The 68,777-nt window shown below is 42.1% G+C and overlaps 1 protein-coding gene across 1 annotated transcript; it reads right to left on the bottom strand.

The window, feature by feature from the left end:
• Positions 1–22,821: 22,821 nt before the first annotated feature.
• Positions 22,822–40,806, bottom strand: LOC120864028 (zinc finger protein 709-like). Its single transcript, XM_040240797.1, has 4 exons — positions 40,649–40,806; positions 26,213–26,339; positions 25,950–26,010; positions 22,822–25,576 (listed from the first exon to the last, which is right to left on the bottom strand). The coding sequence occupies exons 1-4, from the start codon at positions 40,649–40,651 to the stop codon at positions 24,166–24,168; spliced, it is 1,602 nt and encodes a 533-aa protein (XP_040096731.1). The 5' UTR covers positions 40,652–40,806; the 3' UTR covers positions 22,822–24,165.
• Positions 40,807–68,777: the final 27,971 nt, after the last annotated feature.

The raw sequence follows: 68,777 nt of genomic DNA, 5'->3' as shown, positions 1-68,777 counted from the left end.
TTGGAGATTCTGCTTCAGCATCAGTCCTTCTGAAGGACACTCAGGACTGATCTCCTTTAGGATGGACTGGTTGGATCTCCTTGCAGTCCAAGGGACTCTCAAGAGTCTTCTCCAACACCACAGTTCAAAAGCATCAATTCTTCAGTGCTCAGCTTTTTTTATGGTCCAACTCACATCCATCCATGACTGCTGGAAAAACTATAGCTTTGACTATATAGACCTTTGTCGGTAAAGTAATGTCTCTGCTTTTGAATATGCTGTCTATGTTGGTCATAGCTTTTCTTCCAAGAAACAAGTGTCTTTTAATTTCATGGCTGCAGTCACCATCTGCAGTGATTTTGGAGCCCCTCCCCACCCCCAATAAAGTCTGTCACTGTTTCCATTGTGTCCCCATCTATTTGCCATGAAGTGCTGGGACTGAATGCATGATCTCAGTTTTTTGAATGTTGAGTTTTAAGCCAATTTTTTCACCCTCTTCTTTCACTTTCATCAAGAGGCTCTTTAGTTCCTCTTCACTTTCTGCCATAAGGGTGGTGTTATCTGCATATCTGAGGTTATTGATATTTCTCCTGGCAATCTTGATTCCAGCTTGTGCTTCATCCAGTCCAGTATTTCACATGATGTACTCTGTAAATAAGTTGAATACAGTCTTGACATACTCCTTTCCCAATTTGGAACCAGTCCATTTTTCCATGTCTGGTTCTAACTGTCGTTTTTTGATCTGCATACAGGTTTCTCAGGAGGCACGTCAAGTGGTCTGGTATTCCCATCTCTCTCAGAATTTTCCACAGTTTATTGTGATCCACACAGTCAAAGCTTTTGGCATAGTCAAGAAAGCAGAAATAGATGTTTTTCTGGAACTCTCTTGCTTTTTTGATGATCCAGCGGATGTTGGCAATTTGATCTCTGGTTCCTCTGCCTTTTCTAAAACCAGCTTGAACATCTGGAATTTCACAGTTCACATATTGCTGAAGCCTGGCTTGGAGAATTTTGAGCATTACTTTACTAGTGTGTGAGATGAGTGCAATTGTGCGGTGATTTGAGCATTCTTTGGCATTACTTTTCTTTGGGATTGGAATGAAAATTGACATTTTCCAGTCCTGTGGCCACTGCTGAGTTTTCCAAATTTGCTGGCATATTGAGTGCAGCACTTTCACAGCTGCAGCGAACATCAAGAAAAGACATAGGCTTCCCTCATAGCTCAGTCGGTAAAGAATCTGCCTGCAATTCAGAAGACCCTGGTTCAATTCCTGGGTCGGGAAGATCTGTTGGAGAAGGAAATGGCAACCCACTCCAATATTCTTGCCTGGAGAATCTCATGGACAGAGGAGCCTGGCAGGGTACAGTCCATGAGGTCGCAAGAAAAGACATAATATATGCAACATGGAAATCCCATAAGGAGAAGAGAGGGAGAATAGTAGAAAGCTTATTTAAAGAAATAACTATTGGGACTTCCCTGGTGGTCCAGTGGTTAAGAACTCTGAGCTCCCCACGCAAAGGCCCTGGTTCAATTGCTGGTCAGGGAACTAGATCCTGCATGCCGAAGCTAAAGAGCCTACATGCTAACTAAAGATCCCACAAACCGCAGCTAGGACCTAGCACAGCCAAAAGAAAAAGTATTACAAATTTTTTTAAAAAGATGAAAAAAATTATATAATCACCTCAATAGATGCAGAAATAGAATTTGACAAAATTTAACATCCTTTCATGATAAAAACTCAACACATTAGGTACAGAACAAATACACTTCAACATGATAAAAGTCACACATGACAAGCCTACAAGTAACATTGAACTGAATGGTGAAAAGTGACCTCTTCCAAAACTATGGTACCTAGAAAGAGAATGGAGGAGGGGAGGAAGCCTTTTCCTACAGGAAGGCTGAGCCAGAGGCTCAGGTTTGGCTTCATTGTATTTCAAGAGGGTCTTATTATCAGGGGCTTCCCTGGAGGCTTAGTGGTGAAGAATCTGCCTGCCAATGCAGGGGACACGGGTTTGATCCCTGGTCCTAGAAGATCCCATGTGCCACGGAACAGCTAAGCCCATGCTCCTCAATACTGAGCCTGCGCTCTAGAAACTATGCTCTGCAACAATAGAAGCCACCACAATGAGAAGCCCATGCACCAAAAGAGAGAGTAGCCCCTGCTCGCCGCAACTAGAGAAAAGCCTGCCCAGCAACAAAGACCCAGTATAGCCCAAAATAAACTCCATTAAAAAAAAATATATATATGTTGCGTTCCAAACATCAAAACAACCTAGGAGTTGCTGTGGGTGCAGAGAGGGACAATTGTTATTTTTTTCATAGTGTCAGGGAGGAAGGAGTCCCTTGTTTATTTACCACATAATTTTCAGGAATTTAACCAAGGGGTCAGGGCCTTACTTACGGATGGGCTAATGACCCATGCACTTTTCATGAGCAGCTTTTTTCGGTATCTGCAATGTCCTGAATGTCAAATGAACTTCCTCAGAGGAGAATGTCATCAATGTCATGTCCTACCTGTGCTCTTGGAGCCAAGGGGATGCAGCTCACATCCTGACTGTAGAGACGGTGTGCAGGGGCAGCGGTGCTGAGGTTCCCGAAGCTAACCAGGTCAAGGTGGATCACGTCCCTTCAGAGGGGAGGGCCGAGTGCAGCCAAGAAGCTGTTGCAATAGGCATCAGACACAACAAATTTATCCGAATCTGTGAGAGCAGGGTATCTGCCAGCTGTTGACGGGACGCGGTCGGTAATTTCCACAATGTTGGGGACTGAGTACAGAGGTTCATCTGGTGTGACCACAACCTCAAGGGTTCGGTAACCCACTGTGAGGTGTCATTCAGTCTTTTTAGATTTAAGAACAGGCCAAATTCAGCTGTGAAAAGGAGAAGCACAGGGAGTAATCATCTCTTTGCTAAATAATTTTTGTGGGGACTTCCTGGGTGGCCCAGTGGTTAAGAATCTGCGTTTCCACTTCAAGGGGCACAGGTTCAATCCCTGGGTGAGCAGCTAACATCCTGTGTGCTATATGGTGTGGCCAAAAAAAATTTTTTTTTGGTAATGGTCTTCAATCCTTCAAGGCCCTGTTTAATTTTCATTGGCCCATATTATGTAATTTAGGCTTCCTCGATGGCTCAGTGGGGAAAGAATCTCCCTGCAATGGAGGAGATAAAGGAGACTCAGGTTTGATCCCTGGGTTGGGAAGATCCCCTGCAAAAAGAAATGGCAACGCACTCTAGTATTCTTGCCTGAAAAATCTCGTGGACAGAGGAGGCTGGCAGGCTACAGTCCATGGGGTCACAAAGAGTTGGATACAACTGAGCATGAGCACAATAATGCAATTTACCTAGGGGGGTAGACTGTGGGGTCCTATTTTGTCAAGCCAATTTGGAATTAGCAAAAAGTATTTAACTTTGTGAATCATTGGTCCAGAGCTTTCCTGTTCACTATAGAATACTTTAGGAAAATCGATCCTATGACCATGGGAGAATTTAGGCAAGAAAAGAGTTGGCTGACAATCATTAAAGAAAGATATGCCTATTCAGTAATTCCTCTAAGATTATGGGCAGTTCCTTGCTTAAGTTTGTTGGTGGTGTTTAGTTGCTCAGTTGTGTCTGACTCTTTTTAGACCCCATGGCTGTAGCCTGCCTGCTCCTCTGTCCATGGAATTTCCCAGGCAAGAATACTAGAGTGGCTTGCCATTTCCCTCTCCAGGGGATCTTCCCAGAAGGAATCGAACCCACAATCTCCTGCACTGGCAGGCGGATTCTTTACCACTGAGCCACCAAGGAAAGCCCTGCTTTAAGTTTACTGGGATTCTAATATAATTGGAAACCCAGCACTGATCATTTGCGTGAAGGTTTGTGGCTCAATGCAACACAGGAGATGACCAAATTAACTCAGAAGCTCTGCTGTAGGGGCCCAGAAACCAAAAAGTCCCCCTTTATCATTTGGGTTGTTTAAAGTCTTCCAGTTGGGTCCAATTGTGGACCCTTGTTTCTGTATTTTTCCTTTGTTTCCTCTCTCCTGTCCATCCCTGTGTTATTTTTTCAGTCACTGAACTTATTCCAGGGGAGACAGTGACCTCTCCACTGTGGTATTTATAAGATTTTCCCTCCTGAGGGCCTCACGTATGTGCCAGCAGGAATAGGGGGCTCGTTCATGACAACTGTTGCTGTGTTGTTTAAAGTAAGTTTAAACTATCCTGAGGTTTAAAGTCAGTCTGAACTAACCCCTTGGCTGTGCTACAGCATGTTGCCCCTGTAACTCTGAGGGTCAGGAACTTTGCTGCAGTAGAGGCAGGGGCAGAGAAACTTAAAAGGAACTTAAGTGTGCTAGTGAGCCCTCTGTGTTAGGGGAGTACAGTTTTAGCCTGCCAACTACTGTCTTCTGTCTTTCCCCCCCTTTTCTCTCTCTCTCTCAAATTTTTGGCCACATTGGTACTAGTGGTAAAGACCCCCCCCCCGCCAATGCAGGAGATGCAAGAGACGGGGTTCAATCCGTGGGTTGGGAAGATCCCCTGGAGGAGGGCATGGCAACCCACTCCAGTATTCTTGCCTGGAGAATCCCATGGATGGGGAGCCTGGTGGGCTACAATCCACAGTGTCCCAAAGAGTCGGACATGACTGAAGCAACTTAGCATGGTACAGCATGTGAAGTCTTAGTTCCCCAACCAGGGATTGATCCTGCACCAGCTGCAGTGGAAGCTGGGAGTCTTAACCACTGGACCACTTGGGAGGTCCCTCTCTCTTTTCAGATGACGGTTCTTTCAGGAGCAACACGCCTTGAAACCACCTCCTGCACAGCACAAAGTCCCTCTCTCCTACCCCTCACTGGGGTATATCAGGGCCAGCCAACCCTGCCTCTGTCACAGCTTCACTCTAACACACAGAGAGATCCCGGCAAATATATTGACCCAGGACTAATTCGTTAAGAGCCCAATTCCATACTTTGTTGTTTGGTCGCTAAGTCGTGTCCAACTCTTTTGCAACCGCCATTTCCATGGGATTTCCCAGGCAAGGATACTGAACTTGGTTGCCATTTCCTTCTTCAGGAGAGATTCCCAACCCAGGATCAAACCCAAGTCTCCTGCATTGGCAGGTGGGTTCTGGAAGCCACCAGAGAAGCCCAATGCCATACTACTCCTCCCCAAAGCCAAGGAATTGAAACTGCCACTCTCATCTGCTGAACCTAAAACTGAGGCCTGGTGGGGTTAACAACGGAACACAGGGCAGCACAGCCACCAGCACGAGTTCACCAGTGCTGAGCAGCCCACAGCACCAGCTGCCAACAAAACGCAGAGCAGGTGAGCAAGGCAGGACAAGAGAAGACAGACTCCCAGGGGTGCATCATGCCTGGCCAGGCTCCTTATGGTGCCAACTGGCATCGTCACCTACAGTGGTCTGGTTCCCACGTTGAGACTGATGCTGGTGTGTCATGCAAATACACACACTCAAGGTAGGAAAAAGTCTATGACTGGGACTTCCCTGGTGGTCCAGTGGTTAAGACTCTGTGGCCCCAGTACAGGGGCACAGGTTTGATCCATGGTCAGGGAACTAAGATCCCACATGCCACATGGTGAGGCCAAAAAAACAAAACAAAAAAACCCCACATATAAAGAAAGCTGGATTTTCCTGATGGTCCAGTGGTTAAGAATCCTCCTGCCAATGCAGGGGACATGGGTTCCATCCCTGATTTGGGAAGATTCCATATACCACAGGACCACAGCTACTGAGCCCATGACCCCTAGAGCCTGTGCTCTTCGACAAGAGAAGCCACTGCAATGAGAAGCCTGTGCACAGCAACTAGAGAGTAGCCCCCACTTGCTACAACTAGAGAAAGCCTCCATGCAGCAATGAAGACCCAGTGTAGCTGAAAGCAAATAAATATTTAAAAAGCCTATAACCCACATAATTGAGGTCTTAGGGGGTAGGTATGGCTGGCCTTTCAAGTAGCGCTGAAATGGCTTCAGCAAGCAAGGGAAGAGGGCCTGGCCTGGGTTTTGATCATGGCTAGCAGGTGTTAGAGAAAAAAACTATTCAATGACAGAAACAAGATAAAGCGGATTTCATCCAGAACCGTTGGGACAGGTATGGAGACTGCTGGGCTGAGATTTCACAGTAGGTGAGAAATGAGACTGCGCTCAGCTCTGAACACAGCATGTCAAAGTGGGAAATCATGGCCAGGGAGCAAGGTTCGGGGTCAGTGGATAGAAACTTACTTGAAAAAAAAAACAGGGATAAGTGGGTCTGGATACACTGACCTCACAGGATTTTTACTGAAGTCAGGTCATGGTGAGCACACATCACCTGAGGGGCAGTGGTGGGGCATAGGAACCCAATTGGACACAGAAAATGATCAGATATGAGGAACTGGGGAGCTCTGGGTTAACTGACTTATTAGTGGGCTTTCTGGACTTGCTAAGAAACTACTTATTAGCTAAAACTGGATTTCACAACGAACTACACAGATAGGCCCAGGGTAAGGTTCAGGGTCAGAATAGTCTTTGGTCAAGCAAAGAATCTTGGGGTGGGGTCAGGACAAAGGTTCTGCACACAGACAGGGGCTTGTATGGCTAGAGCATGAAGCTAACGCCAGGAGACTACAGACTTTGTCATCAGCTTGTTCAGGGGTGGACACAGCAGGAAGAGAGGGGGTAAGGCGTAAGCTGTCAGCAAACCTCAAAGAAATGTGGAGTCTGCAGAGACACAGAGAACAGACCTGTGTTTGCCAAGAGGGCGGGGCTGTGGGGGAAAAAAGGATTGTGAGTCTGGGATTAGCAGATGCAAACTATTATACAGAGCAGTGGTCCCCAACCTTTCTGGCACCAGAGACTGATTTTGTGGGAGACAATTTTTCCATGCACTGGGGTGGTGGTGAGGGGATGGTTTGGGGATAACTCAGCCCATTACATTTATTGTACACTTTTCTATTATTACTAAATCAGCTTCACCTCAGATCATCAGGCCTGGAGGTTGGGGACCCCTGATATATAGAATGGCTAAACAATAAAGTTCTACTATATTAACACAGGGAAATATATTCAGTATCCTGGGATAAACCATAGTGAAAAAGAATATATATGTATATAACTGAGTCACTTTGCTGTACAGCAGAAATTAACATTGTAAATCAACTATATTTCAAAAAAATTTTAAAAATATGGAGTCTGACCACTCATTACAAGGACAAACATGGGTATGAAAACTATGCATTCACAATGGCTTGTTTTTATGTAAAGAAACACTAACAGGAAGGTGAAGAAATGATCAGAACTGTGTATCTGCAGTGGCTGGAGTAACAGAGCTGGAGGGGGCCAGGACAGGTGGGTAGTTACTTTGCTTAAGTTAGGCTTTGTATCTTGCAGTTTTATTGAAAATAAGCAGAGAAAAATATATACACCATGTTTTACTATTTCATAACCTGTCTTTAATTTTAACTTTTGTATCAAACCAGTCAATCCTAAAGGAAATCAACCCTGAATATTCATTGGAAGGAGTGTTGCTGAAGCTGAACTTCCAATACTTTGGCCACCTGATGCAAAGAGCTGACTCACTGGAAAAGATCCGGGTGCTGGGAAAGACTGAGGGCAAAAGGAGAAGAGGGCAGCAGAGGATGAGATGGTGAGATAGCCTCACCAACAGGAAGCTCAAGAAATGATCAGAACTGTGTATCTGCATGAGCAAACTCTGGGAGATGGTGAAGGACAGGGAAGCCTGGTGTGCTACAGTACATGGGGTCAAAAAAAGTCAGACATAACTTAGGGACTGCTGCTGCTAAGTCGCTTCAGTCGTGTCCGACTCTGTGTGACCCCATAGACGGCAGCCCACCAGGCTCCCCCATCCCTGGGATTCTCCAGGCAAGAACACTGGAGTGGGTTGCCATTTCCTTCTCCAATGCATGAATGTGAAAAGTGAAAGTGAAGTCGCTCAGTCATATTCGACTTAGTGACCCCATGGACTGCAGCCTACCAGGCTCCTTCGTCCATAGGATTTTCCAGGCAAGAGTACTGGAGTGGGGTGCTATTGCCTTCTCCCCTTTAAACACTAATGGCTACAAAAGTATAAACCATACAGAATGAAAATTTCCACATCTTTGCTAACTAAAAGGTTAAGGTGCATCCCAGTTTGCACTTTCTCTGTATCTCACATCAAGGAGGGGGGTGAAGTATTTTCAGGAATAAATACAACATTATAATGCAACAAGGGTTTGGGTTTAGTTCTTTAAACACAGTAGAATTTTCAAAGACTGATGTAAGCTTTTGTTTAAAATTTATTTTTAAGTGAAAGATAATTGCTTTACTATATTGTATTGGTTTCTGCCATACAGCAACATGAATCAATCCTAGGTATATAAATATCCTCTCCTTCTTTAGCCTCTCTCCCTGATGTAAGCTTTGATTAGCTGTCCTCACATCAGTGAAGACAGAAATTCCATTGGTTTAGCTTTTTTTTTTTTTCCTTTGGCTACACCGCATGGCTTGTAGGATCTTATTCTCTGAGCAGGGACTGAACTCCCGCCTGAGCAGTGAAAGCTCCTAACCACTGGAGCACCAGGGAATCCCCTGCTATAGCCTTTTAAATTTTAATATACTCTAAGTATTAGTCACTCAGTTGAGTCTAACTCTTTGTAGCCCGCCAGGCTCCTCTGTCCATGGAGTTCTCCAGCCAAGAATACTGGAGTGGTTTGCCATTTCCTTCTCTAGGGGATCTTCCCAACCCAGGGATTGAACCCAGGTCTCCTGCATTGCAGGCAGACTCTTTATTGACTGAGCCATCAGGAAATCCTGCAATATACTCTAAATATGTGCACAAACACTGACGTAAAAGAAAACGCATACCTGAAAATGTAAGCACATTCATCTCACATCTTGAGCTTCTCTTCCCTAAAAGGAACAAAGATTCTATTTAGTTCCACAATTGTCTTGCCTTACTGACATTATCTCTCTCCATCAACTCTGATTTTTTAAAGCCCCAGAAACTAAAAATGTTATTTCCCACACAGGGAATTAATTACAAAGTGTTAAAGGAAGTTAGAGCCAAAGGACTGCACTGTTTAATGGATAGAAGAATCCAAAGGAAAAAACCCACAAACATTGGCATCAGCACAGATAAGCAGCCTGAGTTCTATGGGACTGATGGAGCCATAATTAGAAAATTTAATATATGCCAGGCTCTCCTGGCGGAGAAGGCAACGGCACCCCACTCCAGTACTCTTGCCTGGAAAATCCCATGGACGGAGGAGCCTGGTAGGCTGCAGTCCATGGGGTCGCTGAGTCGGACACGACTGAAGCACCTTAGCAGCAGCAGCAGCAGGCTCTCCTGGGGGGCTTCCCAGGTGGCACTGGTGGTAAAGAACCTGCCTGCCAATGCAGGCGACATTAGAGACTCAGGTTCAATCCCAGGGTCTGGAAGATCCCCTGAAGGAGGGCATGGCAATCCACTCCAGTATTCTTGCCTAGAGCATGGACAGAGGAGTGTGGCGGGCTACAGTCCACAGAGTTGCAAAGAGTCAGACACAATTGAAACGACTGAGCAAGCATGCACGCAGGTTCTCCTGATTAAGACAACTGCTCGACCAGGTCAGTCCCTGGTGAAGGAGGGTGGGGGCACTGGAGCAGCCACAGGAATGAACCCTGGGTGCGCCACATGCCCTACTCTCCTTAGGGAATAAAGGGACCACTCCCTTTCTCAGGCATCTGTTCCCCCAGTGAGAAAACTCAGCAGAATTCAATTTAAGGTTCTGACTCAAGTGAACTCCAATTTGTGACCCCTAACCCAGGACATGGGGCTTCCCAGGTGGCTCAGTAGTAAAGAATCTGCCTGCTAATACAGGAGTAGGAGACTCAAGTTCGGTCCCTGAGTTGGGAAGATCGCATGGAGGACAAAATGGCAACCCACTCCAGTATTCTTGCCAGGAGAATCCCATGGACAGAGGAGCCTGGTGGGCTACAGTCCATGGGGTTGCAGAGAGTCAGACATGACTGAGTTATTGAGCACGCATGCAGGAACCCAACCCAGGACTCAGAACTCCTGACTGTCACAAACTTTCTCAATGTAGACAAATTACATTCTGAGCACAGCTACACTGTGAATGCAAAACTCCAACCCATGACTTGAAACAGCTCTGGGGGGACCATGTTAACAACTTCAAAAGGAGTCTGAAGGAGTCACCACATCTCTCCCCACAAACCCCTTGCACCATGTGCACTTGTATCCCAAGCTTTCCAGGGCTCTGTTCTTTCTCTCAGCTTAAGGGCTCCTTCCATTGTGGGTGTGAGCTGTGATTCCAGCAAAATCACACAAACCTGGTGTTTATGTAGAAAGGAGGGAAGAAAATTATATTCTTCTAGGTCAACAAGAAACCCATAAGTATCTACTACTTTCGGAAAATGTGAATTATTATTTCCATGGCAAGAAATTGTTTTATAAACACATAATTGGGGAAAGGATAAATTAGGAGTTTGGGATTAAAATATACATACTTCTATATATAAAACAGATAATCAACAAGGGCCTACTGTAGAACATAGGGAACTATACTCAATTTTGATAACCCATAATGGAAAAAGATCTAAAAAAGAATATATATACATACATATATGTATATATATACTGCATATATGCATATACCGTATATATATGCATGTATATATATGACTGAATCACTTTGCTGTATACCTGAAACACATTGTAAATCAACTATATTTCAATAATCTTATTCTCTAGAATATTTTACCTTATTTTTATTAATTTTTATTGGAGTATAATTGCTTTCCAATATTGGGTTAGTTTCAACTGTACAGCAAGGTGAGTCAGTTATACAAATACACATATCCTCTCTTTTTTAGATTTCCTTCCCATTCGGGGTACCACAGAGTACTGAGGAGAGTTCCCTATGCCATACAGTAGACTCTCATCAGTTATTTTATACATAGTAGTGTAAAGATGTCAACCCCAATCTCCCAGTTCATCCCTCAACTCATTTCAGTTGTACTTGAACACCTCAAGCCTAAGCCCAAGCCTTGGAATTGCATTTGAACCCCCTCAAAAAAACTCCAAAACTGATACAAAAAAACCGCAAAACAAAAACAGACTTCAGAAAATTACTACACCTGTTCGGGGGAGGAAGAAAAAGAGAAACAAGAATTTTTAATACAACCAATGTAGCAGAAAACCATTTTGTTTTTTCTGAAGTTCACCTATTCCTTGCCTCTCTGGAAATATTTTATACTTTCAATCTCCACTGGTTACATAAATTTTAATTTTTTGAATAACTGAGGCTCACATAAGTGAATAAATCTTTCCAGGGTGACAGACCAGGGGAGGGGTAGGGTGACAGGCAAGAATACCCAGGAACATTTCCAAAGAGGAAAATCCACTGAAAAGACTTCCCATAGGACGTTTGCACCCAGGAGAGATCCTGGGAGAAGCAGCACAAGGATTTCATACAACGTGGTTCCAGGTGGTTATCCTCAGCTTTCCTCTCATGGAAAATATACACAGCAAATATAAACGTTTAAAAGAGAGCCACCCGCAACTCTGCAGAGAAAGAATAGACAATTCAAATATGATGTCTGTTTGAAATACACCACGAAGGACAAATAGTTGATAAAGATGCTGTGAACTGAAGACAGAGAGTTGGCTTTAGGAATGTGAGAGGGATCTTGGAAATTTAGAGATTTACTGCCAGTCGTAGGAAGAGTTAATCTGGGGAGACAGAGTTCAGGATTTGAAACCCTGCTCTCCAAACTTGGAAAACTCAGGTGAAAACGGGTCCCCCTTGGGTAGAAAGGAACTGGAGAATCCCATAGGCCAAAACTCCTCCCACGCACAAGCCACGGAGAACAAATCACGATGGTCCCCTGATGACCCTCCCCGGGGTCACCACACATTCTGGAGGAGACGTGGGGCTGTGCGGGCAAAGCTGCCCAGAGAGGCTCCGGGCTTAAAGTTACCGCCTGCAGGGACTGGACGGGAAGCCCGAGGCCCGGAGTGGAAGGAGGTTGAGAGGCGCCCCCAGGTGGACTCGAAGCAACAAACCCCGGAGTGGACCGCACGGGGAGCGGTACCGCCAAGGCCGACTGTATCTCATCATCCCTGTCCCGCCTCCCTGTACCGAGACACCTCGCCCAGCACACTCACCACTTCACGCCTTCTGGGGTTCTCCAGAGTCATTCCTTAGGCTCACGCGGCCTCTGCAGCTCACAGCGATAATGAAGATGCAGCGAACTAACCTGAGCTGCTTCAACGCTGGTGAGACTCCACGCAGAGCGTGCCAGTAGCCACCACAGGGTCTGCGGGACGTGGCCCCACCCACCTTCCCCTGCTGCGCTCCTGATTGGACAGTTCGCAAGCAACGCTCCCTTTTTCCTGAGTAATAATTGGTCCAGAGGCCATGTGGCTGAGCAGAATCAGCTTCTGCAGGTGGGTGGAAACCTACCCGCCTCCAGGGACTTTTGTTTTTAAACCACTCTTGTTACTTGTCCTAGAGGGATAGTGGCAACTTCCTCAGATACTTCAGAACGTGGGGACACAGGTGTGCACAAGGAATTCCAGAGTCAGATTCCAGAAGAACCGACGTTCTTGTCCAAAGCAAGAGCAGGCCAACTGGAAAAAGAGGGTCTGAGGTCCTCCATCGGGAAAATAGTTCGCACAGATTGCGGAGCCACTGATGATACTATGACACTCGATTTCAAACACACTGAAAAATATCCTCACCATGTGTAATAAACCTTCTGGCTTCATTTTTATCTTTGTTGACAGCGTCGAGGCGTACACCCATCCCTTTTCCCCCCTCCATACATGTGGTATTTTAGCTAAAGAATCCCATGGCCTCCCAAGCACTTGTCTGGTGGGAAGTTTGAACCCTGCAGCCCTGGCCTGGGAATATGGACTCTTCTCCCATCAATCAGAACTTGTGCGATGTGTTAAATAATACTCTCAAGTATACATGTTACGTGAGAAGGGAATTTTAGTTTCGTATGATCCATGGGGTCGCTAAGAGTCAGACACGACTGAGCGACTTCACTTTCACTTTTCACATTCATGCATTGGAGAAGGAAATGGCAACCCACTCCAGTGTTCTTGCCTGGAGAATCCCAGGGACGGGGGAGCCTGGTGGGCTGCCGTCTATGGGGTCGCACAGAGTCGGACACGACTGAAGCGACTTAGCAGCAGTAGCAGCAGCGGTATGTGCCTAGAGATTTTAAAATGTAAACAGCTATGATATCCCAAAGGCAATTCAGTTACTATTGTCACCAATATAACAAGAAACAATAAAAAGTTTTGGAAAGGTACCATATACTTGAAAACTTGATATTCTTAACATACTGGTTCAAAACTTCGAATGAATTTATCTGAATAGTTTTATGAGGTAAAATACACATACATTTCCTGCAAGACTCTGATGCTGGGAAAGATTGAGTACAAAAGGATAAGAGGGTGACACAGGATAAGATGGTTGGATGGCCTCATTGACTCAAAGGATGTGAGTTTGAGCAAACTATGGGACATAGTGAAGGACAGGGAAGCCAGGCGTCCTGCAATCCATGGGGTCACAAAAGAATCAGTCACCACTGAGGGATGAAATAATAACCACTAAAGGGATGTTGCTTTCAAATATAATATATACATAAGGGCCCATCTTTGGGAACCCTGCCTTCACCTGTAAGGAGCATTAAACTAAAATACCTTGTTTAGCTACAGAAAACATCCTGATCAGGACAAGTTAATCACTAAAGGGATGTTAGCTATAAAGCTTAAATTATATGTAATGGCTCATCTCTGGTAACCCTGGGTTCTGTAATGAGCGTTAAGCTAAAATATTTAGCTTACAGAAAACATCCTGATCAGGGTCACCTGTGAATGACTGCAGGAAGGAAGAAATTAACACATCCCCTTCAGAGTCTGATCAGAACAAGAAAATGTTTGACTTCAACACTTTTAGTAATAAAAGCAGGTTGAATTCTAAGTGAGAGAAGATAGTCCTTTGGGACACTAATCTGCCATCTTCTCAGTCATCTGGCTTTCTGAATAAAGTTGCTGTTCCTTGCTCCAACAACTTGTCTCTTGATTTCTTGGCCTGTCATGCAGCGAGCAGTATAAGCTTTGACAACAACGACTTTTCTCTGCTTCTCGGAAGCACTTCCAGCATCACCAGTGGCACTTCCTATGGATCCTGTGGTGTTAAGCAAGGTTTACAGTATTGCACTGAGCACAATGAAAAAGACTCAAGAACCACCAGAGAACACTTTATACTGCCATACGAAATTTATTGGAGAGACACAAGCTGCTCAAGTGATGATTAGCTTTACATGATATTTTATGGATACTTGCACCTTTTGAGCTCACCACAAGAACAACAGGAAACGGCTACAAAGTTATTACAGTAAGACTTCCCTGGTGGTCCAGTGGTTAGGTGTCTGCCTGCCAATGCAGGAATCACGTATTAGATCCTTGGTCCCACAGCTACTGAAGCCTGTGCTCTAGAGTCTGGGTTCCGCAACAAGAGAAGCTACCACAAAGAGAAACCTGTGTACTACAACTAGAGAGTAGCCTCCGCTCACCACAGCTAGAAGTTGGCAGGCACCAATGAAGACCCAACACAGCCCCCCCCCAAATTTATTACAATACTAGAGTATATACTGTAGTTAATTTTATGCAGTTATGATTTGATACTACATGTTTACACTTCTCTCAACTGTGAATGGTGCCATGTATGGTCCACGTGTATATGAGATTTGATAAGTTTTAACTTTTTATAATAGATATATGTATATTTCATGGTAGCAAATGACAAAATAGACTAGTATCTACATTTAATACATTCACAACATAGCTAGCTTTCCCTAAATTTTTTCAGTATTTCTGGGCTAAAAGGTTTATCTGCAAGTTTTTTTCAAATTGTTGTAAATCTCCAAAGTTTTTTCCAGTATATTCTTTGGAAAAAATCTGCATACAAGTGGACATGTGCAGTTCAAACCCATGTTGTTTGAGGGTGAATTATACTTTCTATAAGTCTACTGAGATGATCAGGCCATTTTTGCTTTCTACAGTATTAATACATTTTATTGCTTAGGTTGAATTTGAGGTGTTAACCTACCCTAGCATCACAGCAGCATCCCTGAAGGGCTTCTTAGGTGGCTCAGTGGTAGAGAATCTGCCTGACAATGCAGGAGACACAGGAGATGCAGGTTTGGTCCCTGGGTTGGGAAAGCCTCCTGGAGGAGGACATGGCAACCCACTCCAGTATTCTTGCCTGAAGAATTTTGTGGACAGAGGAGCCTGGTGGGCAGCAGCATCCCTGAAGTAAATCTAACTTAATCATGTTGTGGTTAAAGACGCTAGACTGTATTTTTTAGTATTGTTGATTTTTGGATGGTATCCATTTTCACGTGGAAAATTGGTTTCTTGATTTTCTTGGCAATATCTTTGTCTGGTTTTAGAATCAGAGTAGTACTGGTCCTATAGTATGAGTCTGAATGAGTGTTGATTCTACTTGGGGGGAGGGTTTCTGAAAAATCATTAAAACTTTGAATGTTTTGAGGAATTCTGTGGTGAAGCCATTTTGGTCTGGGTTTTCCTTTTGAGTAGTTTTTTTTGTTAGTAATTCAACCATGTCACTTGTTACACTTACAATCAGAAAATCCTTTTTTTTTTTTTTCTTATTTTCTGTAGAATGTATTATTTTTTAGAGATTTGTCCATTTCATCTAGGTTATCTAATTGGTTGTGATACTGTTGTTCATTGAATTCCTTTATAATGTTTTTGTGTTTTTGGCTGCAATGCAAGGCATCTGAGATCCTTGTTCCCTGACAAGGGATCAAGCCCCTGACCCCTGCAGTGGAAGTACAGAGTCCTAACCACTGGAATTCCCCTAAATTTCTTTAAAATCCTTTTTATTGCTGTAAGGTTGGTGCAATAGTCTCTGTGTCTGATTTTAGGAATTTGAGTCTTCTCACCGTCTGTCAGTCTAGCTAAAGGTTTGTCAATTTTATTGATTTTATTTTCAAACAACCCACTTTTGATTTTATCGATTTTCTGTATGTTGCTTCTATTCTCTTATTTTCTGCTCTATCTTGTTTATTTCCTTCATCTCCTTGGGAGTGATGGTGTTGGTTGCCCATCCTTTCAAGTGTGATAAGGTACCAGGTAGGATTATTGATTTGAGAACTTTTAGCACTTCTTTGTGGATTTCTTTGACACATGGGGCAGTGTTCTGTAGTCACCTGAGGTATACTTATAGTGTTTCACACGTCTTTTATTTTCATGCCGATATTTTGCCTACTTGTGTATATGATATTGAAGTGAGATACTGGAGTCTCCAATTACTGTTACTTGTTTTTCCCTTCATTTTTCTATTGCTTCATTTATTTTGGCAAAGTTTCAATAAGTTATGAGAGAACACAGACCTAGCAAGACAGAAAGACAAGACACTATTCCAGTCAAGAGACCATACCCTTGATGCTAATGTTTCAACATCCCTTGGCTTCCCTGGTGGCTCACATGGTAAAGAATCTGCCTGCAATGTGGGAGACCTGGGTTCGATCCCTGGGTTGGGAAGATTCCCTGGAGGAGGGCATGTGACACACTCCAGTATTCTTGCCTGGAGAATCCCCATGGACAGAGGAGCCTGGTAGGCTACAGTCCATGGGGTTGCAAACAGTTGGACACGACTGAGTGACTAAGCACGCACACACATTGCTGTGCTCTTTAGAGCCAAGGTACCCCATTAGCACAAATAATCAAGGCACTGTAGGACCTGGATACAGCAGCATGAGATAAACAAGTTCTTGCAGCCCTGATGATAATATTTTTATGGGAAAAGACACATGGTTAGAAAATGGTAAAGCTTTGGCTTATAGATGGAAATGAAGGCTTTGATGGAAATGAAAATAATAATTCTATGTTCACGGTCAGGAGGGGCGGTGGTGAGGAGATACCCCTCGTCCAAGGTAAGCAGCAGCGGCTGCGCTTTGCTGGAGCAGCCGTGAAGAGATACCCCACGTCCAAGGTAAGAGAAATCCAGGTAAGACGGTAGGTGTTGCAAGAGGGCATCAGAGGGCAGACACACTGAAACCATACTCACAGAAAACTAGTCAATTTAATAACACTAGGACCACAGCCTTGTCTAACTCAGTGAAACTAAGCCATGCCCATGGGGCCACCCAAGACGGGCGGGTCATGGTGGAGAGGTCGGACAGAATGTGGTCCACTGGAGAAGGGAATGGAAAACCACTTCAGTATTCTTGCCTTGAGAACCCCATGAACAGTATGAAAAGGCAAAATGATAGAATACTGAAAGAGGAACTCCCCAGGTCAGTAGGTGCCCAACATGCTACTGGAGATCAGTGGAGAAATAACTCCAGAAAGAATGAAGGGATGGAGCCAAAGCAAAAACAATACCCAGTTCTGTATGTGACTGGTGATAGAAGCAAGGTCCGATGCTGTAAAGAGCAATATTGCATAGGAACCTGGAATGTCAGGTCCATGAATCAAGGCAAATTGGAAATGGTCAAACAAGAGATGGCAAGAAGGAACGTTGACATTCTAGGAATCAGCAAACTAAAATGGACTGGAATGGGTGAATTTAACTCAGATGATCATTATATCTACTACTGTGGGCAGGAATCCCTTAGAAGAAATGGAGTAGCCATCATGGTCAACAGAAGAGTCTGAAATGCAGTACTTGGATGCAGTCTCAAAAATGACAGAATGATCTCTGTTTGTTTCCAAGGCAAACCATTCAATATCACAGTAATCCAAGTCTATGCCCTGACCAGTAACGCTGAAGAAGAGGAAGTTGAACGGTTCTATGAAGACCTACAAGACCTTTTAGAACTAACACCCCCAAAAGATGTCCTTTTCATTATAGGGGACTGGAATGCAAAAGTAGGAAGTCAAGAAACACCTGGAGTAACAGGCAAATTGGGCCTTGGAATACAGAAAGAAGCAGGGCAAAGACTAATAGAGTTTTGCCAAGAAAATGCACTGGTTATAGCAAACACCCTTTTCCAACAACACAAGAGAAAACTCTACACATGGACATCATCAGATGGTCAACACCAAAATTAGATTGATTATATTCTTTGCAGCCAAAGATGGAGAAGCTCTATACAGTCAACAAAAACAAGACCAGGAGCTGACTGTGGCTCAGATCATGAACACCTTATTACCAAATTCAGACTTAAATTGAAGAAAGTAGGGAAAACCACTAGACCTTTCAGGTATGACCTAAATCAAATCCCTTATGATTATACAGTGGAAGTGAGAAATAGATTTAAGGGCCTAGATCTGATAGATAGAGTGTCTGATGAATTATGGACGGAGATTTGTGACATTGTACAGGAGATAGGGATCAAGACCATCCCCATGGAAAAGAAATGCAAAAAAGCAAAATGGCTGTCTGAGGAGGCCTTACAAATAGCTGTGAAAAGAAGAGAGGTGAAAAGCAAAGGAGGAAAGGAAAGATATAAGCATCCGAATGCAGAGTTCCAAAAAATATCAAGAAGAGATAAGAAAGCCTTCCTCAGCAATCAATGCAAAGAAATAGAGACAAACAACAGAATGGGAAAGACTAGAGATCTCTTCAAGAAAATTAGAGATATGAAGGGAACATTTCATGCAAAGATGGGCTCGATAAAGGACAGAAATGGTCTGGACCTAACAGAAGCAGAAGATATTAAGAAGAGGTGGCAAGAATACACAGAAAAACTGTACAAAAAAGATCTTCATGACCAAGATAATCACGATGGTGTGATCACTCACCTAGAGCCAGATATCCTGGAATGTGAAGTCAAGTGGGCCTTAGAAAGCATCACTACGAACAAAGCTAGTGGAGGTGATGGAATTCCAATTGAACTATTTCAAATCCTGACAGATGATGCTGTGAAAGTGCTGCACTCAATATGCCAGCAAATTTGGAAAACTCAGCAGTGGCCACAGGACTGGAAAAGGTCAGTTTTCATTCCAATCCCAAAGAAAGGCAATGCCAAAGAATGCTCAAATCACCGCACAATTGTACTCATCTCACACGCTAGTAAAGTCATGCTCAAAATTCTCCAAGCCAGGCTTCAGCAATATGTGAACTGTGAACTTCCAGATGTTCAAGCTGGTTTTATAAAAGGCAGAGGAACCAGAGATCAAATTGCCAATATCCGCTGGATCATGGAAAAAGCAAGAGAGTTCCAGAAAAACATCTATTTCTGCTTTATTGACTATGCCAAAGGCTTTGACTGTGTGGATCACAATAAACTGTGGAGAATTCTGAAAGAGATGGGAATACCAGACCACATGACCTGCCTCTTGAGAAACCTGTATGCAGGTCAGGAGGCAACCGTTAGAACTGGACATGGAACAACAGACTGGTTCCAAATAGGAAAAGGAGTACATCAAGGCTGTATATTGTCACCCTGCTTATTTAACTTATATGAAGAGTATATCATGATAAACGCTGGGCTGGAAGAAGCACAAGCTGGAATCATGATTGCTGTGAGAAATATCAATAACCTCATATATGCAGATGACACCACCCTTATGGCAGAAAGTGAAGAGGAACTAAAGAGCCTCTTGATGAAAGGGAAAGAGGAGAGTGAAAAAGTTGGCTTAAAGCTCAACATTCAGAAAATGAAGATCATGGCATCCGGTCCCATCACTTCGTGGCAAATAGATGGGGAAACCGTGGAAACAGTGTCAGACTTTATTTTCTTGGGCTCCAAAATCACTGCAGATGGTGACTGCAGCCATGAAATTAAAACACACTTAATCCTTGGAAGAAAAGTTATGACAAACCTAGATAGCATGTTGAAAAGCAGAGACATTACTTTGCCAACAAAGGTCCGTCTAGTCAAGGCTATGGTTTTTCCTGTGGTCATGTATGGATGTAAGAATTGGACTGTGAAGAAAGCTGAGCGCCGAAGAACTGATGCTTTTGAACTGTGGTATTGGAGAGGACTCTTGAGAGTCCCTTGGACTGCAAGGAGATCCAACCAATCCATTCTGAAGGAGATCAGCCCTGGAATTTCTCTGGAAGGAATGATGCTAAAGCTGAAACTCCAGTACTTTGGCCACCTCATACGAAGAGTTGACTCATTGGAAAAGACTTTGCTGCTGGGAGGGATTGGGGGCAGGAGAAGGAGATGACAGAGGATGAGATGGCTGGATGGCATCACTGACTCGATGGAGTGAGTCTGAGTGAACTCCGGGAGTTGGTGATGCACAAGTAGGCCTGGCGTGCTGCGATTAATGGGGTTGCAGAGTCGGACATGACTGAGTGACTGAACTGAACTGAAAATAATAATGTGTGATAATAGGGAAACTGGGGTGTATATATCTTTTCACTGAGGGTAGGTGCCTCAGTGAATGGTGATGTCATTATTGATCACTGAATTTCTACGTCGTCATAAATCTTTAATACTTTTTCAGGAATTCCTTGGCTGTGTAAGTAAATGTTTAGTCACCAAGTCGTGTCCGATTCTTGCAACCCCATGGACCGTAGGCCACCATGCTCCTCTGTCCAAGGGATTTTTCAGGCAAGAATACTGGAGTGGATTGCATCTCCTTCCCCAGGGGACCTTCTTGACCCAGGGATCAAATCTGCATCTCCTAATTGGCAGGCAGATTCTTTACCACTGAGCCACCTGGGAGGCTGTGTCAGTAAATAGGTTGCATCATTATAGAAATTCTGCATTCTTGTAATTAACAGTAAAGATTCCCTGTAAAGAGAAAGATACAGACATGGTTCCTCTTCATTTTTGCAATTGTTAAACATTTGTATATAGAATGTGCGCTCATGAGTTTGGACATTGTTGGACATTGGCTCTTGGAACTTCCTAGTGATTTGGGCCATGTTGTTTGTGGTGGTTTTATTTTTAACCACCTCATTTGAGGGGCTTTTAATTTACTTTTAACTTTTTAAAATTGTTATACCATTTGGTGTTTTCATTTTGCGACTTAACACACCAAATAACAATGTTTACCTTATTAAAGCATAGAGTTCCTCTTATTTAGGGAAATACATTCACCTGCACTGTTGAAACCCATCCTGAGTTTATTCTATGAGTAGAGTGATGACTACTCAAGTCTGTTGTGATTTCCCAGTGGAAACATGAAAAAAAAAATAGTGGATGTTTAGAGGAGCCTGGTGGGCTGCCATCTATGTGGTCGCACAGAGTTGGACACGACTGAAGCGACTTAGCAGCAGCAGAGGAATAAGCAGAGAGAGGGTATTACTTTGGGTAATATCCTAATTTAGTATAAAATGAGAAATGAGAACTTTTGTGTCTTTTTATTGCAGGAGTGGTTGGAAGTCTTGTGCATCAGTGATTCATTGGCCTGTTTTACTATTCGAGGTTTCATTTCTATATGCTTAGACTTCCAGCATGTTGTGTAAGAGTAGGAGACAAAAGTAATAGCTGTGAGTTTTTATGAAGTTTTATAAATATATATAAAACTTTTATACTTATTTATAGATAGGTAGATAAGAAAGAAAATAACACAATTTGTATGCTAGGAGAATATTAAACTCTCCTGAACTTCAAGGTTTCAACTTTTTTCCCCACCACTCTGAGATTCTTTCTAGGAAGAACTGAAGGACTGGGGAAGAAGGACATGGGCCACAACAGGCCATTTTTACAACCCTGTCTGAACACCCACTAGGGCTGCACCTCTCCTCGTTTCATCACATAACTAGGAGTGAAGTGAGAGGGCTCCCAGGTTTGTCTTTGAGTCTAAGTCAGCTTCCTCAAACAGATCTCTGGACATACTGTGGTTCTGAAACCAAAAGGTGTATCTAAAGTGGAATTTGCTGGGGGCATCCTCATTCAACTGCATCACCATCAGTTCCCTCCACGGCTATCCACAAACCATTTCCAAGTCATCGTTTCCCAAATCAGGCCTACTTAGGCCTGAGTACTTCGAAACATCTTTAGAAACCAATACATATTCCACTCTGAAAAACTGACCTGAGGTAACACCAGGGGCAGAGAGTGACAGAAACTTTCATCAGAACCCATGTCATGGGCATATCCTATTGACCACAGAGACCACAGGCACTGCATATTTATCAGATCCACTTGCTTGCTTATTTATGCAATATTTTGAAAGGGGACACAAATAGTTCTATTATTTTTTCTTTTTTAAAAAGTTTTATTTAAATATTCATTTGGCTGCATCAGGTCTTAGTTGCAGCATGTACATATCTCAGAAAATAGATGTCAAACAGTTAGTAGTGGTTTTGAGGATACTTGACTGGAAGGAAAAAATGTAGAAAATGGGCTGGAAGATAGTATACCTGAAGCTCCTATGCATTTGGCTCTCTTTAAATTTGATGACTGTGAAATCTGACTAATACCTTCCTTGTTTCTGCCTTCCAAATCTCTGGCAAGTCACACTATTGGTGGACTCTAACAGGGAACCATAAAGAGGTTGAGTTCTGGAAAATCTAATCCCTACCATTACCTACAGAGAGTCTAGCTTTAGATTTTGTTGCCCCACCATAAGCCTCTCTTCTTTTTCATTTATTTACTTGGCTGCATTAGGTCGTAGTTGGAGCATACGGGATCTTCATTGCATTATGTGGGATCTTTCATTGAGGCACACAGGCTCAGTTGCTCCGTGGCATGTGGGTTCTTAGTTCCCTGAGCAGGGATCAAACCCAGGTCCCCTGCATTGCAAGGAAGATTCTTAACCACAGGACCACCAGGGAAGTTCCTAGGCCACTCTTCTTAATTCCAAGTCTATTCACCAAATTATAGTCAGAAGGAAAGAAACAAAGCAATATATAAATATGAAAATAATTATTCACATAGAAACTATATTCATTTATAAGTGAGGCATACACAAATATTTATTGAACAGTTTATTAGTATAGAAAATGTTAAAAGGCTCTTGTATTCTTCACTCCAACAAAAGAGCTTGGTAAGAAAGAAAAATAGATATACTGGACTAGAGATATCTGAGAACTGCCACAAGGCTGTTGCTGCTGCTGCTGCTAAGTCGCTTCAGTCGTGTCCGACTCTGTGCGACCCCATAGACGGCAGCCCACCAGGCTCCCCCGTCCCTGGGATTCTCCAGGCAAGAACACTGGAGTGGGTTGCCATTTCCTTCTCCAATGCATGAAAGTGAAAAGCGAAAGTGAAGTCGCTGTCGTGTCTGACTCTTAGCGACCCCATGGACTGCAGCCCACCAGGCTCCTCTGCCCATGAGATTTTCCAGGCAAGAGTACTGGAGTGGGGTGCCATTGCCACAAGCCTGTTAGGAAAATCCAAATACCAAACTGTCATTTCTCAGTGGCCCCTTAACACAGAGCAAATCAAACATTATAAAACAATTTTCATCTAATTGCATTATTAGAAATTTACTTTGATTCACCTATGATCCAACTGGCTTCAAAATGAAAAGAGAAAATATAACTGATTTAAAGAAAAAACTCTATTAATTTTATGTACCACTGTGGAAACATGCCTTACAGAGTCATCTCCCCTCATATTTATTTCTGAGAGTAATTACTAGAAATTCACTGTCCAGTAGTGCACTTTAAGAAAGAGGACTGATAAACACAATGTATTTCCAACTTTAATAACAACTTTTTCTTGTTTTCTGAAAGATTACACATAGATTAATTTTCATCAAGCATTCTCATATTACTTATATTTCTTTCCAATGTGAGTTTTTACATGTAAAGATGTGGGCTCAGTGAAGTCTTTCTGAAACTGTTTAACTCAGGAGTTTTTGTCCAGTGAGCCCTTTCATTCTTTTGGAATTGGAATGACTGAAAGTTTTCTGACTATTTTTTACATTATATGGTATCTTTCCAGTGTGCACTCTTTTCAAATGGTTTGTGACAAATGAAGGCTTTACCATACTCCCTCCACTCTGATCTTTTTCAAGTCATCAAAAATAAATAAAAACCTCTGGTAACATCTGGAGGCTTTTCCATATCCCTTACAGTCACAGGGTTTCTCTTCAGTATGAATTCTTTCATGCATTTCTAAGGAGGTATAATTTTTGTAGGACTTCCCACATTGTTTACAAGGTTTCTCTTCTATGGGAATCCTTTCATGTGTTTGCAAACTTTGAAGATATCTTAAGGTTTTCCTACCTTGTTTACACTGATAGGCTTTCTCTCCAGTGTTGCTTCTTTAACATTTTCAAAGTGAAGTTGGTTGACTAAAGGCTTCTCTGTATTCCTTATTCATAAAATTTCTTCTCAGTGTGAATTCGTTTGTGCTTTTGGAAGGAAGTGTAATATCTGAAAGCTCTACTGCACTGTGAGCATTCGTAGGGTTTCTCTCCAGTGTGCAGCCTCATGTGTACTCTCAAGGTTTGGTGATGGGAGAGGGCTTTCCCACATTCCTTGCATTTGTAGGGTTTCTCTCCAGTGTGAGTTCTTCCATGTGACTGTAAGGAATTGTAATGACTGAAGGCTTTACCACATTGTTTGCATTCGAAGGGTTTCCCTCCAGTATGAATTCGTTTGTGTTTGTGAAAGGAAGGGTAATACCTGAAGGCTTTACCACATTGTTTACATTCATAGGGTTTCTCTCCAGTGTGCAGCCGCATATGTATTTTTAAGGTTTGCTGATGGGAGAGGGTTTTCCCACATTCCTTGCATTCATAGGGCTTCTCTCCAGTATGAGTTCTTCTGTGTGACTGTAAGGAATTGTAGTAATTGAAAGCTTTACCACACTGTTCACATTCATAGGGTTTCTCTCCAGTGTGAATCCTTTGATGTATTCGAAAGGAACTAGGAGAAATGAAGGCTCTCTCACATTCCTGACATTTATAAGGTCCATCGCCAGTGTGAGTGATCATGTGTGCTCGAAGGCTTGAGAGACCTCTGAAGGTTCTCCCACACGCCTTACATTCATAAGGCTTTTCCCCAGTATGAATTCTTTCATGTTTCCGAAAAGAACTAGGGCAACTGAAGGCTTTACCACACTGCTTACATTCATAGGGTTTCTCACCAGTGTGAGTCCTTTGATGTGTTCTAAAAGTATGATAATATCTAAGGAATTTTCCACATTGCTTACACTGATAGGGTTTCTTTTCACTGTGGGTTGTTTCATGTGTTCGCAATGAAGAGGAACAATTAAAAGCCTTCCCACATTTCTTACATGTATATGCAGCATTTCCAGTGTGTGTTACCATGTGTCTTCGAAACCCTGTGCTCCACATGAAGGCCTCCCCACATTCCTTACATTCATAGGGTTTTTCTCCTGTGTGGATTCTTTCATGTGCTTGAAAGGATGCACGGGAATGGAACGCTTTCCCACATTCCTCACATTTATATTTTTTCTCTCGATTGTGATTTTTCTCATGGGTCTCTAAAAATTGGAGATAGCCAAAGGCTTTACCACATTCTTTACATCTATATGGCTTCTCTCCATATTTCTGATACTTAGGTGGTTTACGTTCAGTGTGATAACTCATATGTCTCTTAAGGGATGAATGACGTGTAAACACTTTTCCACATACACTGCATTCACGTGGTTTCATTCTATTAGTTTTCTTGTTCAGACTGAGGTTTGGAATAATGCTGAAGTTTTCTCCACACTGACTACCCTCTTTACTTTCACAGAGTCTTTCTACTACATGACTTCTGTGGAAAAAAAAAACAAACAAGGAGTACATTATTAATGAGTTCTTTATTAACAATTTTATATTTAGTAGGACATTTGAAGTACATTTTTATCACTTATAGCAATAGCGTAGGTTTTATGCCTTGTCTGAATGGTTTCAAGTTTAAGAAATGCTCTTGCAATCATCAAAACAGTGACAATTCACATAGAGAATTTATTTAAAGTGTTGAACTATTTTGCAAGCACTGAACATCTATGTCACATAAGTAATTTTGGTGAAATTTTTCCAAGAATAACTAAATTTGGAGCACTAGTTATTTCTTCCTTTTAAAATTATATAACATAACAGAATACTCACATGAGCTACTATATTATAATGTGGGTATGACTTACCTTAATTTTCTCCCCTGACTTTTGTACTGATCTTCAATGTCATGATCTTCCCATTTTTCTCCTAAATTGCAGATCAAGGAAAATGATTCCAAAATATTATTAGTTATAGAAAAATGACTAGATTCTATATCCATTGTTGGCTGTGACCTTGCCTAGTTTTATTTAGCAACATCCTGCATTTCCACATTTAATATCTTGGAACAATAAGCAAGAAACACTTGTTGTTACTAATTAACAAAATAAAGGCAAGTTGTCATCCTCACCTATTGAGACCAGGTTCCTCAAGGTTTCCCGCATCACATCTCTATAGAGCTTCTTTTGTGAAGGATCCAGGAAAGCCCATTCTTCCAGGGTGAAGTTCACAGCCACATCCTCAAAGGTCACTGAGTCCTAAAGCATCCCAAATGTGTGTATAGGAGGATGTGTGAGACTAACAGCCCTGGACATCTATACACCATTTATATGAAGACTCATTTTATGTATGAGTCTGTCACCTCTCTGACTTGATTATGAGAAACTTACTCTCTGTCCACACTTACTTCCTTATAAATTTAACAGCATCATGAAAACATGCAAATTATCTATACAGTTTGTTGTGATCGTATCAGATATTATTTCTGTCTCATCACAGGGTCCACGCATATTGGGAAATGACAGAAATGCTACACACATGAAACAAATATTATCATTTTAAGATCATGGATTCCTTGTGAGGAAAACTCTTCCCTCTCCCTTACTACCCACTATTTACAGCACTCCAAGAGGCAGAGGGTGAAATTTACATAAGATTTTACTAAGTAAAAACACAGTGAAGAACTAGAAACTTTTACTTCTATGCCTATCACCAAACATTAGTGTCCAGGACAAGTAGAAATCCAGCTTTTAATAAGATCCAACTGGCTATTTAGTCCTTAAGTTCCAGGTTTTTAGAAATAGTACAGTGATGTAGCTGGTGTAATGAAAATATCCCCACTACCAGGATGTATTGCTTTTAACTTGTGTAATATTTACCACAGGCTCAGCTCTCCCTTTCTCTCTCTGATTTTATGGACTTGAAAGTTATTTGGTATTTAGAACTCAGATACCAGGAAGAAGATGTCACAACTTAGACCACAAATTCCCTATACTCATGCACCTTGGGGCTGCTCAGAGGCACACAAAGTCACACAAAGTGGGATAATATGCCAGAAGCACTCTTTATGGCAGAACCAGAACACTGTGCCTTGTGCTTTGCTGACCTTGAGTAACAGGTAAAGAGCTGCAGACTGCAAGTGTATTAATTGAAAATCACAATGGATTCATGGTAATTTGACCTTAAAATATAATGAAGGATTCAGCAGTGCTTTCCTCCAAACAACCATAAAATCTCTGTTTTCAAACTGCAGGAAGAAGTGGTTTCAAAACGAGCCATTCTAGAGGCTGTTCTCCCAAGTTCTCTAATTCCCAAACACTCCTATCTGGTCTACAGAAGTATGATGGCTTGACCACTGCACATACGAATCCCTTCGCTGATGACAGCACACAGTGCCAATAGTGTATGAAAGGGTTTACTTCCCATAATTGAGGTCTCCGGGGAAAGTAAGGCCTGCTTCTCCAGCAGTCAGGAAATGCCTTAAGAGAGAAAGGAGCTTGGGTTTTTTAAAAAATTTGGGGGTGGTTTTGGGTTCACACACAAGAACAGGATCTTATGAGGGCTTAACGTCTTGTTACTGCCAATAGAAAGGAGCACCATGGCACTCTTACAACTATGTAGAGGTGTGGGTCAAAGAGAAATGAGAGGAAGGGCCCTGCATACATTCCGTTCTCTCTGAGGAATCTGGGTTTTTTCTCTGGTGCACGTAAGGCAGAATCTTCTTGACACCAGTATGGATTTTAAACACTGGTGAGTCTGAAAGGACCACAGGTTTTTCTGTAGCTTTTTTTCTAGCATTTGCCAGCCCCATGCCTGAACTGATTTGAATACTCTTTCTCCCTGTGCCATTTCCCCTCCCACTTCCACTTCCTGCCTTCCACTGCCCTTGTATGAACAGAGTTTTGTAATTCTAGCTGTTGTATTTTGTGGACCGTTATTTTTGTTTTTCTGTGAAGCACAAATATTAGATGCGGGAGGTATAGGAGACTCCACTGCTCCTGGTCACTCCCTTTATAGCCAGCCATCACTGTCTTGTTTCTTGTAACTCAAGTTAGATTTTGGTCTCTTGCTCCACTGCAAAAAACAAAAACAAAAACAACACACACACACACAAGAGATGGGACAGGAGGAAAGACCTCATAGCTAGATCTGCTGCGTTTGAGGAATGATTTTCTTTCTTCCCCATGAAGACAAAAAAGCTTTTTCCACTGGTATATTTAAAGCTCCCCCAACAATAGGGAGGTACGAATTTTGGACAAGTGCCACTGCAACAGGGAATGCTCAGAGAACCTGAACTTTTAAACTCTAGAGGGCTACGTGTGACTGTTGGTCACTGCTGGGTCTGTCTGGTATTTCAAAGGAATACTGGGTGCTGCAAATAGGAACTGCAGGGGTAAACTTATTAAACCCATTAAACCTATGGGAAAAAAAAAAAAGAGAAATAGGTAGGGGGAATGAGGCTTTAAAGTTAATAGCAGTCCACCATCAAAAACGGGAGTCAGAGAACTCTGGTTTGGGGTCTGGTATTTAAGGAACTTGGGGGATTCCCTGGTGGTCCAGTGGTTAAGAATTCACTTTGCAGTGCAGGGAACGCAGATTGGATCACTGGCCAGTGTCTAAGATCCCACACATCTTGGAGCAACTAAGCCTGTGTGCCACAACTGAGTCCAGGCGCCATAACCAGAGAGAGTCCAAGCACTGCAACAAAAGATCCTGCGTGACACAACAAAGATTCCGTGTGCCATGACTAAGATCTGAGGTAACCTAAATAAATAAATAGATATTTTAAAGCACTTGGATGCCATTCCCAACTTCATAGAAAAAACTTGAAAACATTTGAAATCAATAACTCTTCTTAGATCCATCAGAGCATTGATGTCACAGGAAAACCACTGTTTCCAAAATTGAGAAAGACAAAATAAAGATACAAGGCCTGGGGACTTCCTTGGTGGTCCAGTGGTTGGGAATCCACTTTGCAATGCAGGGGTTCAAGAGCTGGATCCCTGGTCGGGAACTAGGATCCTACATGCTTCAGGGCAGCTAAGCCATGCACAGCAGCTGGAGGGCCCACTTGCCACAACTACTGAAGTCTGCCCACTATGTAGCCTGAGAGCCACAATTAGCCTGTGTGCCACACCTGGAGAATCTGTGTGCTGAAGCAATGGATCCCAACTAAGACCCAATGGGGCCAAAACCAAACAAATATTTTTAAAAAGTCATTGATAGCAAACCACAAATGCAGAAGTTCAGAAAACACTCTATAAAGAGTCTGGCTGCCAGTACAGGAGATTCCAGTTCGATCCCTAATCTGGGAAGATCCCACATGCCTTGTAGCAACTAAGCCCATGCACCACAACTATTAAACCTGTGTACCAGAGCCCAAGAACTGCAACTACTGAGCCTACAAGCCACAAGTACTAAAGTCCAGGCACTCTGGAGTCTGTGCTCTGTGACAAGAGAAACCCCCGCTTGCCACAACTAGAGAAAGCCTGCACAGCAACAAAGACCCAGCACAGCCAAAAATAAATAAATAAAAAGAAAATTATAAAAAAAGAAAATGCACACCCAAGTATTTCATACTGAAACTGAAGAAAGAGTATATTGAAAAAGAAACACCTTAGTTTACACAGATTTTTAAAAATTTACTTTAAGTATAGTTGATTTACAACGTTGTGTTAATTTCTGCTGTATAGCAAAGTGAATCAGTTATACACATATATTCCTTTGCATATTCCTTTCCATTCTGGTTGATTGGAAAGTGAAAGTTGCTCAATCATGTCCGACTCTTTGCAACGGCATGGACTATAGAGTCCATGGAATTCTCTAGGCCAGAATACTGGAGTGGGTAGCCTTTCCCTTCTCCAGGGGATTTTCCCAACCCAGGGACCAAACCCAGGTCTCCCACATTGCAGGTGGATTCTTTACCAGCTGAGCCACAATGGTTGATTACAGGATACTGAATACAGTTCATTGTGCTATAGAGTAGGATCTTGCTGTTTGCCCATTCTATATATAATAGCTTGCATCTGCTAATCCCTAACTCCCAATTCATCTGTTTCCACTTTCTCTCCCCTTTAGCCATCACAAGTCTGTTCTCTGTATCCATGAGTCTGTTTCTGTTTCATAGATAAGTTCATTTGTGTCATATTTTAGATTCCACATATAAGTGATATCATATGATATTTGTCTTTTTTCTTTCTGACTTACTTTCAGTTCAGTTCAGTTCAGTCACTCAGTCGTGTCCGACTCTTTGTGACCCCATGAACTGCAGCACACTAGGCCTCCCTGTCCATCACCAACTCCCGGAGTCCACCCACACCCATGTCTATCGAGTCGATGATGCCAACCAACCATCTCATCTTCTGTTGTCTCCTTCTCCTGCCTTCAATCTTTCCCAGCATCAAGGTCTTTTCCAATGAGTCAGCTCTTTGCATCAGGTGGCCAAAGTACTGGAGTTTCAGCTTCAACATCAGTCCTTCCAATGAACACCCAGGACTGATCTCCTTTAGGATGGACTGGCTGGATTTCCTTGCAGTCCAAGGAATGCTCAAGTCTTCTCCAACACCACAGTTCAAAATCACCAATTCTTTGGTGCTCAGCTTTCTTTATAGTCCAACTCTCACCTCCATACATGACCACTGGAAAAACCATAGCCTTGACTAGACGGACCTTTGTTGGCAAAGTAATGTCTCTGCTTTTGAATAGGCTATCTAGGTTGGTCATAACTTTCCTTCCAAGGAGTAAGCGTCTTTTAATTTCATTGCTGCAATCGCCATCTGCAGTGATTTTGGAGCCCAGAAAAATAAAGTCAGCCACTGTTTCCCCACTTATCTGCCATGAAGTGATGGGACCGGATGCCATGATCTTCGTTTTCTGAATGTTGAGCTTTAAGCCAACTTTTTCACTCTCCTCTTTCCCTTTCATCAAGAGGCTTTTTAGCTCCTCTTCACTTTCTGCCATAAGGGTGGTGTCATCTGCATATCTGAGGTTATTGATATTTCTCCCAGCAATCTTGATTCCGGCTTGTGCTTCCTCCAGCCCAGTGTTTCTCATGATGTACTCCGCATAGAAGTTAAATAAGCAGGGTGACAATATACAGCCTTGACGTACTCCTTTTCCTATTTGGAACCAGCGTGCTGTTCCATGTCCATTTCTAACTGTTGCTTCCTTACCTGCATACAGGTTTCTCAAGAGGCAGGTCACGTGGTCTGGTATTCCCATCTCTCTCAGAATTTTCCACAGTTTATTGTGATCCACACAGTCAAAGGCTTTGGCATAGCCAATAAGGCAGAAAGAGATGTTTTTCTGGAACTCTCTTGCTTTTTCAATGATCCATCGAAACTTACATCGATGACTTACTTTACTCAGTATGATAACCTCTAGGTCCATCCATGTTGCTGCAAATGGCATTATTTATTCTTTCTTTATGACTGAATAATATTGCATTGTGTGTGTATACATTTGTGTATACACAAATGTGTATATATACACAATGTCCATTCATCTGTATATGGACATTCGTTTCCATGTCTTGGCTATTGTGAATAGTATTGCTATGAACATAGGGGTGCATGTATCTTTTCTATTTATAGTTTTGTTTGGTTATATGCTCAGGATTTGGATTGGTTGCTCATATAACAACTCTAGTGCTAGTGTTTTTGTGGAACCTCCATACTGTTTTCCATAGAGGCTGCACCAATTTACATTCCTAGCAACAGCGGAGGAGGGTTCCCAGTTCTCCATATCCTCTCTAGCACTTTTTATTTGTAGTCTCTTTAATGATGGTCATTCTGACTGGTATGAGGTGGTACCTAATTGTAGTTTTGATTTGCACAGAGAAAAAAAGATTTGAATTAAATCAGCCATGTTTTCAGAAACCATGCAAGGAAGAAGAGAGTGGATTGCAATTCTATACAGGCATACTTCATTTTATTGTGTTTCACTGTAGTTTGTGGAAACCCTACATTGCCAGATGATTGCTAACATTTTTTAGTAATCAAGTTTTTAAACTGAGCTACACAAATTGCTTTTTAGATATAATGCTGCTGCTGCTGCTAAGTCACTTCAGTTGTGTCCAACTCTGTGCGACCCCATAGATGGCAGCCCACCAGGCTCCCCAGTCCCTGGGATTCTCCGGGCAAGAACACTGGAGTGGGTTGCCATTTCCTTCTCCAGTGCTTGAAAGTGAAAAGTGAAAGTGAAGTCGCTCAGTCGTGTCCGACTCTTAGTGACCCCATGGACCGCAGCCTACCAGGCTCCTCCATCCATGGGATTTTCCTGCTCAGTTATTGGTCAGCACTGCAGAGGGCCCGGCCCACAAGTAACAAACTGTCAATAAGGGAATTCCTTCCCTCAGTTCAGTTCAGTCTCTCAGTCGTGTCTGACTCTTTGCGACCCCAAGAATTGCAGCACGCCAGGCCTACCTGTCCGTCACCAACTCCCGGAGTTCACGAAAACTCACATCCATTGAGTTGGTGATGCCATCCAGCCATCTCATCCTCTGTCATTCCCTTTTCCTCCTGCTCCCAATCCCTCCCAGCATCAGAGTCTTTTCCAATGAGTCAACTCTTCACATGAGGTGGCCAAAGTACTGGAGCTTCAGCTTTAGCATCATTCCTTCCAAAGAAATCCCAGGGTTGATCTCCTTTAGAATGGACTGGTTGGATCTCCTTGCAGTCCAAGGGACTCTCAAGAGTCTTCTCCAACACCACAGTTTAAAAGTATCAATTCTTCGGTGCTCAGCTTTCTTCACAGTCCAACTCTCACATCCATACATGACCACAGGAAAAACCATAGCCTTGACTAGACGGACCTTTGTTGGCAAAGTAATGTCTCTGCTTTTGAATATGCTATCTAGGTTGGTCATAACTTTCCTTCCAAGGAGTAAGCATCTTTTAATTTCATGGCTGCAGCCACCATCTGCAGTGACTTTGGAGCCTCCCAAAATTCCCTCCCTAGTGGTCCCTATTGATAGTTTGTTACTTGTGGGCAGGGCCCTCTGCAGTGCTGACCAATGACTGAGCAGGACTACTAATGGTTGCTCATCCACAACTGGTTACTTGTAAGCGAGGCCCACTGAGGTACCAACCAAATGCTAAGCAACCTGTTGCCTGGTAACAGGGTGAGCAGTAATGACAAGCACAGCAATGGCTGTGTGCTAAGGGCTGTGCGCTAAGGGCTATGCTCACTGCATTCTATTACACTTGTGAGAGTCTCAGTTTTCAAGAGAACCTAGTACATGGTGATAATTGCACTTCTAAGGCAGTTCTTTGCACCAGAAGACTATAGACAGCTTAAGGCCATCGTGGGTCACTGTAGGAGGCATAGGAGGAAGCCATTGTATCCTCTATATTGAGGGAGACTCCAAGGGAACTAACAGGAGTGCCTGTTGTATGGTCATTTAAACACAGTCCAGAGCCTTCTGTAGCACGGGTGCTCTCAAGGTGGGGGCCAATTTCCAAGTAATAGTAAAAATGGGCTCAAGTAAAATTACTAAATAAGGAATATGTTGTCTCCCCAACACCGAAACAACCTAGTAGGCCTTGTGGGTGCTGAGAACGACTACAAATATTTCTTCACATTGTAAAGGAGGGAGCAGTTGACTACTGAAAAACATACAGAAGCTTAACTAAGGGTCTCACACTGCATTGGTTAATGGCCCATACACTTTTTGCAAGATCCTTTTTTTCACATTTGTGTATTCTGAATGAAAATGAAATGAATGTGCTCAGAGGAAGATGTCCTTAGTGTGATGTCATACCTGTGTTCCTGAAGCAAAGTGTATGCAGTTCAAATCTTCCTGCAGAGACTGTTGGATGGCAAGACCACTGAGGTTCTCTGAGGGTAACCAGATAAAGATGTCCCTTCAGAGGCGAAGGCCTCTGTAGCTGAGAGAATGTTGAAATAGATACTCAACAGAACAGACTTATCAAGTCTGTGAGAGCAAGATGTTTACTGAGTGGATGAAGTAAGTAATTTCCACAATGATAGGGACTAGGAATAGAGGCTAACTTGATGTAACCACAGCTCAAGCTTGTTGTAATCCACTATGAGGTATCATTCATTCTTTCCAGGTTTAAGGACAGATCAAATAAGGCTATTAAAGGAGAAAATTGGGGGCTATCATTTCTCCCTTAATACGTTTCTTTATAACATTTTTCAATACAACTCAATGTCGTGGTCTGTGTGCGGGTTGGCAAAGAATGTTCAGACATGAGGCAGAATGAGAGGGAAATAAAGTTTATTAGAGTGGGAGGCACTGTTAGAACAGCAGGCCAGCTCAAGGGAGAACCAACGTTGAACAGGGGTCCTTAGTATACTTTTATACCCAGGGTACAAGGAGTGGGATCGGGGTCTTGTGGGTCATTTGCTGATTGGATGAGGTGATGATTCTGGGTGGCGTAAGAGTAAGGCAAATAACTTCTCCCTGTGAGGCAGGAGGGAAAACAGGTTATATTGCTCAGGAGGACCTGAAATCCGTTAATAGTTACAACATAGAGGAGGGAAGGACAATAAGCAACTGGCTTTTCTGTTCCTGCATTCCAAGACCCTCCTTAGTTTTATTTGCTCTTTCCTCCTTGGGTTACCACATTCAAGGCCCTGTTTAAAACTTTAAATCAGGCCATATTAATGAATTTAACTGTTGGGTAATGTTTGTGGACTCTTATTTTGTCTTGCCAATTTGGAAGTAGAAGACAATTTAATTTTACTTAATGAATCATGGGTTCAGAGCTTCCCTGCTCACTATGGGATATTTTGGGACAATGAGTGATACAACCATGAGAAATTTAGGCAAGAAGAGAGTGCTGCTGCTGAAGGCAAAGTATACCTATTTGTCCTTTATACTCTATTCAGTCATTCCCCTGAGATGATGAGGTAAACTGTTTAAATATAGTGGGATCCCCATGAATACCTGCAATTTGAAACCTAGTTTAACTACATGAAGTTTCATGAATTAGAGTGTGGTATACAGGAGATGTTAATATTAATTTAAATTCATATTACAGAGGACCAAAAGTCAGGCAGGCCCCTTCTATCTTTTTGCTATGGAAATTCTTCCAGCATATTTTGGATTCACAATTGAATGAAACTGTAGTCCTTTCTTTCAGTACCTTTTTTCTCTGGTTCTCTCCCTCCAGTCTTTCTTTGTTTTGCATTTTAGGTCACTGGATATACTCTGGGGGAGAGAGTGTCCTTTCTACCCTAACATTGATAATTTTTTTCCTCTAGAGAGCCTCACACCAGTGCCATCAGGGTCAGAGGCCTCCTTCATGACAACTGGTTAGATTATAGAAATTAAGTACCCCAGGCTTAAACTGGTTTAAATTAACCCCTTTTCTGTGCCACAGTGAGGCTACAGGTGTTGCCCACCTAACTCAGGTCAGCATTTTCTTGCAGGTGCTTCTAGCAGGTGCAGCAACAGCAGAGGTGCTGAAGGGTCCTGAGCGCCCTCTGGTATTAGGAATGGACTCAGCCTGCCACCTACTGGCTGCCTTTACTCTCTCTTCTCTTTCTCTCGGAAATAATCTTTTCAGAGCGATCATCTGAGGGGTTTACCTCATTCACAGGGTATAATCAGCCAAGTAACCCCCGAAGATCCCTCCCCTCCAAGGTCTGGGTGAACCCAGCCTCAGTCACACCTACACTAAAACACAGACAGGTTCCATCCAAGCCATGGACTAAGGATCACTAGGAGGGTCCCATCCTCATTCTGCTCCCACAGGACAAGGAATACACACTGTCAACTTGGTGTCCTCTGTATATAGAACCCAGGTTTGGTGGGGGTCAGTAATGCCACATAGGGCAGCACAGGGCACAAGCAACCAGCAGCTCACAGAGCAGGAGCCCCCAGGCTTTATTATCAGCCTGTCCAGGTAAGACGTACTAGGGCAAATGGGAGCAGTGAGGCTTATCTTTCAGTACTAGTCAAACATCAAGTATGTGGAACCTGACTACTCATTACAAGAATCAAACCCAGGTAAGAAAAACATGCATCTGCACTGGCTTGTTTTCATATAAAGAAACATCAACAGGATGATCAAGAAGTAATTATAACTGGGTTATTTGTGCATGGGTGGAATAAGAGCACAGGAGTGGAGGAGGACATGCGGGCTAGGAGTCCTAAGCTAGTTTCCCATTTTAGAAATATTTTTAACCTTCACATGCATTATTTAAAATCAGGAGAGAAACTGATATACATCTTATTTTCCTATGCTTAACATTATTTTAAATTGAGTTTTGCTTTTTAAAATTAATCTTAACTTTTCTACATAGGAAACCACTCCAAGATTTAATCCTTTAAATGTTAACAGATATAAAACTGCAAACCATAAAAGATTTACAAATCCCCTTCTAACTAAAAGGATAAGAACATTATAGTTTGTCCCTCCACCATATTTCATACTAGGGATATTTTCAGGAATGAGTGGCATAATATAAAATATTAGGGGTTTGGAATTAAACCCAGAAATAGACTTAAAAGATGTATATAAGCTTTAAAGTGTTTTCTTTATATCAAAAAAAAAAATAAATTCAATGGCTTTTCCCTCACATTCATTAAAACAAGAATTCATTTGCTTTAGGAATAGCATGGCCTTCTAAATGTCTAGGGACAGGAGTGCATTATGCTAAGTGAAATAAGTCAGACAGAGAAAGATAAATACTTTATGACATCACTTACATGTGGATTCTAAGAAACACAACAAACTAGTGAATATTACAAAAAAGAAGCAGACTCACAGATATAGAAAAAAAACTAGTGGTTATGGAGTTGATGGGGGCAATGCAAGTGTAGGGAACTGGGAGTCACAAACAATTTGGTTGTAAGACAGTGTACAGGGATATATCATACATCATGGGGAATATAGCCAGTATTTTGTAGTAACTGTAAATGGAGTATAACCTTTAAAAATTGTATAATAAATTTTTTTTAATGGAAAAAACATTTGAGCACTTAAATACACCCATCTCATACTGAGGCTCTCTTTGCCTTAATGGAGCAAAATTCTAGTTGGTTCCAGAATTTTCTTGCTTTACTCATATCGTATCTCTCAAGTAACTTACACATTAAAAGCCCCAAAGCTAATGGAAACTAGAATCAAAGGACTGCAACATGTAGCTAAGAAAGAAACATATATTTGAAATGACTGATTTTGAGATTCAAGTATTTATGTGAAAATTTCACAATTTTTGAAAAGTGCTTGGAAATTGAATTGGCTTATTAAACTTCCTTATGGTAGAATTGTAGTTTTTCGTGCACTGGAACTCTACCTGGCTTTGGATCAATCCCAGAACAAAGGAGGACCACCCATACAACCTCCCTGATCCAATAAACCTGGAGAACTTGCAGGAGGAAACTCATTTTAAAAGGAGAAATGGTAAAGTTCTTTTTAAACTTTTTATTTTCTATTGGGGTATAAGCTGATTAACAATTTGTGATAGTTTCAGGTGAACAGTTAAGGGACTCAGTCATACATATACATGTATCCATCAGGAGAAATTATATAGTTTTAAAAACATATTAGGAACTTCCCTGGCAGTCCCGTGGTTAAGACTCCACACTTCCAATGCAGGGGGTATGGGTTTGATCCCTAGTCCAGGAACTAAGATACCCCATGCCATGTGGTGTGGCCAAATAATTAATTTAAAAAAGGACATATTAATTTTATAAAATAATTTATTCTGCTATAAGTCACCATTAAAAAAACTTTTAATTAAAAAAAATTATTTATTTTAATTGGAGGCTAATTACTTTACAATATTGTAGTGGTTTTTGCCATGAATCAGCCACGGGTACACATGTGTTCTCCATCCAGAAACCCCCCTCCCACCTCCCTTCCCATCCCATCTCCCAGGGTCATCCCAGTGCACCAGCCCTGAGCACCCTGTCTCATGCATTGAACCTGGACCAGCGATCCACTTCACATATGATAATATACACGTTTCAATGCTACCCTCTCAAATCATCCCACCCTTGCCTTCTCCCACAGAGTCCAAAAGACTGTTCTTTATATCTGTGTCTCTTTTGCTGTCTCTCATATAGAGTCAAAAAAACAGTGTTTTAATTTGGTATATACAACACTTTTGGATTAAAAATTGTCATGAAAATAATTTTTAAAAAAAAACAAAGAGAAAATACTGGTATCAAAACAGATAAGGAATGGCACCCCACTCCAGTACTCTTGCCTGGAAAATCCCATGGATGGAGGAGCCTGGTAGGTTGCAGTCCATGGGGTCGCTAGAGTGGGACATGACTGAGCGACTTCACTTTCACTTTTCACTTTCATGCATTGGAGAAGGAAATGGCAACCCACTCCAGTGTTCTTGCCTGGAGAATCCCAGGGACGGGGGAGCCTGGTGAGCTGCCGTCTGTGGGGTCGCACAGAGTCGGACACGACTGAAGCGACTTAGCAGCAGCAGCAGCAGCCTTCTTGCTACAGTTCAGAAGAAAAATACACTTTCAGAAAGATGACCAAATTGCCAGACTTGGGGTCTAAGATATAGTTCTTAGAGCAGGTTAGTCACTGGAGAAGAAGGGTAGGGACAGTTGAGGAGCCACAAGAATGAATTCTAGGCTCTACATGCTCTCTCATGTCCCCAAAACAGGGAAGCACAGACTCTACTAGGTTCTAGTCTCACAAGTAAGGAAACTCTATGTCTGACTCAGTTTAAGATTCTGACCCAAATTCATAAACCCTTTGTCCGAAACACAGAAGACATGATAATAACAGCCTCTTTCAATGTGCATAAATTACACTGAGTGTACCTACACTGTGAACGCAAAACTGAAGTTCCGAGTTTTGCGTCCACAGTGTCCAACTCTTTTGTGACCCCATGGACTGTAGACTGCCAGGCTCCTCTGTCTCTGGGATTCTCCAGGCAAGAATACTGGAGTGGGTTGCCATTTCCTTCTGCAGGGGCTCTTCCCAATTCAGGGATTGAACTCGCACAGGAAAGTTTTAGGCCTCCAACCTCAGAAATGAAATCAGTCCCCACCACTGTGTGCAGCTGCATCCTCAGCTTTCCAGGGCTCTGTAGCATCTCTCAGTATAAAGTCTCCTTCCATTGTGGGTGCGAACATGTAAGACACCTGCCGGGGCGGGGAGTGGGAGCTGCTTCCCAAAAAGAATAACTGGGTCTGCATGTCGTTCTCTTTACAGGAGCCTTGGCATGGATCACTGACTATAGGCCTCTGCTCTGCACTGGAGTATCTTTGGAACATGCTTGATGTTTTAATGGATACAAACTTAGTGTTTGAACAATCTAGCAACACAATTTAAACCTATCATTTATGCGGAAAGGAGGAAAGAAAACTGTAGGGCATTTTCACTAGTTCAACCAGAAAACCTGAAATATTTACTCCTTTTAGGAAAAAAAAAAATGTCAGTCAGTGATTATTTCTACAGTGAGAAATAGGTTTGTAAATAATCACACCTGAACACTTGGTCTGGACATCTAAGCAGACACGACACAACCAGAGAATTTCATCTGAAATCACCTAAAAGTAAAGAATAGTCCTGAGGAACTTACTACACATGCTCCAGAGGAGAAAAAAACAGCAGAACAACATTTTTTTTAAATGAAATGTAATCCTGAAATTTTTTTCCCCCCCTAAAATTCACCTCTTTTGCCTCTTGGGAAATATGTTATACTATCTTTTAAGCTGTATTGATTAAATGCATTTTATTCTGATTGAAAAAATGGCATTTAAATATGTGAATAAATCTTTTAAAGGCGACAATCTTTAAAGTAGGGCCAACCCCGACAGGACACATGACCCAGGAAAGTTTTAAAAGGAACTTCCACACATTAGATGTCTGTGCCCAGGAAAGAGTCTGGGAGGAGAGGCACCAAACTGTTGAACAAAGTAGTTTCAAGTGGTTATTTTTTGCTTTCTTCTAGTGGAAAACATCCACAGACAAAAAAATGGAAAAAAGAGCCATCTAAGGCTCTGGGAGGAAAATGATAAACAGTTAAAACACTGCGTGTTTGAACTGCACCACGGAGGACAAATAGTTGATAATGATACTGTGAATCTGAGAGGGAATTTGGCCTTGGGGATGTAGGGTGAACTCCGAAAATTTAGGGAACTCACTGCCAGCCCTAGGAAGAGCTAAGCTTGAACGGACAGGGGCGTAGAGTTGAGACTCTTGGTACTCAAATAACTGGAAAACAAGAGAAAACAGGTGCCCCCTGGGAAGAAGTCGGACTGGGGACCCCACACACCAGAGCTCCTCCCACGCACGAACCACGTAGACCGAGTCACGAGGGTCCCCTGACAATCCTCCCCGGGGGTCACAACACAGTCTGAGGAGGACGCGGGGCTGCGGGGTCGGAGCCGAAGTCGGGGCGCGCAGTGGCTGTACAGGACGCCCGGGGTCCTGGCTGCCGGCCCCGTCCCCCACGCGACCGGACGGAGGAGACTGAGGTCCGAGCAACGCCCCTCGGGTCCGCAGGCTCCGGGGTTGTCACGGGGAGGCCCGACACAACCACAGCTGGTTCGGATCCACTCCAACCAACGCCTCCTCCCCTCTCGCTCCAACTCTGCACCTGGATAACGCACACTCACCATTTCTAGGTTTCCTGGGTCTCCCTGAGTCCTTCCTGCGACTCCCACAGCAGGTCACCAGACAGACTCTGAGCCAGTGCCGCCAGCGTCTCTGAGAGGTGGGAAACTGGATCACTAGCCGAGCCAGAGGGAGTGAAAACGGAGCCGAAGCGGTGCGTCGCCCCACCTACCTGCCCAAGCGGCGCCCCTGATTGGACAGTTCTCAAAGCCGCACCTCCTAGTACTTGAGTGACAGCCGGACAGAAGGGCTTGTGTCTCTAGGGAACTAGCTTCCTCGGACAACCCCCCAGGAAGCGCCCAGACCCGCGCTGAGGGCAGTGGGTGGAGCAGAAAACTGACCCAGCCCGACGCGGTTACTTGGAAACAAGTTTTTGCAAGCCTGGAGCGGCCTATCTCGTATTCGCCCAGCTCTTTGTGCACACGTGAGGGCGGGGAATTTCTCATTGAGTTTCCAAAAACAGAGCATGTGCATCCCCTACCAGTACACCTGGTACCCCCACCAGTAAACCTACTCACATGACTGCTCCTTCCTCTATATCTTAGAGCCTAGGCACTGAGTTGCCCCAGGCTACTGATGGTTCTACTGTTTTGATCAGAATATCTCCACTTGCACACTTCATCAAAGGGGTGTTGAGGGGTGTATGCCCCTGCTGGTTTCCTTGACAACTGATGAGCCAATCTGAGGTCAATTTTTCTCTATAGCTGGTTATTCCCACCCAATTTAATGTAGAACTTTTCCTGCCTGACATCTGACCCTTTTGCTTCAGATGTGTAAGATAAGCACTGATGCCTCTGTCACTGAATCCAGACTCTTTCTTCGGTCTTGGCAATTATCGAGCTTGCGAACCTGCAGGGTGCAGTCCAACACCCCAACACAGGGCCACACTGTAACAAAAGGGTCTTACTGTTGCAGAGAGAAGCCAGTTCTGACTCCATGTTGGAACTGTTTTTTTGACGTGCTTTTTGTTGCTTTTATAATTACAACCATACAGAATAGCCTGCCTCAGAGGACCCTGCACCTCTACCTGTTAAACTAAAGGATCTTAGTTCTTATGTCTTAGAGACATAATCTGACCCTCCCCACCTGTGAATAATTACAACAAAAAGAAGAGTTTAACACACTCTTCCAAAGGCTGGCCCTTCCTGGAGATGTTTTACTGAAGACCCTTTTTACTTTACTTCCTCATTACATCTCCCTCTTTTTCTGCCTTTTGACTTTAATTCCTCATTGCTTCTCTCTGTCTGACTCTATAAAAGATCCTGGCATCCAGACCCTGGACAAGACACTTTCAGACGTTAGTCTGCTGTCTTCTTGGTCAGCCAGCTTTCCCAATAAAGTCATATTCCTTGCCTGAACACCTTGTCTCTCAGATTCATTGGCCTGTCATGTGGCAAGCAGAGCAAGCTTGGACTCTGTAACATTATGTCCTCTAGGGGTCAAGGTGTTAAGGGTGAATTTAAGGTATTTTCTTGATCACCAAAGCAGAGAGCTTTAAGTAAAGTGAAATTTTATTTAAGCAAGAGGAAGAGCAGGTAGGCATGTGAGGAGCTGCTGTTCTGGATTTCTTTTGAAGCTGGTTATGAGAAGCATATAAATGAAGGGATGGACTATGTCAGGCGAGTGTATGCTCCTTGGTTCTGTCTCGTCACAACAAAGATTTGGAGTGACGGACATTAAAGCCCTTGGCGCGTCATAGCTCTCAGGTCTTGGACAAACCATGTTATAGCTCTTAGATAAATCAGTGTTACAACCTTATTTTATTTAGAAGATAGCAGGAGAATCCACCCTTGAAGTGTGAGGGCATGCCAACCCAAAGACGTGAAGAGAAGAGAGTGGAGGAGCGTGCCAACGAGTTGGGGGTGGGGAGGAGAGAAAAGCGAGTTGGCTCCTCCTTTTATATGTTTTTTCCTCCCCCTGGGCCTGCCCTATGTAAATTGGGGTTAGCCAAGAGTGCTGTTTGTTCTACCTGAGGTCCTCACTCCAGTCCTCGGACCTTCCTTTGTTTTATTTTTGTGGGCTTTTCCCTTCCTTGTCTTTTAGCCACCGCCATTTTGGACTCTTGTTTCCTAACTACCTAACAGACTATTAAGCAGCACAGCAACAGACTATTTACTGGGGAAGGAGGAGTTTGGGGGTAATCTTCCTTGATTTTCATCCCAGCTCCACTGTCTCGAGGGGAAGAGGGATTTTCATCCTCATTTAGCTTAGATCAGAAGTGTCTGGGTGTTGCAGAAACAATACTTGAGAAACCAAACACCACACTCAGAGAGTTGGAGAACTCAGGTTTATTATGCCAACGGGCCCAGAGGAATTAACACTTTAAGCTTTGAGCCCTGAAAAAAGAGGTTACAGAGTTCTTATAGACAGACTATAGAGGGCAACACTAGCTGCTAATAGGCTAGTTTAAACTAAGGGGTTTCACGCGAGTGGGAACAGCAGTCAAGATGAGGAGAGGGATGCATGATTAAGCAGGTTTGCAGGAGCTGGGCAATTGCAAAGAGCAGGACAAGGGTGAGATAAGCTCCAGTTCCTAGTATTCTAAGTCCCCACTTTCTGAGACTACATGACCTATGTGACCCAGACTTTGCAAGGGGCAAGCTGAGTTACAGAGGCAGAGTGAGCAGGTTATGTAAAATTTTAACTTTTCCTCTTCGTGAGGGCTTCCCTGGTGGCTCAGTGGTAAAGAAAATCCACCTGCCAATGTAGGGGACATGGATTTAATCTGTGGTACTGTTGCAGGAAGGGGAACCCCTTCCAGGGCCTGAGAGTGGGCTCTTGTCTAACACTTGGAAATGAATTGTCCATGGAGACATTTATGTTGACAAAGCAAGAGACTTTATTGGGAAGGGGCACCCAAGTGGAGAGCAGCAGGATAAGGGAACCCAGGAGGACTGCTCTGCCACTGGCTCACAGTCTCAGGTTTTATGGTATGGAATTAGTTTCCAGGTTGCCTTTGGCCAATCACACTGACTCAGGGTCCTTACTGGCAGCGCACTCGTTGCTTAGCCAAGATGGTTGCCAGCAAGAATAATTCTGGGTGGTGGAAGGACACGTGGTGTTTCCTTTTGACCTTTCCCAAACTCTTCTGATTGGTGGTGGCTTACTAGATCCGTATTCCTTCTCAGGACTTTCTGTCATAACATAACTCATGTAAATGGTTACTATGTAACCAGTACCTGGCCAGGTTGGGTGGTTTCAGTCAGGGTGCTTCCCCTAAAAGCCCGGGAAGACCCACATGCTATGGGACCACTAAGCCTAAGAGAAACTACTGCAGTGAGAAACCCACGCACTGCAACTAGGGAGTGGCCCCTGCTCACTGCAGCAAGAGAAAGCACAAGCATGTGCACAGCAATGAAGACTCAGCATAGCCAAAAATAAGTAAATCTTTTAAAAAAGCCTGTTTTTTTGAGGGGCGGGGACAGAATCACTGGACTATGTAAGTCAGATGAGGTTCTTGGCTTTTATTCCTCACCTTTGGTCTGATTAAAAACCTGAAGGGTCAGTATGTTGTCTCACTGCTCATTCCCCAATCAGATAAGGTTCAGGCAAATTAGTTTTTCTTGAGGAATGGCCTAAGTTGCAAAGAAGGGAATGCTTTGTGTGTATATCAGAATGTACCCACCACACACCATTACTGGCGTGGAACGAGAGGCCATTGTTCCCACTCTTCACAGTGAGAAACTGCTTGGGCTCCTGTAGGAAAAATTAATAAATTTTGGGGGGGCTCCAGAAGACTGGCTCCTCGTAGAGCTTTTAAATGTCAAGTTAATCTGTACTGTGTATCCAGTGAATCTTTTATCATACTTTATGTGTTCCTAGAAGTTGCTGGCTCCCATGGCTTCTGCTTTTAGTAATTTGCTATAGTCAACCAACTCTTTTGTTTGGAGGGAATTGGTTTACCATATAACCTCAAATATCTTATGGATGGAATTCCCTGGTTGTCCAGTGGTTAGGGTCCAATGGTTAGGCTCCACACTTCCACTGCTGGGGCCACAGGTTCTATCCCTATTTGGGGAACTAAGACTCTGTACATGAACAGCATGGCAAAATAAATAAAAAACATTAGAGCCACGAGGTGGTTATGGATTACATGCACTTACAGCCAAATTTAATACCGTTAGATCTCAGGCATAAGTATGTGATCAGAAAGCCCAGTATGTATATTGCCCTTAGCAGTGAAATGAGCCTCTGCAGATTGACGTTAATATGTGAAGAGTAAGAGTGGCATTGATTTGTACTTGTATATCACAGGCTTCCTTGATGGCTCACTGGATAAAGAATCTGCCTGCAATGCAGGAAACACAGGTTTTATCCCTAGGTTGGGAAGATGCCCTGGAGGAGGAAGATGGTAACCCATTCCAGTATTCTTGCCTGAAAAACCTCACAGACAGAGGAGCCTGGTGGGCTACAATCCATGGGGTCGCAAACAGTCAAACATGACTGAGCAACTAAGTATACTGTAAGGCAAGTTAACTTTATAGAGTTCTTTATGCCTGAGGAGGAAACCTTGAATAAAGAGTTTTTGTTATTGGTAGAATCAGACAGGTATATTGTGGGCAATAACCGAAGGATCCATAACAGTGGAATTGATGCTTTTGAACTGTAGTGCTGGAGAAGACTTTTGAGAGTCCCTTGGACTGCAGAGATCAAATCAGTCAATTCTAAAAGAAATAAGTCCTGAATATTCATTAGAAGGACTGTTGCTGAAGCTCCAGTACTTTGGCCACTTGATGCGAAGAGCCAACTCATTAGAAAAGACCCTGATGCTGGGAAAGATTGAAGGCAGGAGAAGGGCATGATAGAGGATGAGATGGCTGGATGGCATCACCGACTCAATGGACATGAGTTTGAGCAAGCTCTGAGAGATGGTAAAGGACAGGGAAGCCTGGCATGATGCAGTCCATGGGGTCACAAAGAGTTGGACATGACAGCAACTGAACTGATTGACTGATGTGTTTGTTTAGCTGTGCTGAATATTAGTTGTGGCATGTGGGATCTAGCTCTTTGACTAGGGATTAAAGCCAGGTCCCCAGCATTGAGAGCACAGAGTCTTACCACTGGACCACCAGGGAAGTCCTGAGTTTGATTCTTGGCAAGGAAATTTCTCTGCTAGCATGATTGATTAGTTTGACTAATCCATGTGATTCCTGGGTCGTCTGTCATCCCAGAAGGCCTATTTGCTCTAGAGACAAAATGCAGCATCTTTGCAGTGGACCCCATCAGGTGCAGTGGCAGCACACTGTATATAAGGTATGTGAATACTCTGGTCAGCTGTGTGATCCCAAGTGACTCCCAAAATCACCAATGTGTCTAGAAAAGAAATGACCTACTCTAGAACAGACAGCATCCATCATAGGAGAGGTCAACACACTTCCTCCTCTAGGTGGGATATACCAGAAGTACCGTGTTTGGCTCTATTCTATAAATACCAATATATATTCAAAGAGAAGGCCTCTAGTTAGAAAGCTTGAGAGATCCTGCATTTATGACCCAATGCCAAATGGAAAGCTGACTTTAAGGGATCAACTCAGACACTGGGAAGTTCTCAGCAGTGGCATCAGTAACTGTGTTCACTAACAGCTGAGAATAGTTTCTGGCATAAGAATGCTTTAAATAGCAGTTCTCTGCTGGCTTGGTGGTAAAGAATCTGTCTGCCTCCAATTCAGGCGATGAGTTCGATCCCTGATCCAGGAAGATCCTATATGCCACAGAGCAACTAAGCCCATGCGTTACAATTATTGAGCCTGTGTTCCAGAGCCTGGAAACCACAACTACTGAAGTGCGTGCATTGTAGAGCCCATGCTCTGAAACAAGTGAAGCCACTGCAATGAGAAGCTGGTGCAACACAATTACAGTAGGCCCCTGCTCGCTGCAACTAGAGAAAGCCTGCAACGACCCAGCATAGCCAAAAATAATTAAAAAAAAACATAGCCACAAAAACGGAGTTTCCCCAGGGTGGGAAACAACAGGGAAAGAAAGAGCTGCTGTAACTGGGAGCATAAGGGTCCCCCAGAGGGAGCCACAGCTCAACAGCTCTGCCTTAACCATGGCCTCCCCTCCCTCCCTCAGGTGGGCAGGAGTCCCTGTCCCCCATCCGTTTTCCCTGTAGGTGTCACCAAGAATCTGTAAGTTGCTTCCGGTGTGAGAACACGGCTCATTCAGGACTCCCTCCCTCCCCATTATCCTTCTAGTTTCCACACACTAGACCAGTCTGAGGAGCTCCCTGGGACCAGGCAGTGGAGGAGCAGCTTGGTGCCCTGACCACCCAGTGTCTTGCTCTAACATTGGGAAGCCACCCTTGTCCTCGTCCCAAGGTTATGAGAACTTGTCCTTTGCTTTGATGTCACATGGTAGGAATAGGGTCCCAAAGCCCATGTGATTCCTTCCCCAATGTCATTTCCTGGTGTCTGCAGGATCCTGCTTCTTGCAGGTAGGGGAAGAGGGCTCCAGGGCTGGCCAGGAATGTCTCCTGAAGGAAAGTGGGAGCTTCTGATTCTAAGGCCCTGGTCCAGGTCTCTCTCCCAAACCCCAACCCTAAGGGTCAGGCCTTGGGCCAAATCTGCCATGGTAGGGGTGGGGGTGGGGTTCTGCCAAACTTTTCTGACTAAAGCAATAAAAGGTTCTAGGCTGACACTGTTTTGAGGACCCTTTCTGCTCTCCTTTGGGTCTCCCTGTCTCCAGGTGCAGGAAGAACCAGCGCCACCTGCCTTTCTCTCAGGCTTGTCCACGTGTCCTGAGGGACTCATGACCAGAGCCCAGGATGGCCTGGTGGGAGGGTTTCTGCTGCTTCTGCATGAAGCCTGGCTCCACAGGCCTCATTCTCACCAGAAGCCTGCAGTTCCTCGCTAGAAATGCTGCACTCACCCCCCCCCCCAATCACCCCCTCCTCCCTTTTCTATAGAGGCAAATAAGTCTAAGCAGGGTTCATCCATGTGCATCAGCGCCAGCCTGAAGTCATTATGTGCTTTCTGGTCTCCAGTGTCAGTGTGTTAGGGACAAGAGATGATTGCAAAACTTGCTCCTTACGGGTATCAGGCCAGACTCAACTTTGGAGGAGGGCAAGATTGAGAAGGAGCCAGTTCACCACAGGATCTGTGTCAGGGTTTCCTACCAGCCCTTCCTGTTTGAGGCTAGTTTTTGGGAATCAATAGGCCACCAGGTCTGGTAATGCCAGTTCAATCTAGTGTCTGCCTGCTGGTAACTAGAGCCAAACCCCAGGGTGGTTGGCTGGAGGGTCCAAGGTGTTTTGGAGCTGGTGAGTGGGGCTGAGGTCTAAGGGGTCCTGGAGTTAATGCTAGATCACTGGTGGGTAGAGCCAGATCCTGGAGTCTTTCACTGTTGTAAGCTGGGGGTCTCAGAGCTGGTGTCAGCCCACTGGTGAACAGGGCTTATTTCTGTCACAGATGGCTACAAGACCTGTGTGTGTTAGTCACTCAGTTGGGTCCGACTTTGTGACCCCATGGACTGTAGCCCACCATGCTCCTCTGTCCATGGAATTCTCCAGGCAAAAACACCGAAATGGGTTGCCATTCCTTTCTCCAGGGTATTTTCCCAACACAGAAGATCAGACCCGGGTCTTCCACATTGCAGGCGAATTTCTTACTGTCTGAGCCACTGGGGAAGCCCCAAATGGTCTAGGGTATCCCAAAGCTGATATTGCCCCATTGGTAATTGGGGTTGGGCCCCAACAACTGGCTGTGGTGCTACAGGGGCCCCAGGACAACTGGGGGCTCAAAATGTCTTCAGGCAGCTGGTCATATGGTGCATGAGGCTGTGACCTTGCCTGGCTAGCTGCCTGGCTTGAGGCATCTCAATATTGGTGCCAACAGGCTGATGAGTAGCACAGGTCTCTCACACTAATAAACTAGAAGAACCAGCACCAGTGTCCCTGTGGTAGAATGAGCTTCTTAAAATGGCTGTCATCAGTGTTTGTGTCCCAAGGATAAGCATCAGTTGCCTCCTGTTTCTCCAGGAGTCTCCAAGATTAGCAGGTGGGTCAGACTTATGCCCCTTTCAAATTACCGCTTTTTCCCTGAGTATGTGAGATTTTATGTGCAACCCTTAAGAATGAGTATTTCCTACAGCCTCCTTACTCTCCTGTAAGTAAGCCCTGCAGTCTTCAAAGCCAAATGTTTGGGGGGCTCATCTACCCAGTGCAGGACACCTAGGCTTGGGAGTAAGATGGGGGCAGGGGTTGGACCCCCTTGCTCCTTGGGACAACTTCTGCAATTATAACTATCCTCCTGTTGTGGGTCATGGTCTTGACTATAACTTTTATCTACCCTTCCTACTGGCCTCACTGTGGGTCCTCCTGCTAGTGTTCAGGTCTTTCTCATCAATAGTTGCTTGACAAATAGTTGTAATTTTGGTATCCCTATGGGAGAAGGTGAGCTCAGGGTCTTCCTACTCTACCATCTTGGACTCTTCAGTTTTGAGGATATTCTTGACTGGCAGAGTAAAAAATGAGGAAAGTAGGCTTGAAGCAAATGCCTGCAAAGGCCCTATGCTTCTTGTCTCTTTCCATACATGTGGCTCCAAATCTACCTAATACCATTTCACTTCTGCATTTCAAGTTACCTGTCTATTCAGGTTTGGTGAATTCTAACATGGGACCATAAAAGCAACAGAATCTAGAAATTGTAGTTCACGTTACTCACATTGACAAAACAGTTAAAAAGAGTCATCTCCAACTCTAGATTTTATTGTCATCATGCAGGTCTCTCAATATTCCAGAGCCCAAATCCTAGCCAGAAGGAATGACAAATAAAGGACAAAAGATGAAAAGAATAATTCCTCAAGAGACTACACGAGGAACTCTGCATACTTACAAATACGTGCCCAACTCTTTCTTACATTTCTGTTAGGAAGGAAATGGAATAAAACTCTTAAGCCAATGAAAAATTTGAATATAATGTAAAAGGGATATTGAGTACTTGCCACAAGAAATAAATAAGTACCGAAATGCCACTTTTTAGTGTTCCCTTTTTTACACAAAAATTACAAAATTATTTAAAAATCAAACCTACTTGCATATTAGAAATACAGTTCAAATCACCTATGGATCAAAGAGTCTTAACAGTAAAAATAAAAAAAAATTGATGATAAAAGGTTAAATTACTTACTAAACTTAGGAATGACAGCCTAAAGAGTATCTACAGAATTATCTTACCTCAATATTTACTTGCAAAAGTAAGTAGAACCCCATACTTCAGAGAATAGGAGTATGCCACTGATAGGGAAAATATATGTTTAAAGTTTATAACATTTCCTCCATATTGTAACTTTGAGAACACTCTACATGAATTTGCAGAAGCTTACACATATTACTTACACTAACATGAGTTTTTTCCAGTGCAGTTTTCATATGACTATAAAGATATTTTACTTTTCATTTCAGTTATATGGTATCTATCCAGTGTACATTCTTACATAGTTTTAAGAATGTAAGGCAAATGAAGGTTTTCATATATTGTTTACATTTAACAGAATTCTCTCTAGAGTGAGTTCTTCCCCAAGAATATGAGAGAAAATTGTGCATCATCTTGCATCTTTAAAATGTCATGTGACAAAGGCATTCCAATATTCCTTACTTTCAGTTTCTGAATTCTTTCATGCATTTGAACATAACAGGAATTGCTGAAGGCTTTACCATATATTTTTTTGCATTCAAAGGAGTTCTCTACAGTGTGAATTCCTTTCTGTATTCAGAATGAACTGAGACAGCTGAAAGTTCTCCTACATTTCTTACATTCATAAGCCTACTTTCCATTATGAGTGTTCTCATGGTTTTGAACAGAACTGGGACCATCGAAGGCTTTCCTATAATTTTTACATTCATGTGGTTTCTTACCACTGTGAGTTCTGATTTCATAATGAACTGAAAAAATTGAGGGCTTTCCTACATTTCTTACACTATCTAGTGTGCTTCACCACATGTCTTGAAAATTTGGTGATAGAACTAAAGGCTTTCCCACTTTCTTACATTCATAGGGTTACTCTCCAATATGAATTCTTTCATGGTTTCATAAAGAATGAACTCGACTGAAGGCTTTACTACAATTCTTACATTCATACGGTTTCTCTCCAGTGTGTGTTCTTTCATGGTTTTGTAATGAACTGGGACAACTGAAGGCTTTCCCACATTTCTTACACAAATAACCTCTGACTCTAGTGTGCTTTATCATGTGTAAATGAAATTTTGAGGGAAAAATGAAGGATTTCCCACATTTCTTACATTCATAGGGTTTCTCTCCACTGAGTTCTTTCATAACTTCAGAGAGAACTGAAATAAGTGATGGCTTTACTACATTGTTTACACTGATAGGATTTCTCCCCAGTATGATTCCTTTCATGTTTTTACAAGAAACTGGGATAACTAATGGCTTTACCACATTCCTTACATATATGAGGTTTCTCTCCAGTATGAGTTCTTTCTTGTTTTTTTTAAGGGACCTAGGAGTCCTGAAGGCTTTATAACAGCCCTTATATTCAAAGGGTTTTTCTACACTATGAATCTTTTCATGACTTTGAAAGTAACGGGAAGAATCAAAGACTTCCCCCACACTCCTTACATTTATAAGGTCTGTCTCCAGTGTGCTTCATTACATGTCTTTGAAATTTGGTGAGAGAACTCAAGGCTTTTCCACATTCCTTATGTTCATAAGGTTTCTCTCCACTATGACTTCGTTCATGTTTTTGACAGGAATTTGGACTACTGAAGGCTTTACTACATTTTTTACGTCCATAGGGCTTTTCTCCAATGGTCTCCTTTCATGGCTTTGAAAGGACCTGGAACAACTGAAGGCTTTACTTCATTGCTTACACTTGCAGGGTTTCTCTCCACTATGACTTTTCTCATGTCAGCAAATGGAAGTAGGCCAATTGAGAGTTTTCCCACATTGTTTACATTTATAAGGCTTCTCTCCTGTGTGAGTCCTTACATGTATTTGAAATGAACTGGGAGTTATGAATGCTTTCTCACATTCTTTACATTTATAAGGTCCATCTCTGGAGTGACTTATCACGTCTGCTCTAGGGCTTGAGAGAAAAATAAAGCCTTTTCCACACTCCTTATATTTGTAAGGTTTTTCTCCAGTATAATTTCTTTCATGTTTTCAAAGATAACTGGAATAACTGAATGCTTTACTACACATTTTACATGTATAGAATTTCTTTCCACTGTGATTTCTTTTCTTTTCTTTTCTTTTACTTTACAATTCTGTATTGGTTTTGCCATACATTGACATGAATCCCCCACGCATGTACATGTGTTCCCAAACGTGAACCCCCCTCCCACCCCCCTCCCCACAACATCTCTCTGGGTCATCCCCATGTACCAGCCCCAAGCATGCCGTATCCTGCATCAGACATAGACTGGCAATTAGATTCTTACATGATATTATACATGTTTCAATGCCATTCTCCCAAATCATCTCACTCTCTCCCTCTCCCTCTGAGTCCAAAAGTCTGCTATACACATCTGTGTCTTTTTTGCTGTCTTGCATACAGGGTCATTATTGCCATCTTTCTAAATTCCATATATATGTTAGTATACTGTATTGGTGTTTTTCTTTCTGGCTTACTTCACTCTGTATAATCGGCTCCAGTTTCACCCATCTCATCAGAACTGATTCAAATGTATTCTTTTTAATGGCTGAGTAATACTCCATTGTGTATATGTACCACAGCTTTCTTATCCATTCATCTGCTGATGGACATCTAGGTTGCTTCCATGTCCTGGCTATTATAAACAGTGCTGCAATGAACATTGGGGTACATGTGTCTCTTTTAATTCTGGTTTCCTCGGTGTGTATGCCCAGCAGTGGGATTGCTGGGTCATAAGGCAGTTCTATTTGCAATTTTTAAAGGAATCTCCACACTGTTCTCCATAGTGGCTGTACTAGTTTGCATTCCCACCAACAGTGTAGGAGGGTTCCCTTTTCTCCATACCTTCTCCAGCATTTATTGCTTGCAGATTTTTGGATCGCAGACATTCTGACTGGTGTGAAGTGGTACCTCATTGTGGTTTTGATTTGCATTTCTCTAATAATGAGTGATGTTGAGCATCTTTTCATGTGTTTGTTAGCCATCTGTATGTCTTCTTTGGAGAAATGTCTATTTAGTTCTTTGGCCCATTTTTTTTATTGGGTTGTTTATTTTTCTGGAATTGAGCTGCATAAGTTGCTTGTAAATTTTTGAGATTAGTTGTCTGTCAGTTGCTTCATTTGCTATTGTTTTCTCCCATTTGGAAGGCTGTCTTTTCACCTTGCTTATATTTTCCTTTGTTGTGCAGAAGCATTTAATTTTAATTAGATCCCATTTGTTTATTTTTGCTTTTATTTCCAGAATTCTGGGAGGTGGATCATAGAGGATCCTGCTGTGGTTTATGTTGGAGAGTGTTTTGCTTATGTTCTCCTCTAGTTTTATAGTTTCTGGTCTTACATTTAGATCTTTAATCCATTTTGAGTTTATCTTTTTGTGCGGTGTTAGAAAGTGATCTAGCTTCATTCTTTTACAAGTGGTTGACCAGTTTTCCCAGCACCACTTGTTAGAGAGATTGTCTTTACTCCATTGTATATTCTTGCCTCCTTTGTCAAAGATAAGGTGTCCATATGTGTGTGGATTTATCTCTGGGCTTTCTATTTTGTTCCATTGATGTATATTTCTTACTGTGCCAGTACCATACTGTCTTGATGACTGTGGCTTTGTAGTAGAGCCTTAAGTCAGGCAAGTTGATTCCTCCAGTTCCATTCTTCTTTCTCAAGATTGCTTTGGCTATTCGAGGTTTTTTGTATTTCCATACAAATCTTGAAATTATTTGTTCTAGTTCTGTGAAAAATATCGCTGGTAGCTTGATAGGGATTGCATTGAATTTGTAAATTGCTTTGGGTAGTATACTCATTTTCACTATATTGATTCTTCCAATCCATGAACATGGTATATTTCTCCATCTATTAGTGTCCTTTTTGATTTCTTTCATCAGTGTTTTATAGTTTTCTATATATAGGTCTTTAGTTTCTTTAGGTAGATATATTCCTAAGTATTTCATTCTTTTCATTGCAATGGTGAATGGAACTGTTCCCTTAATTTCTTTTTCTACTTTCTCATTATTAGTGTATAGGAATGCTAGGGATTTCTGTGTGTTGATTTTATATCCTGCAACTTTACTATATTCATTAATTAGCTCTAGTAATTTTCTGGTAGAGTCTTTAGTGTTTTCTATGTAGAGGATCATGTCATCTGCAAACAGTGAGAGTTTTACTTCTTCTTTTCCAATTTGGATTCCTTTTATTTCTTTCTCTGCTCTGATTGCTGTGGCTAAAACTTCCAGAACTATGTTGAATAGTAGCGGTGAAAGTGGGCACCCTTGTCTTGTTCCTGACTTTAGGGGAAATGCTTTCAATTTTTCACCATTGAGGATAATGTTTGTGGTGGGTTTGTCATATACAGCTTTTATTATGTTGAGGTAAGTTCCTTCCATTCCTGCTTTCTGGAGAGTTTTTATCATAAATGGATGTTGAATTTTGTCAAAGGCCTTCTCTGCATCTATTGAGATAATCATATGGCTTTTATTTTTCAACTTGTTAATGTGGTGTATTACATTGATTGATTTGCGGATATTGAAGAATCCTTGCATCCCTGGGATAAAGCCCACTTGGTCATGGTGTATGATCTTTTTAATGTGTTGTTGGATTCTGATTGCTAGAATTTTGTTGAGGATTTTTGCATCTATGTTCATCAGTGATATTGGCCTGTAGTTTTCTTTTTTTGTAGTATCTTTGTCAGGTTTTGGTATTAGGGTGATGGTGGCCTCATAGAATGAGTTTGGAAGTTTACCTTCTTCTGCAATTTTCTGGAAGAGTTTGAGTAGGATAGGTGTTAGCTCTTCTCTAAATTTTTGGTAGAATTCAGCTGTGAAGCCATCTGGACCTGGGCTTTTGTTTGCTGGAAGATTTCTGATTACAGTTTCAATTTCCGTGCTTGTGATGGGTCTGTTAAGATTTTCTATTTCTTCCTGGTTCAGTTTTGGAAAATTGTACTTTTCTAAGAATTTGTCCATTTCTTCCACGTTGTCCATTTTATTGGCATATAATTGCTGATAGTAGTCTCTTATGATCCTTTGTATTTCTGTGTTGTCTGTTGTGATCTCTCCATTTTCATTTCTAATTTTATTGATTTGATTTTTCTCTCTTTGCTTCTTGATGAGTCTGGCTAATGGTTTGTCAATTTTATTTATCCTTTCAAAGAACCAGCTTTTGGCTTTGTTGATTTTTGCTATGGTCTCTTTTGTTTCTTTTGCATTTATTTCTGCCCTACTTTTTAAGATTTCTTTCCTTCTACTAACTCTGGGGTTCTCCATTTCTTCCTTTTCTAGTTGCTTTAGGTGTAGAGTTAGGTTATTTATTTGACTTTTTTCTTGTTTCTTGAGGTATGCCTGTATTGCTATGAACTTTCCTCTTATCACTGCTTTTATAGTGTTCCATAGGTTTTGGGTTGTTGTGGTTTCATTTTCATTCATTTCTATGCATATTTTGATTTCTTTTTTGATTTCTTCTGTGATTTGTTGGTTATTCAGAAGTGTGTTGTTCAGCCTCCATATGTTGGAATTTTTAATAGTTTTTCTCCTGTAATTGAGATCTAATCTTAATGCATTATGGTCAGAAAAGATGCTTGGAGTGAGTTCAATTTTTTTGAATTTATCAAGGTTATATTTATGGCCCAGGATGTGATCTATCCTGGAGAAGGTTCCGTGTGCACTTGAGAAAAAGGTGAAATTCATTGTTTTGGGGTGAAATGTCCTATAGATATCAATTAGGTCTAACTGGTCTAATGTATCATTTAAAGTTTGTGTTTCTTTGTTAATTTTCTGTTTAGTTGATCTGTCCATAGGTGTGAATGGGGTATTAAAGTCTCCCACTATTATTGTGTTGTTGTTAATTTCCCCTTTCATACTTGTTAGCATTTGTCCTACATATTGCGGTGCTCCTATATTGGGTGCATATATATTTATAATTGTTATATCTTCTTCTTGGATTGATCCTTTGATCATTATGTAGTGGCCTTCTTTGTCTCTTTTCACAGCCTTTGTTTTAAAGTCTATTTTATCGGATATGAGTATTGCCACTCCTGCTTTCTTTTGGTCTCTATTTGCGTGGAATATCTTTTTCCAACCCTTCACTTTCAGTCTGTATGTGTCCCTTGTTTTGAGGTGGGTCTCTTGTAAGCAGCATATAGAGGGGCCTTGTTTTTGTATCCATTCGGCCAGTCTTTGCCCTTTGGTTGGGGCATTCAACCCATTTATGTTTAAGGTAATTATTGATAAGTATGATCCCATTACCATTTACTTTATTATTTTGGGTTCGGGTTTATACTCCCTTTTTGTGTTTCCTGTCTAGAGAATATCCTTTAGAATTTGTTGGAGAGCTGGTTTGGTGGTGCTGAATTCTCTCAGCTTTTGCTTGTCTGTAAAGCTTTTGATTTCTCCTTCGTATTTGAATGAGATCCTTGCTGGGTACAGTAATCTGGGCTGTAAGTTATTTTCTTTCATCACTTTAAGTATGTCTTGCCATTCCCTCCTGGCCTGAAGAGTTTCTATTGAAAGATCAGCTGTTATCCTTATGGGAATCCCCTTGTGTGTTATTTGTTGTTTTTCCCTTGCTGCTTTTAATATTTGTTCTTTGTGTTTGATCTTTGTTAATTTGATTAATATGTGCCTTGGGGTGTTTCACCTTGGGTTTATTCTATTTGGAACTCTCTGGGTTTCTTGGACTTGGGTGATTATTTCCTTCCCCATTTTAGGGAAGTTTTCAACTATTATCTCCTCAAAGATTTTCTCATGGTCTTTCTTTTTGTCTTCTTCTTCTGGGACTCCTATAATTCGAATGTTGGAGTGTTTCATATTGTCCTGGAGGTCTCTGAGATTGTCCTCATTTCTTTTAATTCGTTTTTCTTTTTTCCTCTCTGATTCATTTACTTCTACCATTCTATCTTCTATTTCACTAGTCCTATCTTCTGCCTCTGTTATTCTACTATTTGTTGCCTCCAGAGTGTTTCTGATCTCATTTATTGCATTATTCATTGTATATTGACTCTTTTTTATTTCTTCTAGGTCTTTGTTAAACCTTTCTTTCATCTTCTCAATCCTTGTCTCTAGGCTATTTATCTGTGATTCCATTTTGATTTCAAGATTTTGGATCATTTTCACTATCAATATTCGGAATTCTTTCTCAGGTAGATTCCCTATCTCTTCCTCTTTTGTTTGGTTTGGTGGGCATTTCTCCTGTTCCTTTACCTGCTGAGTATTCCTCTATCTCTTCATCTTGGTTATATTGCTGCGTTTGGGATGGCCTTTTTATATTCTGGTAATTTGTGTAGTTCTCTTTATTATGGAGCTTCCTCACTGTGGGTGGGGTTGTATCCGTGGCTTGTCAAGGTTTCCTGGTTAGGGAGGCTTGTGTTGGAGGTCTGGTGGGTGGAGCTGGGTTTCTTCTCTCTGGAGTGCAGTGGAGTGACCAGTAATGGGTTATGAGACGTCAAAAGTTTTGGAGTAACTTTGAGCTGCCTGTATATTGAAGCTCAGGGGTGTGTTCCTGTGTTGCTGGAGAATTTCCGTGGTATGTCTTGCTCTGGAACTTGTTGGCCCTTGGGTGGAGCTTGGTTTCAGTGTAGGTATGGAGGTGTTTGATGAGCTCCTATTGCTTAATGTTCCCTGAATTCAGGAGTTCTCTGATGTTCTCAGGCTTTGGACTTAAGCCTCCTGCTTCTGGTTTTCAGTTTTATTTTTACAGTGGTCTCTAGACTTCTCCATCTATACAGCACCGATGATAAAACATCTAGGTTAAAGATGAAAAGTTTCTCCATATTGAGAGACACCCAGAGAGGTTCACTGAGTTACATGGAGAAGAGAAGAGGGAGGGGGTAGTTAGAGGTGACTGGAATGAGATGCGGTGAGATCAAAAGAGAAGAGAGCAAGCTAGTCAGTAGTCACTTCCTTATGTGCGCTCCATAGTCTGGACCGCTCAGAGGTATTCACGGAGTTATACAGGGAAGAGGAGAGGGAGGAAGTAGACAGAGGTGGCCAGGAGGATAAGAGAGAGGAATGAAAAGGAGAGAGACAAATCCAGCCAGTAATCAGTTCCTTAGGTGTTCTCCACTGTCTGGAACACACTGAGATCCACAGAGTTGGATATAGAAGAGATGGGGGAGGAAAGAGACAGAGGCCACCTGGTGGAGAAAAAGGAGAGTCCAAAAGAGGAGAGAGTGGTGAAGCCAGTAATCTCGCTGTCAGGTAAAATTGGGTAGTGAAGTTTGGGTTTTGAAATGTACAAAATTGACAACAAAAACCAAAAAGCAAAGATTAAAAATCTAGAGTATAGGTTGGATTTTCAAAGGTACAATATTAAAGAGAAGAAGCAGAAGGAAAAAAGAAAAAAGAAAGAAAGAAAAAACAAAAACAAAAACAAAAAACCCACAAGAATTATTAAAAAACACCAACAACAACCACACATAGACTATATATGGTGTTTGCCTTAAAAAAGTAGAGTCTTTTTTTTTGAAAAGTAATAGTAGGTTATAGAAATAAAAATTAGAGGAGAAATAGAAGACTTAACAATTAAAAAAAAAGTTAGAAAAAAGAGAGAAAAAAAGGAATGATTGTAAAAATAGTAAAGATATATCTGGCCCTTCTCTGATGTTGTGGGCCGTGTGGGGTCACTTCCAAGGCGGTTCCCTCTGTTTAACTTCTGTTTGCTGGTCTCTTCAGTGTCTGAATTCCGTCCTGATACAGGGGGGCAGTGGTGGACACTTTTTTTTTTTTAGGCTCACTAGTTCAGTCGCGCTGTGGGGAGGGGGGGATGCTGCAAACAAATAGCACTGTCGTGGGCACACAGTGTCTCAGCCCCGCTGAACCTGTCCCTTCTCACGGCGCACAAACCGCTCTGGCTCTACGGTGCTCAGCCGGGAACTGTCTGAGGCTGGCCCTAGGCTGCGTGCACCTCCCTGGTCTAAGTCGCTCAGGTTTGGTGCTCAGGTAGCCCTCAGAGGCACAGATTCGGTTGGGACTGTGTTTTGTGCCCTTCCCAGGTCCGAGTAGCTCAGGAGTTTGGCGAGCGCGGTCGCTGTGACTTGTCGCCTTTACTGTCTCTGCTGCTCAGTTTTCTGGGTGTACTGCTGGCGCTCCTTGTGAGGCAGATGGTGACTGTCCAGCACCCCCAGAAGTCTTAGCAAAGAAGCCTGCCTGCAGTTGGGTAGGTAAAGTCTCTCCGGGGTTGCAATTGCCCCTTTCCAACTCTTACGGCTCTGGCTGCCTGTCCCCGGCAGGGGATGGTCTGCAGCCGGCTATTTCCGTTCCGTCCTTTGCTCTGTGAGCGGTCCTGGCGGTGTCTTATGTTCGAGCTTTTCGCGTGGTAGCTATCCCCCAGTCTGGTTTGCTAGCCCAAGTTCGATCGCTCTGGTTACGTGTGGGGCTTTTCTGCCCGATTCTTACCGAGCACGGCAGCCCACACCTCCCATGCTTCCCTGCCCTGCCCCCACTTGCTAGTGGCGGATGCAGGTGTCTGTGCTGCTTTTCCACTGGGGGAGTTACTGTTGGGCTTGTAATCTGTTGGTTTTAATTATTTATTTATTTTTCCTTCCTGTTATGTTGCCCTCTTTGTTTCCAAAGCTCGCCACAGACTCGGCAGGGAGAGTGTTTCCTGGTGTTTGGAAACCTCTCTTCTTAAAATTCCCTTCCCAGGACAGGCTTCCCTTCCTGGGATGGAGCTACCTCCCCTCCTCCTTTGTCTCTTTTCTCGTCTTTTATATTTTTTCCTACCTGTTTTTGAAGGCAATGATCTGCTTTTCTTGTTGCCTGATGTCCTCTGCCTGCATTCAGAAGTTGTTTTGTGGAGTTTGCTCAGTGTTGAAATGTTCTTTTGAGGAATTTGTGAGGGAGAAAGTGGTCTTCCCGTCCTATTCCTCCACCATCTTAGGACCGCCCCCTCCACTGTGATTTCTTTCATGGTTTTGCAGTCCTACAGGAGAAATAAAAGCTTTAACACATTGCTTACATTCATAGGGTTTCTCTCCTATGTGAGTCCTTACATGTATTTGAAAAGTTTGAAGATATCTAAATATCAATAACCTCAGATATGCAGATGACACCACCCTTATGGCAGAAAGTGAAGAGGAACTAAAAAGCCTCTTGATGAAAGTGAAAGAGGAGAGTGAAAAAGTTGGCTTAAAGCTCAACATTCAGAAAACGAAGATCATGGCATCCGGTCCCATCACTTCATGGGAAATAGATGGGGAAACAGTGGAAAGAGTGTCAGACTTTATTTTTGGGGGCTCCAAAATCACTGCAGATGGCGACTGCAGCCATGAAATTAAAAGACGCTTACTCCTTGGAAGAAAAGTTATGACCAACCTAGATAGCATATTCAAAAGCAGAGACATTACTTTGCCGACTAAGGTCCGTCTAGTCAAGGCTATGGTTTTTCCAGTAGTCATGTACGGATGTGAGAGTTGGACTGTGAAGAAGGCTGAGCGCCCAAGAATTGATGCTTTTGAACTGTGGTGTTGGAGAAGACTCTTGAGAGTCCCTTGGACTGCAAGGAGATCCAACCAGTCCATTCTGAAGGAGATCAACCCTGGGATTTCTTTGGTAGGAATGATGCTAAAGCTGAAACTCCAGTACTTTGGCCACCTCATGCAAAGAGTTGACTCATTGGAAAAGACTCTGATGCTGGGAGGGATTGGGGGCAGGAGGAGAAGGGGACGACAGAGGATGAGATGGCTGGATGGCATCACTGACTTGATGGACGTGAGTCTGAGTGAACTCCGGGAGTTGGTGATGGACAGGGAGGCCTGGCGTGCTGTGATTCATGGGGTCACAATGAGTCGGACACAACTGAGCGACTGAACTGAACTGAACTGAACTGAAGGAACTCAAATAATGGAAGGCTTTACCACATTGCTTACATTCATAGGGCTTCTCTGCCCTGTGAATTCTTTCATTTTTAAAAAATACTTTCAGGACTTTTACAGGCTTTTCCACTTGTTTACATTGATATGGTTTCTCTACAGTGTGACTCCATTCATGCTTTTGAAGATCACAGGAAAAAATGAATCCTTTCTCACATTTCTGACATTGGAAAGGTAAATCATCAGTGTGTTACCATGTGTCTTTGAAAAGTTACTTTCCACATGAAGGCATTCTCACATTCTTTACGTTCATAAGGTTTCTCTCCAGTGTGAGTTCTTTTGTGTTCTTGGAAGTAGTTTCAATATGGAAAAACTTTTCCACATTGTAAACATTCATAGGGTTTCTTTCCAGTGTGACTCCTTTCATGTATTTTAAGAGAATTGAAATTAATGAGTGCTCTCTTACATTCCTTACATTTATAAGGGCCCTCTCCAGTGTGTGTTACCATGTGTTTCTAGAGGTTTTCCTTAAATCTGAAGGCTTTCCCACATTGTATGCACTTATATTGTTTTTGTATTTGAAGAGTGGTGGCACAAGTTGATACTTTAGAACATATTTTACATATATATTGTGTCTCTCCTGTGTGAACTCTTTTGTGTGACTTTAAGGAACTCAAATTATTGAAGGTTTCCCCACACTGGTTACATTCATAGGGTTTCCCTCCCCTATGAATTCTTTCATGTACTGGAACATTTTCAGGATTTTTAAAGGCTTTTCCACAGTGCTTATCTTGGTAGGGTTTCTCTCTATTGTGTTTCCTTTCATGACTTCTAAGCCAACTGGGAGTAAGGAATGCTTTCTCACACTTCTGACATTTATAAGGTAAATCTCCAATGCGTGTTAACATGTGATTCTGGTAAGTTATTCTCCACAAGAAGGCTTTCCCACATTTCTTACATTCATAGGGTTTCTCCCCTGTGTGAGCTCTTTTGTGCTGTTGCAAAGAGTTTTTATATAAAAAAACTATTCCACATTGTAAACATTCATAGGGTTTCTCTCCAGTGTGACTCCTTTCATGTGATATGAGAGCACTGGGAGAAAAGAATGCTTTCCCACATTCTTTGCATTTGCATACCTTCTCAGGGTACTTTCAATGTTCTCTTGATTTGTCTTCAATGTGAGATTTCATGTATCTAGTAAGGGATGAACCACTCATAAAGGTATTTTCATATGCACTGCATTCCCACGGTTTTAAATCAGAAGTTTTCCCCCTTATTTTGAGAGTTGTAATAAGATTGAAGTTTTCTCCAAAGAAACTAATGTCTTTACTTTCACAGAGTTTCTCTATCATTGGCCTTCTGTAAATTACAAGAACAACATTCTAAATACCTTTATTATTTTTCATTTTTGTATTTATTATGATTTATAGGAATAGTGAGGTTTTCTAACTTGTGTGAATTGTAACAAGTTGAATATACAGAATGCCCTCCAACAGAATTTCAACCTTTCTGTTAAAAAGTGATATTGAGGGCTTCCCTGGTGGCTTAGTGGTAAAGAATCCACCTGCCAACGTTGGAGTCAATCCCAGGTCTTGGAAGATTCCATATGCTGTGGAGAAACTAAGCTCTAGTACCACACCTATTGAGCCTAAACTCTATGGCCTGAGACCAAAAGTACTGAAGCCCAAACTCTACAACAAGAAATACATAAATAATAAAATTATTTTTTAAAAAATTATATTCAAATATAGAGTTTATAAATATGAACTGTAAACAAATTACATTGGAAACATGCAACATCTCTTCCATATTTAAGAAAACATTTTGGAGAGACATTTTCAAGAATAAATAAATTTGAAGATGGGGCTATTTCTTTTCTTTGATTCCTATAAAATTTTCATTATACACCAAGATTTGGACATGAGACATGCCGGGTATCATGAATATGGCTCAGCTTAATTTTTTCCCATGGTTTTTCTCCTGTTCATCAATGTCATGATCTGGCTGTTTTGCCACTGAAATGCAGAACCCAAAAAAAATATGACTGAAAGTACTAGAAATTAAAGAAAAATTCACTGGATTTTAATCCTGACCCTGCCCAGTTTCTATTTCTTTCTTTCTTTTTTTTTCTGCCATGTTGTGCAGCTTGTGGGATATTACTTCCTGAACCAGGGATTGAACCCAGGCCAGAGAGGTGAAAGAGTTAAGTCCTAACTTTTGGACTGGAGGAGAACTGCCCTTTCTTCCCTCATAGTTTGTCTACCAATGTATTGTCTTTCCATACTCCACATCTTTGAACACTATAGACAGGTAAGAAACACTTCTCTAATAGATCAATGAAGGGAATTTTGTCATTCTTACCTACTGATGCCAAATTACTGATGCTTTCCAACATCATGTCTCTATGGAGTTTCTTCTGTGAGGAATCCAGTAAAAGCCACTCCTCCCAGGTGAAATTCACAGCCATATCCTCAAAGGCCAATGAGTCCTAAAACATCCAAAATATGTGCACAGTGAGATGCAAGAGACTGACACACTAGACATTTATACTCCATTTGTAAATATTATGCAGCTTATGTATGATTCTGTTCTTTAACAAGAGTTATGCTATGACTCGATCATGAGAAACTTAAACTCCACATTTCCTCAATAATGGAATAGCATCAGGAAGAAATGAAATTATTTACACATCATTTCTATGATCACAGTATTACTTATATCACAATCATGGCCAACCCAGAGAATATAGGGAAATGACAGAAATCCTTTACAAATGAAACAAATACAATTTCAGGAACACTGATTTCCTGTGGAAAAATTCTTTCATCTTCTTCCTTATGGACTACATTTTACACTACCCCATGGGGCAGATGATCAACATTGCATAGGGTTTCAATGAATAAAAACCTAGTAAAAAAACTGTAAAGTCTTTTCTAGTTGTACAACCTAACATCAGAGGCCAGGTGACCAGTATAACTCAAATTTGACCCAAGCCCAGCTGTCCACACTGTCCCAATGTCCTCCAAGTCTTTCAGAAAAAAAAAAAAAATCACCTGTACCTGCCTGAATATAAATATTCTGCTGAAGAAACACTGCCTTTAAGTTGGTTGATAATAATCACAGAATATGGTTTTCTCTTCTCTCTACATAAAACTTGATGCAGATAGCAAGTGATTTCAACCTTAGAACTCAGAGATGAAGAATCACTAACAGTATGTTAGACCACAAAGTTTACTCTACCCAAATGCCTCTGGGCACTTTGAGCCAAACTTTAAACACACAGTGCAGTTACACACCAGAAAGACTCTTTGTCATCACACACTAACAGGATATCCTGGGCCTTACTGCCTTTAAGCACAGGTTAAGAGCTACAGCTACATCAACGTCCATAATACTTTGAGGATGAATTTTCCTATGATCATAAAATATGTGAGGGTATCATCATTGGCTTCCTCCAAAAGAACATAACGCTTCTATCCTGCAATTTCAAGAACAAGTGTTTCGCCAGTAGCCACTATAACCCCAGAGAGGCGTAAATCTAGTCTGTGATTTGTGAATTTAAATGTTGTGATTCTCCATCTCACAAGAAGAGAATGAAAAACTTGAAATAAAGGAGTTATCCCACAACCATCAGAGCATGACTCAATGGTCAAGCTGGAGTCCTAATACTAGGAAGAGAAAAGAAAGACAGTTTAAAAATATTCCTCAAATATTTTGCTCTAAAGACCTGTACGCCCAAAACACCTGTTTCACTAGAGTCTAACACAAAGACTAAAAATATAAAAAAACACGGAACAAAATATTCATGAAACCTGACATGACATGACATTTTATTAATGGGATATTTCAGGTACAGCTAGTGAAAATAACTAAATGAAAAGAGAGACAGAAATCACAAGCACTGAGGTTTTCCTAACATTAATGACAGACAACACCTGTCCAAGAAACCCAGTGAACAAAAAATCAAAACTCCTAAAATGGAGACCAATGCATGTTATATTCAAAAGGAAAAAAACAAAAAAAAACAAAAAAAAAAAAAACAAAGGCAAAGAGAATATATTATAAAAAGCCAGAGGTAAACTTTTATGTACAGGAAAAGACTACAATGAGGCTGTCTTTCTTTTTGGGACAAACATAAACTAAAACAAGAATCAAGTTGACTGAAATATTTAATGATTTCATGTTAAAAAAAAAACTTCCTAGAATTTTGTTAGCAAGCACAATTAGGAAAAATTTAGAATAAAAGCCATTTTGAGGAAAAAATTGAGAGAATTAGTCATTAATATAACAAGTTTGAAAGATACCTTTGAAAATTCATTAGAAATGGGTATTCGCTGGTGGTCAGTGGTTGAGAATCCACCTGCAGTAGACATGAGTTTGACCCCTGCTTTAGGAAGAGCCCACATGCAAAGTGGCAACTAAGCCAATGGGCCACAAGTACTGACTCTGCTCTCTAGAGCCCTAGAGCCAGAACTATTGAGCCAGCATACTGCTACCACTGAAGCTCTTGCCCATAGAATCAATGCTCCACAAGAAAAGGCATCCAATGAGACAACTGCTCACCGCAACTAGAGACTGGCTCTCTCTTACCGAAACTAGAGAAAGCCTGTGTGAAGCAAGGAAGACCCAGGGCAGCCAAAAATAAATAAATAAATAAATAAATAAATAAATAAATAAATAAAAAATAAATCTTTAAGAAAAAATTCATTGGAAAGAATATAAATTATGCAGGTGGACTGATTAAAAGCGGCATTCTTGTTGTTCAGTTGCTCAGTCTTTTCTGACTCTTTGTGGTCCTATGGACTGCAGCATGCCTGGCGCCTCTGTCCTTCACTATCTCCTAGAGTTTGCTCAGATTCAATGATGAACATGTAGTCATTATGACTACAAGGGAAGAAAGAAATAACTAATATGAGGAAGACACACAGGGGAAATGAAAATTTAAAGGATTTAGTAATATCAGGCATCCATTTATCATCAGAAATAAGAAATAGAGGCAACTTCTACTTCCTAAGAAAGAACATGTTCCTGAATTCTGTAGGTAAATTCAAATAGTCATTCTGTGGCATATAACTATCTCTGTGAAACATTTGAAAGATACGCCAACAACAGATAACTCTTGGTTAAGGAGACATATTCAGAGTGTTCCCTGGTAGCCTAGTGCTTAAGAATCTGCCTTGCAATGCAAGGGATGCAGGTTAAGAACCCTGTTCCAGGAATTAAAGTCCTGCACATCCCGGGGCAACCAAGCCTGCCTACTTTAGAGCCCCTGTTCCATAACAAGAGAGGCTGATGTGCCTGAACTACAGAAAAGTCAGCAAGCTGCAGCAAAGATCCAAAGCAGTCAATGTAAAGATGATGAGAATAATAATAATAATCTGGAAAATAAAAATTTGAAACTTCAAAGACAATGGGGCAAGACTTATCCTAATATTGGAAGAAAATCAGTATCTTCCTAGAGAGCCACATTGAAGTTGGACAAAGAAAAGGAAAGGCAATTCAAAGGAAAATATACGTTTTTTTAACAAATACTGCAAGAATTAATAGATATTCACAAACACATAAATAAAATGAATGTTGACACAGGACTACATATTTTACCAGAAAAACGCTCAAAATCATCACAGATTTAAATGTACAGTACAGAAGGAAGAAACTCCTGCAAATTTCACAGAAGGAAATTGTCACCTTGGCTTTGATGATTAATTTTCAAATAACAAACACAAGGCCTATAAAAGAAAAAAAGTATAATTTCACTTCATTAATAGAAAATGCCTCCTCTGAGAAAGAGAGTGTTAAGAGAATGATAAGCCAAGTCACAGGACAGGAGAAAATATTTGCAAATCACTGATGTGATAAATGGAGCATTCTTGTAGCTCAGCTGAAAAAGAGTCCATCTGCAATGCAGGAGACCCTGGTTCGATTCCTGGGTTGGGAAGATTCCCTGGAGAATGGATAGGCTACCCATTCCAGTATTCTCACCTGGAGAATCCCCATGGACAGACGAGCCTGGTGGGCTACAGTGCATAGAGTCACAAAGAGTCAGACATGACTGGGCAACTAAGCTCAATACCACACATATGATAAATGACTGGTATTCAAAATAGCCCCACAACTATGAAAACTCAACAGTAAGAAGATAAAATAATCCAATTAACAATGGGTAAATGATCTCAACAGTTGACCAAAAAGCATATACATAAGGGAAATAGGAAATATGAAAACAAGCTGAACATCAAATGTCGATTGGAAACTGCAAATAAAACAATAAACTGTCACTACACACTCATGACTATCAAGAAAAATACTCAGAATACCAATTAGATGTGAAGATCATCCTCATTGTCTGCTGTTGTTGTTCAGTCACTAGGTGGCGACTGTGAGTCCCACTCTCCTTAACCCCATGGACTGACTATAATTAACTATTCCAGGCTCCATAGGGGTGCTCCAGGCAAGAATACTGGAGTGTTTTGCCATTTCCTTCTTCATGGAATCTTCCCAGAACAAGGATCCAACTGGAGGCTCCTGAATTGGCAAGGGAATTTACTGCTGAGGAAAATGGAATTTTCCTATCAAGGAAGACAGCAGCATTCTTTGAAAACAAAATATACTGTTACCTTACTAAGTATCTTAAGACCCAGCTATACCACTCCTTGTTATTTGTTGAAATGAGGACAACTCTTGTATTCACACAAAAGTCATACACAAATAGTTGTATGGGGCCCGGGGAGCAGAAGTTAACAGGTAAGCAACAAATCCTGCAAGAGTCAAATAATCAGTGGTACATCCATACAATCAAATAATGTTCACTAATGAAAAGGAATGAAGTGTTAATATCAAACTATGAAAACACATGAAGGAAACTTGTATTAAAACTGTATTGCAACCTGAAAGGAGACAATGTAAAAAAGCTAGAAAATGTATGATTCTAAGTGTTAGGTAGGTAGAATAGGGAAAAGGAATCCAAAATGGCGGTGGCTAAAAGACAAGGAAGGGAAAAGCCCGCAAAAATAGAACAAAAGAAAGTTAGAGGACCAGAGTGAGGACCTCAGGTAAAACAAACAACACTCCCAGCTGGCCCAATTTACATAAGACAGGCCCAGGGAGAGATAAACATATAAAAAGGGGAATATGCCAGCAAATTTGGAAAACTCAGCAGCGGCCACAGGACTGGGAAAGGTCAGTTTTCATTCCAATCCTAAAGAAAGGCAATCCCAAAGAATGCTCAAACTACCGCACAATTGCACTCATCTCACAGGCTAGTAAAGTAATGCTCAAAATTCGCCAAGCCAGGCTTCAGCAATACGTGAACCGTGAACTCCCTGATGTTCAAGCTGGTTTTAGAAAAGGCAGAGGAACTAGAGATCAAATTGCCAACATCTGCTGGATCATGGAAAAAGCAAGAGAGTTCCAGAAAAACATCTATTTCTGCTTTATTGACTATGCCAAAGCCTTTGACTGTGTGGATCACAATAAACTGTGGAGAATTCTGAGAGAGATGGGAATACCAGACCACCTGACCTGCCTCTTGAGAAACCTGTATGCAGGTCAGGAAGCAACAGTTAGAACTGGACATGGAACAACAGACTGGTTCCAAATAGGAAAAGGAGTACATCAAGGCTGTATATTCTCCCCCTGCTTATTTAACTTCTATGCAGAGTACATCATGAGAAACGCTGGACTGGAAGAAGCACAAGCTGGAATCAAGATTGCCAGGAGAAATATCAATAACCTCAGATATGCAGATGACACCACCCTTATGGCAGAAAGTGAAGAGGAGCTAAAAAGCCTCTTGATGAAAGTGAAAGAGGAGAGCAAAAAAGTTGGCTTAAAGCTCAACATTCAGAAAATGAAGATCATGGCATCTGGTCCCATCACTTCATGGCAAATAGATGGGGAAACAGTGGAAACAGTGTCAGACTTTATTTTGGGGGGCTCCAAAATCACTGCAAATGGCGACTGCAGCCATGAGATTAAAAGATGCTTACTCCTTGGAAGAAAAGTTATGACCAACCTAGATAGCATATTCAAAAGCAGAGACATTACTTTGCCGACTAAGGTCCGTCTAGTCAAGGCTATGGTTTTTCCAGTGGTCATGTATGGATGTGAGAGTTGGACTGTGAAGAAGGCTGAGCGCCGAAGAATTGATGCTTTTGAACTGTGGTGTTGGAGAAGACTCTTGAGAGTCCCTTGGACTGCAGGGAGATCCAACCAGTCCATTCTGAAGGA

Source organism: Oryx dammah, unplaced genomic scaffold (genome assembly GCF_014754425.2).
Source record: "Oryx dammah isolate SB20612 unplaced genomic scaffold, SCBI_Odam_1.1 HiC_scaffold_5, whole genome shotgun sequence".
In the NCBI taxonomy this organism is placed as follows: Eukaryota; Metazoa; Chordata; class Mammalia; order Artiodactyla; family Bovidae; genus Oryx; species Oryx dammah.
This window is presented reverse-complemented; position numbering and strand designations above follow the sequence as displayed.

Excerpts from the sequence above, each read along its gene's own strand:
- LOC120864028 (XM_040240797.1), bottom strand. Across the intron at positions 26,011-26,212 it reads GAGGAACCTGGTCTCAATAG|GAGAAAAATGGGAAGATCAT; the intron begins GTGAGGATGACA and ends TCTGCAATTTAG. Across the intron at positions 25,577-25,949 it reads AGTCAGGGGAGAAAATTAAG|AAGTCATGTAGTAGAAAGAC; the intron begins GTAAGTCATACC and ends TTTTTTCCACAG.